Genomic DNA, 67,577 nt, shown 5'->3' with positions numbered 1-67,577 from the left:
CTGAGAAACACTGGGTGTGGGCCCCGAGCCCCAAATAAGGTGAGTTCATAGGGCCAAATAAATACAGCTGACTGGGGTCTGATCCCCAGCGACCCATAGAGCCTTGGAGCACCTCCAGGGGTGATTCCTGGGTGCAGAGCCAGGAGGAAGCCCTGGGCAATCGCCGGGTGTGATCCAAAATTTTTTTTGTAAAAAGCCCAAAAAAAAAAAAAGTGAATTCCGCGGAAAGCTATTTATTTGGGGAGGGGCCAAGGGGGGGTGCCCATATCCCACACCCGGCGGTGCTCACGGTGGACTCCTGACTGCGCTTTGGGGTGTCACGCCTGGCGGGGCTGTGGGGGGGATTAGGGAGGGTTCCGATGGGGTGCGGAGGACGCAACCCGGTTCGGTTCGGGTGCATGCAAGGACCGTCCAGGCTACTTGTTGGCCACTGACCCCGGTTGGCACAGGCCAGCCTGGCGGGGGCCGTGGGTCCCCAGGCGTGCTCCAGGGGAAGGCGGTCACCCCCCTTCCCCCCACCCACCCACACACACACACCCCCAAAGGTGGTTTCCCCTGCAGAAGGCGGAGCGATCCAGGGCCAGGATCCCCCCGCAACGCCGCGGGGGAATCACATTCTAGACGAACTTTCGGCCCATTTTTGCGAACTTCTGGGGCAACCGGGGGTAGGGGGGGAAACTGGCGGGTCAGGGTCAAGGGACCGCCGGCGAGGACCCCCGGAGGGGAAAGCGCGGCGCGCAGACGCGTAACAAACGCGGGGGGGGCGGAGGGGGCAGCGCAGGGCTGGGGGGGGGTCCAGCGGCCAGGCCTCGGCTCTGCGCACGCGCACACCCGCGGCCCGCCCTTGCCCACACACTGTCCGCCGGCCTGGCCCGGTCACCCCCCTCTCACTCCCCGCACGGCCCAGCGCGCCGCCGGCAGCCCACCCGCCACCCCACGCCCGCCAGGGCCCCCTGAGGACCCGACACGGGCGCCGACGACGCGGCACCCCGGGGGCGACGCGCTCACCTGGGGAGACCGGCGGGAGCGCGGCGCTTCGCAAGTCTTAGCAACCGGCGGCTGGCCCCGCCCCCGCCCGCCGCCGCGAGGCACGACGGGAGTGTAGTTTCAGGGCCCCGGGTGGCGCCGGGTAGGGGCGGGGACCGGAACTACAAGTCCCACAAAGCCGTGCGCGCGGCCAGGAGGCCCCGCCCCTCGCGGGAGCGCGGCTCACGTGACCGTCGGGAGCGACGCGGGGAGGGGCGGGGCGGGGAGAGCGGGGCGAGAGCCTTCTCCTGCGACCCTAGAAAGTTGGGAACCGGGAGTCGTGGGAAAAGCGTCGTTGGAGAAATGAGCTGCCGTTGGTAGACTGAGGTGCGGTGGTGACATCACCCCTGCTGCCACCACTGAGAGAGGCCAGTTTGCTGCCGCCACGTGGTTCTGAAGCTGGTCCCAGAGGACTTGAGAACTAGACCAAAAGTGGGAGATAAGGGCCCGCGCGATAGCGTTTGCACGCGGCCGAGCTGGTTTCGATCCCCGGCATCCCATATGGTCCCCCGAGCACCTCCAGGAATTCCTGAGTGCAGAGTTAGGAGTAAACCCTGAGCATCGCTGGGTGTGACCCAGAAAGCAAAAAAAATAAAAATAAAAAGTAGGCAATAAAGTCAGAGGCTTTTTGCAACCGCCACCCGGGTTCCAATGCAAACACGGCATCGAATCCCAGAGCACCGAGCCAGGAGTGATCCCTGAGCACAGCCAGATATGGCCAGAAACCCCCACTCAAATTAAAAAAAGAAAAACAATCTGGGGGCGTTGGAGTAATATAGTACAGCGGGTAGAGGGTGCTTGCCTTGTTTGTTATCTGGCATTCCATAGGGTTCCCCAAGCCCCGCCAGGAGTGATTCCTGACTGCAGGGCCGGGAGTAACTGCTTGAGCATCACTGGGTGTGGCCCAAAAACAAAATAAATAAAAAGAATCTAAGAGCCCCAGTGAGGAGAGCAGGGAGTGAGTAGGACGTTTCCCATGCCCGGTTTGATTTCCAGCGTCACATGTGGTCCCCCAAGTACCGCCAGGACCAATTCCTGAGTGCAGAGCCAGGAGTAACCCCTGAGCATTCCTGAGTGACCCCAAAAATAAAGACAATTGGTGGTGGGAAATATCAAGGATAGGTTTTGGGACCTTGTAAGCCTGAAATCCAATCATATTAATAAAAGTTAAAATTTTCTTTTTTCTTTTTGTTTGCTTTTTGGGGAACACCCGGCTTTGCACAGGGGTTACTCCTGGCTCATGCACTCAGGAATTATTACTCCTGGCGGTGCTCAGGGGACCATGTGGGATGCCGGGAATCGAACTGGGGTCGGCCACATGCAAGGCAAACACCCTACTCGTTGTGCTATCGCTCCAGTCCCCCCCCCCCAAAAAGTAAAAATAAACTTTTTTAAGTTCCTTTGCAGCCAGAGCGAAAGTACACAGGGAGGGCATTTGTCTTGCATGCGGCCAATCCGGGGTTCGATCACCAGCCTCCCGTATGGTCCCCTGAGCACCACCGGAAGTAATTCCTGAGTGCAGAGCCAGGAGTAACCCCTGAGCACCACTGGGTGTGACGGCCCCAAAAGCAGCGAATGAAAGAAAGTTCCTTTGCATCAATTTCTGTTTAAGCCTTGCCAGTTCTGTGGGTCTGCCGCTGGGCATAACTGTCCAAAAAACGGTCCTTCTCCCCTGACACGCCTCCATGCTCCCCTCAGGCTTTTCCGCTGGGAGGCCACATTTTAGGGGTGCGGTTAGTGAGGCGAGGAGGAGCTGCCCCAGCTACTGACAGAGATGTTGTGTTACTCTGAGGGGCCTGCCTATGGAAGGCGCCCTCCCCCTCCTGGGCTGTCTCCTGACCTCTCCTGCACCCCAGTCAGCTGGGTGATTGGTGCTATTTTCAGAATCCCCCCCCACACTTCCTTCCTTGCCCACTTCCTCTCCTCAGCGGGTCTCACTTCATTGGCCTTGGGGGTGAGGCAAAGTCAGACACTCAGGTTGGAGTGTTCTCCCAACTCCCCCAGGGTCTAAGATCCTGAACGTGAGCCCCCCCCCTCCCCAAAGTCTCCCCCACCAGAACCTCCCATACCTGCTTCAGATATGTCATTTGGGACAGAAAAACTCAGAACCCCTAGGGCTGGAGCGATAGCACAATGCGTAGGGCGTTTGCTTTGCACCCGGCCAACCCGGGTTCGAATCCCATCATCCCATATGGTCCCCTGAGCACCGCCAAGGGTAATTCCTGAGTGCAGAGCCAGGAGTAGCCCCTGTGCATGGGTTGTAACCCAAGAAGAAAAACAAAAACAAAAACAAAAAAAACTCCGGACCCCTTGTTCCCAAGGGTCTAAGTATGGGTGGTTACTTGAGTTACCAGAGTTACCAGAGCAGGCATTGTGTGGTGTGTATATGTGTGTGTGGGTGGGTGGGTGGGATGCTTCTGAGTTCAGGGGGCCCCAGGGATATAGTTTATTTCAGTGCTTTTGACACCTGGCTTCTCCCCTTCATGGATTCGTGAGCTATTTTGGTGGGGGTTGGTATGAGAGGTTGAGACCCCTTAGCCCCCATTAGTGTTCAAGCTACTATTTTTTTTCCTTTTTGGGTCACATCAGCGATGTTCAAGGGTTACTCCTGGCTCTGCACTCAGGAATTACTCCCGGTGGTGCACAGGACTCCAAATGGGATCCCGGGGATAGAACCTGGGTCATTGTGTACAAGCCAAAGACCCTCCCTGTTGTACTCTTGCCCTATTCTTGCTGCTACTTTCTTTTCTTTGTTTGTTTGTGGGTCACAATTGGCAGCCATGCTCAGGAATTACTCCCAGCGAAGTTTGGAGGTCCACATGAGATACTGGGGATCAAACCCAGGTCAACAGCATCCCAGGCAAGCGCCCTACGTGCTATTCTATCGCTCTGCCTGCCGCCCATCAAATTTCACAAAAGACATGGGACTAGGGAAGTGTCTCAAGGCGGAGAACACATTGAGGCTCTAGGTTGGATCCCCAGCTCTGCTGGGACCCCGTCCCCTCAATTCAGCATCAGCTGCTGTGACTTGGACCCAGGTTTGATCCCCTCTATCCCATTGGATCCCTCAAACCCATGAGGAGCGATCTGGAGTGATCCAGAGAGCAGAGCCAGAAGCCCTAAGCACAGCCAAGTGTGTACCTTCCCTGAGAAATAATAATAATTATAACAATAATAATAATAATGGGGCTGGAGCAATAGCACAGCAGGTAGGGCATTTGCCTTGCACGCAGCCGACCCGGGTTCGATTCCCAGCATCCCATACGGTCCCCTGAGCACCGCCAGGAGTAATTCCTGAGTGCAGAGCCAGGAGGAACCCCTGTGCATCGCTGGGTGTGACGCAAAAAAGCAAAACAAATAAATAGATGAAGCGGGCTCCCTGCCATCAGATATGGCCTTCAAGTTCCTCGTATATCGCTCAGGTCGCCCTGACCACAACCAGGGTGCCCTCGTGGTCCCCGACACCTCAAGGACCTGATGAGCAGGACCATGGAATAAGGTCCCTAGAGCCCCGCTGGCCGTGATCCCTGAGCACAGAGCCAGCGGGTCAGCCCTGAGCACCACAAGGTGAGCCACAAAACAAGACTGGAATAACAAACTCCACCACTTGCTTGGGGATATGACCCAGGGTCTGTCTTGCAGGTGTGAGTCATTGAGTTGAATCCCTCATTCCACCCCACATGCAGCAATGCAATCCCCGAGGCACATGAACGTGTGATCTCTGAGCAGGACCAGGAAAATAAAGGACAAATAATATCAAACAGCCCATTTGTTTTTTGTGGGGTTTTTTTTGTTTTTTGTTTTTGCATCACACCCCGGGGCGATGCACAGGGGTTACTCCTGGCTCACACACTCAGGAACTACTCCTGGCAGTGCTCGGGGGACCATATGGGATGCTGGGAATCGAACCCGGGTCAGCCACGTGCAAGGCAAACGCCCTATCTGCTGTGCTAGCACTCCAGCTCCTGGCCCATTTGCTTTTGTTTTAATTGATTTATTTGGTGTTTGTGGGCCACAACTAGCAGTACCCGGGGCTTACCCCTGGCTCTATGCTCAGACATCACTCCTGGCAGTGCTCTGGGACCACACAGGAAGCCGGGGATCGAACCCCAGTCGGCCAAGTGCAAAGCAAACGTCCTCCCCACTGTGCTATTTCTCTGGCCCCTGAACAGCCTGTTGTTGTTCCAAATGTCTCCACTTCATTGAAGGGGTCCCCTCACCTCTTCAACCAACCTTCTCCTCAGGTGCCCCTTTGGGTGTTTCTGTTTTTTGTTTTGTTTGGGTTTTGGTTTTGGTCCACACCCTGCGATGATCATGGCTCACTCTTGGCTCTGCACTGAGGAATTACTCCTGGTGGTGCTCTGGGGACCATATCAGACTCCTAGGATCGAAGCCAGGTCAAAAGCAAGCAAGGCAAATGCCTTACCCGCTGTACTATCTTTCCGGCCCCTATTTGGCTGGTTTTTGCTATCAAAGACAGAGATGAAGATCTAGGTACCAAACCAGCTGCTTTACAGGATTCATTTGTAGACTTAAAAGAAGGAATATGGGGGCAAGAGTGAGAGCACAGTGGGTAGGGCGTTTGCCTTGCAAGACAGCCAACCCGGGTTTGATTCCCAGCAACCCATAGGGTCTCCCGAGCACCATCAGGAGTAATTCTTGAGTTCAGAGCCAGTAGTAACCCTGGTGGATCGCTGGGTGTGACCCAAAAGGCAAAAAATAAATAAATAAATAAATATATAAAAAGAAAGGAATATCTGAACCAGAGAAATAATACAAGCAGCCAGGATGCTTGCCTTGTTGGCACCAAGTCAGATTTGATCCCCTATATGGTCCTCTGAACCCACTAGGTGTGAGCACAGAGTCAGGAGTAAGCCTTGGGCACCGCTGGGTGTGTGAGCCGAGAGAGGGGAAGAGAGAGACAGAGACAGAGACAGAGAGACAGACAGAGATGGAAACAGAGAGAGAGAGAGAGAGGCTGGAGTGATAACACAGCATGTAGGACATTTACCTTGCACGCGTTTGACCCGGGTTTGATTCCCAGCGTCCCATATGGTCCCCCAAGCACCACCTGGAGTAATTCCTGAGTGTAGAGCCAGGAGTAACCCCTGTGCATCGCCGGTATAACCCAAAAAGAAAAAAAAAACAGAGAGGGAGAGAGAGAGAGAGAGAGAGAGAGAGAGAGAGAGAGAGAGAGAGAACAATAAGGGTCCCAGGGAGATAGTACTTTGGATAGGGCCCATTGCCTCGCAGATGACTGATGTGGGTTCGATCCCCGGCATCCTGTATAGCCCCTGAAGCACTTCTAAGACTAAGCCCAGAGCACTGCCAGATGTGACCCCCAAAAAACAAAACAATACAACAAAAGGAAGGGAAACAGAGGGAAAAATACCCGAGTTTGATTTTTATTTCTGTTTTGTTTGGGCCACACCCAGGGTTGCTGCGGGGTTATTTGCCTACCATGCTTTGGCATTGCTCCAGATGGGATTTGGGGGGTCATGCAATGCAGAGGATTGTACTGAGGGTCTTGCATATAAAAAGCATCAGCACTGTCACTGTCATCCCGTTGTTGAACAATTTACTCGAGCGGGCCCAGTAACGTCTCCATCGTGAGACTTGTTATTACTGTGTTTGGCATATTGAATACGTCACAGGGAGCTTGCCAGGCTCTGCCGTGCGGGCGAGATACTGTCGGTAGCTTGCCAGGCTCTCCGAGGGGGCAGAGGAATCGAACCTGGCTCGACGGGCCGGCCACGTGTAAGGCAAATGCCCTACCACTGTGCTAGGGCTTCAGCCCAAAGCATCAGCACATCCGGGAAAATCTCCTCCCAGGCCCGGGGTTTACATTTATTTACAACAAGAGGTGTGGGCGAGGGTGCAGAGAGAAGAGAGCTTAGTGGAACTGGAGAGATAATTGGATGGGAAGGATGTTTGCCTTGCACTCAGTTGAACTGCATTCAATCCCCGGCACCGTTTGGTGTCCCCTGGGAGGCAGGCAGAAGCCCCTCACATTGCTCGGTGTGGCCCCCCCCCAAAAAACACCGAAAACTTGAAAGAAAAAAAAAGGCAGAGTCGTAGTACAGCAGATAGGGCATTTGCCTTGTAAGGGACTAACGGGTTCAGTCCCCAGCACTCTCCAAAGTTTCCTGAGCTCCACTAGGAGTGATCCCTGATCATAGAGTTAGGAGTAAATCCTAGGCATGACCATGTGTGATGCAAAATTTGAAGAAAAAAAAAAAAGTACTAGTACTGGAGGGGAAGCCAGCATTTATAGGCAATCCTCTGAGGACCAGGAAAACTTGGGGCACTGAGATCCCCTATCAATTGCAGTGATATTGGGGCTGGAGTGATAGCACAGCGGGTTTGCCTTGCACACGGCCAACCCAGGTTTAATTCCCAGCATCCCGTAGGGTCCCCTGAGCACCGCCAGGAATAATTCCTGAGTGGAGAGCCAGGAGTAACTCCTTTGCATTGCCAGGAGTGACCCAAAAAGCATTAAAAAAAAAAAAAACAATTGCGGTGATATTTACAACATCTCAGGTTGGGAGGAAGAAATCCAAGGACAAATTGACGGTGATTGATTGGATAGGAAAGGGGTAGCAGACCTGCGGCTGGAGTGGGTAAGTTGTTTTGCCTTGCACGCGGCCGTCCCAGGTTCGATTCCCAGCATCCCCGAACACCGCCAGGAGTGATTCCTGAGTGCATGAACCAGGAGTAACTCCTGTGCTTCGCAGGATGTGACCCAAAAAAAGAAAAACAACAAACAAACAAACAAACAAAAAGATGTGGCAGACCAGAGATACAGTTCCAAAGGGCTCAGGTATGCGCTTTGTATGTAGAAGCCTGGGTTCTATCTCCCACCGCCCAGGTACACACCCCCTGAACAAGGTGGGAAAGTGGTGTACCTTCATGCATTGGGATTCTCTTTGGGTGTGAAGGGAGATGGAAGGGTTTTGTTTGCTTTTTTTCCCTTTGCTTTTTGGGTCACACCTGGCGATGTACAGGGGTTCTTCCTGGCTCATACACTCAGGAATTACTCCTGGCAGTGCTTGGGGGACAATATGGGATGCTGGGAATCGAACCTACGTCGACCGTGTGCAAGGCAAACGCCCTACCCGCTGTGCTATCACTCCAGCCCCTGCTTTTTTTGGTTTTTAAATCACATCCAGTGGTGCTCAAGGCTTACTCCTGGCTCTGTGCCCAAGGGTCACTCCTGGTGGGGCCCAGGGGACCATAAGTAGTACCAGGTATCCAACCTGGGTCAACTAGGGCTGGAGTGATAGAACAGTGGGGAGGGTGTTTGCCTTGCACGTGACTAACCTGGGTTCAATCCTCGGCATCCCAGAGGGTGCCCTGAGCACTGCCAGGAGTTAACACCTGAGTGCAGAGGCAGGAGGAACCCCTGAGCATTGCTGGGTATGACCCCCCAAAAAGCAAAATACATAAATAAATAAACCTGGGTCAACTTTTGCAAGGCCAGCTGTTGTAGTACCTGCTGTACTATCGCTGAGTCTACCACTGGGGACTTTCTGCAGAGTCTGGATCTTGGCAAAAATGTCCTGTTTGGCCACATTGAGGGAAAACAGATCCATCCTTTCTCTTGCCAGCGAGCAAAGAGATATAAGTGGTCTCCAGGGCAGTGGAGTTCTGGCCCTTCTTTCTACTGCACAGTGAGACGGGACAGAAGGGGGACATGCTGGAGCCTGAGGAAGGAGCCGGGTGACAGATTCTTCCTGCTTGGAGAGGCACCAGGAAGGAAGGAAAGAAAGGAAGGAGCTTGGTTTCCTGTGACTTTTGGAACTCAAGGGACTTGAGCTGACGCTTGGGAGCCTGTGGGGGGAAGGGGGGTAGCCAGACATAGAAAATGGGGTTCCCCCATATTCTGGAGGAGGTGGGAGGGTTGACTTGCATTCAAGTATGGGCATGATAGCACTGTATAGCACTGTCCTCCCGTTGTTCATCGATTTGCTCGAGCGGGCACCAGTAACGTCTCCCTTGTGGGACTTGTTACTGTTTTTGGCATATCGAATACATCACGAGTAGCTTGCCAGGCTTTGCAGCGCAGGCGAGATACTCTCGGTAGCTTGCCAGGCTCCCCGAGGGGGGCGGAGGAGTTGAACCCAGGTCGGCCGCGTGCAAGGCAAACGCCCGACCCGCTATGCTATCACTCTGGGCATGATACTCAAGCTATAACACAGTGGGGAGGGCGTTTGACTTGCAAGCGACTGACCCGGGTTTGATCCTTGCTATCCCACGGGGGTTTCCTGGGCCCCGCCAGGAGAGATCTCTGAGCACAGAGCCAGGAGTAAGCCCTAAGCACTGCCATGTGTGGGTCCCCAAACAGAGCAGAGCAAGTAATCACTTAATCACTTAATCACTTAATCCCCGTTATTCATCGATTTATTCGAGCGGGTGCCAGTAACGTCTCCATTCATCCCGGTTGCGTGCTAGCGTAGCCCAATGGTATCTGTTCGTTTTAGGAACATGTAGAGCCTCAAACCGATCATTTAGGGTCTTGACGAAGAAGTCTGACCATCTTATAGGTGGGCGTCCACGTGATCTTTTGATGTCCCGTGGAATCCAATCAGTAATGGCTCTAGTCCAGCGGTTGTCTGTAAACCTCATTACGTGTCTAGCCCATCTGATTTTTGATGTCTTGGCAAATGAGACAGCGTCCCTGATTTACAGAGCAAGTAAACACAGGGAAAATTCAGCAATTCTGATCCAGGCCTGAGGCCCTCGGGGAGGTCTAGCTGGGAAGGTCAGAGCTTCAGGCTTATCTCTGTGATTTTAAGTTAAGGATTACAGTAAAGGAAGGTTAGAGGGGAGGGCTGGGGGGTTGAAGCTGCCTGCTGGGGGTGGGGTGGGCAGGAGGTGGGTGGAAGACACCTGTGTGTGGGCGGGGGACTAGGGGGAAATTCATGGGCAGAACTAGGGGTGTAAAGAGAGCCAGTCCCCCCTTATTCACCACTCTGAATCAGATAGAGCATTTATTATTATTATTTTCTGGTTTGAGGGCCTCACCTCGTGGTGCTAAGGGTTGACTATTCAGGGATCACACCTGGTGGCACTTGGAGAGCGATATGGGACGCCGGGAGTTGAACCCTGTCAGCCTTGACCAGTGCAAGTGACCCGACTGCTGTCCTACCTCTCCAGACCCAGGGACTTTCTCTTTTTTTTTTTTCCTTTTTTTGGGTCACACCCGGCGATGCACAGGGGTTACTCCTGGCTTTGCACTCGGGAATGACCCCTGGTGATGGTGCTTATATGGACCATATGACCATATGGGATGCTGGGAATAGAACCGGGGTTGGCTGCGTGCAAGGCAAATGCCCTACCCGTTGTACTCCAGCCCCATGACTTTCTCATTTTTAATCCTTATCTTTTCCTCTCTCTTCCATCTCCATGATTGATACACGGGGATGGATGCCTCCAAGCTCAGATTTGTCATTCTTTTTTTTTTTTTTTTTGGTTTGCACTTTCTTTTTTTTTTTTTCCCTTTATTTTATTTTATTTTTTTTTAAGTTGTAGATTTACAATTTTTTGTGCTTTGGTTTCAATTATACAATGATCAGATACCCATCCCTCCACCAGTGCCCATTTTCCACCACCATGGATAATATCCCTCCCACCCCCATCCCCCCATCCCCCCTGTCTCTGTGGCAGGGCAATCCCCTGTGTTCTCTCTCTCCTTTTGGGTGTTGTGGTCTGCAAAAGAGGCATTGAGTGGCAAACATGTTCAGTCCATAGTCTACTTTCGACATGCATCTCCCCTCCTGGGAGGATCCTCCAAACATCCTTTATTTGGTGCTCCCTTCTCTATCTGAACTGCCCTTTCCTCTAGGATACCGGGCTGACCTCTAAGCTATGGACTAATCCTCCTGGTGCTGATCTCAGCTATCGTTGGGTATTAATCTAATATTTTGTTACTTTATAACCCCCAGATGAATCCAATCTTTCTATGTCTATCCCTCTCTTTCTGACTCATTTCGCTTAGCATGATACTTTCCATATTGTACCACTTGTATGTAAATTTCATGACTTCATCTTTTCTAACAGCTACATAGTACTCCATTGTGTAGATGTACCAAAGTTTCTTTAACCAGTCATCTGTTCTTGGGCATTCAGGTTTCTTCCAGTTTCTGGCTATTGTAAAGAGCGCTGCAATGAACAAACAAGTGCAGATGTCACTTTGACTATACATTTTTGCCTCTCTGGGATATATTCCCAGGAGTGGTATTGCTGGGTCAAATGGGAGCTCAATTTCTAATTTTTTGAGAATCGTCCATACTGTTTTCCAGAAGGGCTGAACCAGTGGACATTCCCACCAACAGTGAAGGAGTGTCCCTTTCTCGCCACATCCACGCCAGCATCGGTTGCTTTTAGATTTGTCATTCTTTACTGCAATATCGAAAAGCTGAAATGAAACCTGAGAACTCATGAGGAACATAGTGATTATTTATTTATTTTGCTTTTTTGGTCACACTGGACGATGCTTAGGGATTACACCTGGTTCTGCGCTCAGGATTACTCCTGGCGGTGCTTTGGTGGGGGACCCTAGGGGATGCCTGGGATCCAATTTGGGTCGGCTGCATGCCAAGCAAATGCCCTCCCCACTGTAGTATCACTGGAGCCCAGGAACACAGTGCTTAAGGCCAGATCTGACAGTGCCTCACGGGCCTTCAAATCAGGTCTTGAATCCACTGAAATTTTTTGTTTTCTTTTTTTGGGTCACACCCGGCGATGCACAGGGGTTCCTCCTGGCTCTGCACTCAGGAATTACCACTGGAGGTGCTCAGGGGACCATACAGGATGCTGGGAATTGAACCCAGGTTGGCTGCGTGCAAGGCAAACGCCCTACCCACTGTGCTATTGCTCCAGCCCCTCCACTGAAATTTTTGACAATTTTTTGTTGTTTGTTTTTTTTTTTGGCCTCACCCTGCTGTGCATTCCTGCAGGGTATCAGTTTATCTCTCTGCCTCCAAACTTCCCGCCCAACCCCTACCACACCCTACAGTGGTCAGGGTTTCCTCCTGGTTCTGTGCTCAGGGACCATGTGTGGCAGTGCTCTGGGGACCCTGTGGGATGTGCAGAATCGGATTCAGGTCAGCTGTGTGCAAACGCCCTCCCCACTTATCACTCTGGCCCTCACACTGTCCTCATTTTAAAGATTTCCCACCCCCCAGCATTTATTATCACTGTATCACTGTCCTCCCATTGTTCATCGATTTGCTCGAGCAGGCCCAGTAATGTCTCCCTTTTGAGACTTGTTACTGTGTTTGGTATATTGAATACATCACGCGTAGCTTGCCAGGCTTTACTATGCGGGTCAGATACTCTCGGTAGCTTGCCAGGCTCTCCGAAAGGGGCGGAGGAATCGAACCCGGCTCAGCCAGGGTGGCTGTGCACAAGACAAACGCCCTACCGCTGTGCTATCGCTCCAGCCCTAGCATTTATTATATTGATATATAATATAATAATATATTAATTTTTCTCTTTTCATCCTTCTAAGTTTTATTGCTGAGTGAATCCTCTCTCGTCTCCAACCCTGTATTGGCCCAGACATGAAAGAACGAAAGTGGCTGTTGGGAAAGCAGTTCCCTTGGTCCCCAGGCCATCCTGGGTTCTAGCCCTGGCTGTTCCCCCGAGTTGATCACAGAACAGGGAGCAATCCCTGAGCACTGCCGGGCGTGCCTCCCCCCCACCAAAAAAAAAAAAAAGAGAAAAGAAGGAACTGAAGGGCTGGAGCGATAATTACAGCGCATAGGGCGTTTGCCTTGCATGCAGCCGACCCGGGTTCGATTCCCGGCATCCCATATGGTCCTCCGTGCACCGCCAGGAGTAATTCCTGAGTGCGGAGCCAGGAGGAACCCCTGAGCATCGCCGGGTGCGACCCAAAAAGCATAAGAAAAAAAAAAAAAGAACGAACTAATGAATGATTCAAACACGCCCACTTGCAAAGCCCCGCCCAGCAACCCCGCCCATCACAGCAGGCCACGCCCCCAGACCCGCACCGGGCCTCGGCAGCTCCAGTCCCCGCGCGCGCCCGCGCGTCACTTCCGGGGCGGGACCTCGCGGGAGGCTCACTTCCGCCCGCGGGGGAGCGGCGGCGGTGGCGGCGGCGGCGGCGGCGGCGCAGGAGGCTGGGCCCGGGCGCCGGGGGACTGACGGACGCTGGGGCGGGCGAGCCGGGAGTCATGGAGCGCGGCCCGGAGGCCGGGGAGCGCGGGCCGGGACGGTGAGTAGCGGGTCGAAGCGGACCCGGGACGCGGACTCAGAGCGTCCAGCGGCCGTTTGGTGGGGGGGGGGGCTGTCCGGCCGGGCCGCGAGGCCTGAGATGTCCAGCCCAGTCCAGCGCCCCCCACCCCGCCCCCACCCCCACCCCGAGACCCCGCTCTCCTGCGGGCGGCTGTCCGTCCATCCCGGCTGGAGAAGTCCGGGCCAGAGGTGGGGGCGGGCGGACCCGGAGCGCCCACTCCCCCCCCGGCCACGGCCCCCCGCCCCGCCCCGCGCCGCCCGGGCTTGGACTGTGCCCCCTGACCAGTCCGGCAGCCGCACCCAGCTTTGTAAACGACTCCCCGACTTCTGTGTTTTCCCAGGCGCCCTCGGGCCGGCCGGACACGGTGACCGGCTGTGCCACCTGGGCGCGTCCCAAGCCCGGAGCTCGGCGGTGCCCAGCGCCCGGCCCCCTCTGCCCCCAGCGCCCGGGACCCTTCTGCACCCCGGACCCTTCTGCACCCCTGTGGCTCTCGCGTTAGGCGCAGCCCTGGGGACCTGCCGTTTTCTGGAACGGGCTGTCACGCGGACCAACTCTCGACAGCTTTCCTGGCCCTTCTGCGTCCCCGTGGGTTCCCCCCCCCACACTCCACCTGCCTACCACCCGGGCCAGGAAGGCCGTTACCATTGCTGGACTTGCCCTGGGTCATCGCGCTCGCGTGCCCAGGCCATGCTGGGGCCCAGGTGGTCCCAGATGGAAGCGGTGCAGTTCCGTGGCCAAGGGGTCCACGGGAGGGCCCAGGGCTCTGCCAGCTGTGTGTTCAGGAGGGCCAGCGGGACCCCTCTGGGAACTTAACAAGGTGGGCAGGTGAGGGGTGGTCAGCTGTGGCCAGACGTTTGCTCTCTCTGCTGAACATTCAGAGAAACCCTGGGTTCTCCCCCTCCCTGCTCCCCCCCCCCCCCAAAAAAAAAAGCTGCTTGGTGGAGGAGGCTGGAACTGGAGAAGAATCTCGGAGGGGGGGATTGGTGGGTGCAGAGACCAGATGGAAGTTGACTGGGATTTTGGAAAAGCAGGTGGAGCCCCAGTACCCGCTGCGTAAGGGGCTCTAGGGGAGCAGTGAGATACGAGGGGGGAAGGGGGCCCCCTAATTCTCCACCTTGCTCCCTGTGACCACACTGGCGGGCTCGTTTGTTCTCTGGGCTCGGTGCCCCCAGGGTCCCGGGTCAGGCCCCTTGCGTTCACTGCAAGTATGCATCTGCGGTGAGCTGGGGCTTGGGGGCTGTTTCCGGGCTGACAGTGCTGGGCTGGGGATGTCCAGCTGTGTCCCTGGCTTCTGGCCACTCAATTCTCCCTGGCACGCCCCTCCCCCAGCCCAGCGGGGCGGGGAGGGCATTGGCAGGTAAAGCTGTCGGACAGGCTGTGGTCTCAGAGAGCATCGCTTCTGGCCTGAGGTCCCGAAGGCTCCGCTGTCCCCTTGGTGTGGCCCTCCCAGTCCTGCCCCCACCACTGCTCAGTCTTGTGGGCGCAGACTGCCTTGGGCTTTCTACCGGACACCCCCGCTCGCCCCTTCATCTGGGGGCCCATTGAGCAGCCTGTCCCTTCTTGGGGTTCCGGTTGGCAGCCTGCTTGGAGAGTCGTGCAGATCTGGGCCCAGGGCGTTCAGGTGGGGCAGTGCCCAGGGGATGCCCTGTGTAGTCCGGCCTTGAGCCGGGACCGTTGCCCAGAGCCGCTTTAAGGACAGTGCTCTGGAACACAGCAGGGAGGGCGTTTGCCTTGCACGCGGCTGACCTGGGTTCGATTCCCAGCATCCCATATGGTCCCCTGAGCACCGCCAGGAGTGATTCCTGAGCGCATGAGCCAGGAGTAAGCCCTCTGTGTGCATCGCTGGGTGTGACCCAAAAAGGGGAAAAAAAAAAAAAGGACAGTGATCTTGGGAGGGGAGGGTGTGTGTGTGTGTGTATGTGTGTGTGTGTGTGTTTCCCGAGAGTTCTTGCTTTCCTACTGCCACTAGGAATATTTCCAGCATGTGGAAATGCCTCAGAACTGCTGCCCTAGGGTCTGTAGTGGTAGGGGGAGGCATTCCCGTGCCCTCCCCAGGGCCCACCCAGGCTGGCCACTTGGAGCACAAGGACACCGGGGGCCCCAGCCACAAGCACATCCTGTTTTTGTTCCCAGGCCTTGTCTGTTTCCTTGACCTGGTCCCTCCCCCTGCCACCCGCTTCTCTTCGTCACCTGGTGTGCCTGATGGATCCCTGCATGGAGGGGGGGGGGGGCTTCACGGGGCTGGACCGGGGAGGCTCGTGGGCCCGAGTGTCCTCCCATTGGTCACACATTGGTCACGCATTGGTGACTCTGGCCTTGGGGTGGGGGGCGGGGGGACATGCTCAGGGTTGGGTCTTGCAAAGGTGGGGGGGAGGCGGGGAGTCCCGGGTCTCTGCAGAGGGCAGCTTGAAGCTGGGACTGGGAGGGGGCAGGAGGCGGCTACTCGGGGGACCCCGGGAGAACCCCGCGTCTCACCTCGCTGTCCCCCCCCCCCCCACAGGCTTTCCGTCATCAGAACATGGACACGTGTAGCTGCCAGGCTCCCGGGGGCTCGACTTGGACCACGATGGGGCTGGGCTGTGGCCCCCTAACGGGGCTCTTGTCTGGGGCGGCGGCCTGGGGGTGCCCTCCCCCCGGCCCTGGTCTCGGAGCACCCCCGTCCCTCCTCCCGAGCCGTGAGCAGCCCGCCCCCGGGGCCCGGCGCCCGCCATGAACGGCCTGTCGGTGACCGAGCTGTGCTGTCTGTTCTGCTGCCCGCCGTGCCCTGGCCGCATCGCCGCCAAGCTGGCCTTCCTGCCGCCCGAGCCCACCTACTCGTTCCTGCCGGAGCCCGAGCCAGCCCCTGGGGGCTCGAGCACCACGTCCTCGGGCTCCCGCTCGACCAGCAATCCCGGGCGCTGGAAGCTGCATCTGCTGGAACGCGCTGACTTCCAGTACGGCCAGCGCGAGCTGGACACCATCGAGGTCTTCGTGACCAAGAGCAGCCGCGGGAACCGGGTGGCCTGCATGTACGTGCGCTGCGTGCCCAGTGCCAGGTGAGACCCGTCGGCCCGGGTGCTCGCCTGCCCAGGGTCGGTCCCCCGGGGGCCGGGTGTCCCTTGGGGCACTGCTTTGGGGCTTGGGTACGTTCTCTTCTCCCCTCCGTAGGGCCTGGGAGAGGGGGTTCTTCCTGGGGGTGGGGTGGGGGGGTTCAGCAGGGACAGCTGTGGGCCCTTCCTGGGCACACCCTAGCAGAGTCCAAAGGGCAGAGGCTGAGGGCTGGGCGGGGGCATGCCACTGCACCCAGGATGGATCCTGTCCAGGGCTTCTCAGACCACCGGGACACGAACCAAGTGCCCCTTGGGGCCAGAGACATAGGACAGTGGGGAGGGCTCTTGTCTTACGTGTGGCTGACCGGAGTTTGATCCCCAGGCAACCCCGTAGGGTCCCCCGGTCCCCTCCAGGAGTGAACCCTGAGTGCAGAGCCAGGAGTTATCCCTGAGCATCGCAGGGTGTGGGCAAACCCCTCGCCCCCCCCCCCCCCACACACACACAAAAGGAAGCCAAGCCTGTACCCCAGAGCTGACGAGACTGCTGGCGGGGTGGCTGTGTGGAGACAGGGTGAGGACAGCCCTGCCCATGGAGGGGAGCGCAGAGCCAGGCGCCAAAAACCGCTGACCTTGCAGGGGAGTTCCGTTGGCACCCCAATCACTGCCGGGTTCGACCCAGAGGCGGGGGCGGGGGGAAGGGGAAGCAGAGCTGGAGAGAGGACAGTGGGCAGGGTGCTTGGCTTAGGGCTGTTCCATCCCCAACCGGCCAGGTGTGATCCCTGAGCACAGCCAGGTGTGGCCTCTTCCCTCCCCACTCCTCTGCAAAAAAAAAAAAAAAAGGGGGGGGGGGAGTCTCCAAGCAGAGAGACCCCCAGTGGCTGTCAGGCTGCCCCCGGGCCAAGAAGGCCACCAGTGGACCCAGTGACCCTTTTCCTGGAGGCAAAGCCTGCTGTGGGCCGACCCCTCCCTTAGCTGGTCCCTGAGCTGGCCCAGGGTGTGGCGGGCTGACCCCTGACCTGGTTCCTGAGCTGGCCTGGGGCACTGAGGGCTGACCCCTGAGCTGGCCCCTGGGTGCTGCAGGCTGATCCCTGAGCTAGTTCCCGAGGTGGCCTGGGGCTCTACAGGCTGGGCCCTGAGCTGGCCTGGGGCGCTGGGGGCTGACCCCTGAGCTGGTCCCTGAACTGGCGGTGGCTCCGCCCCTCGCCCCCCTCACCCAGGTACACGGTGCTCTTTTCGCACGGCAACGCCGTCGACCTGGGCCAGATGAGCAGCTTCTACCTGGGGCTGGGCACCCGCATCAACTGCAACATTTTCTCCTACGACTACTCGGGATATGGTGTCAGCTCGGGCCGGCCCTCCGAGAAGAACCTGTATGCCGACATCGACGCCGCCTGGCAGGCGCTGCGCACGCGGTGAGGGGCCCCCCTCTGCGCCAGGGAAGCTCTGCGGGGCATCTCCGTGGGACGGGGTGGGGGTGGGGGTGGGGTTCTCCCTGGCGCATGCGCAGAGCGGACGGCTGCAATCCCCGGGGCCCTTTCTAGCCTGACCTTCCTGGAGGTGCTGCCGGCTGCTGAGCCGCCCTCAGGGACCCTGCCCCTCTGGAGACGCTTCGGGCTGTCTGGCAGGTTTCCTGGGCAGCCGGCAGGTCCCTGTCGCTGTCACTGTTGCTCAGGCCCACGTCCCCGTGGGCCGGGGCTCCTGGCGGTGCGATACCCTCTTCTGGCGGGTTCCGGGCTTATCCGGCAAACCCTCCTGCCCGGCTGCCTTAAGCTGCTGCCACTGCCCGCCATCCCCATTCCCCCCCACCTCCAAAAGAAAAAGCAGAGTCTTCCGGGAGGAGATGTTTCTGGCGGGCACCTGCAGGCACCCTTGGGCGACCCTGGGCTGGGTCAGCCCTGCGGGGGCGGGGCCAGGCGCTGGCTTATAACCAAGCTTAGCCCAGGTGGGTGCGGGGCACCTGCGGGCCATCCGGACCCCGGGGAGCTGGGTGAGTGGACTGTGCTCTAATCCCGGGTGCAGGGACGGGCAGGTTATGGGGGTGGGGTGAGCCGGGGGCTCAGGACTCCCCACAGGCTCACACCCCCACCCCAGTGAGCGATGTGAGTAGGTCTCATGGGAAAACTGGGGCCGCCTTGCGCAGCTGTGACTTCCCTGGTAGAGCCAAAGGAGGGTTGGGGTTGGGGGGCTGTGCGCGGTGACTTCCCGTCCCGTCCTGCTAAGCCCTCACCGGTGTGCACCGGTGTGAGCGTGGGGTGGCGGGGCTGTGCCCTCCCAATGGCAGGAGGACTACCCTGGGAGCCGGGCACGCGCCCCCCTGCTGAACCGGGCCATCCCGCCCCTCCAGGTACGGCATCAGCCCGGACAGCATCGTCCTGTACGGGCAGAGCATCGGCACGGTGCCCACTGTGGACCTGGCCTCTCGCTATGAGTGCGCGGCCGTGATCCTGCACTCCCCGCTGACCTCGGGCATGCGTGTCGCCTTCCCTGACACCAAGAAGACCTACTGCTTTGACGCATTCCCCAAGTGAGCCCCAGCTGAGCGCCAGCTCCGGGTTGGGGGGTGCGGTGGGGCGGGGCTTGGGAGGCGGTGGGCGGGGCTTGGGAGGCGGTGGGCGGGGCTTGGGAGGCGGTGGGCGGGGCCTGATGCCTGGTACCTGCCTGTCCACCCCCGCAGCATCGAGAAGGTGTCCAAGATCACGTCGCCGGTGCTCATCATCCATGGCACGGAGGACGAGGTGATCGACTTCTCGCACGGGCTGGCCCTCTACGAACGCTGCCCCAAGGCCGTAGAGCCGCTGTGGGTGGAGGGGGCGGGGCACAACGACATCGAGCTCTACAGCCAGTACCTGGAACGGCTGCGGCGCTTCATCTCCCAGGAGCTGCCCAGCCGGCGTGCGTAGGTGGCCAGCGGCACGAGGAGCGCGCCCAGCCGCGGAGCCCGGACCTCAGCAATAAGGCGGCCCTCGGACCTTGTCCTGCCACCCCCCCCATATCCGTGGGGGGGGCTGCATGTGAACCCCTCGGATGCCCCCAGGCCCCTCAGGCAGCCCCACCAGGCAGGTGGGCCAGGACTTAACCCCTGTCCAGGGGCTGCGGACGATGTCCAGGTGACAGCGCCCTGCTCACCCTTCTTTTGAGAAGCGAAAAAAGAAAGATAAAACATGAACACAAATTAAAGATTTAAAATTTTAGGGTTCCTCTGCTTCCTTTAATGGCTCATGTGTGACAGACTCAGCAGTTTGGGGAGGGGCCCAGGCTTTGCCCCCACGTTCCCATCACACACAAGCCATGTCACTGGTAGAGGAAAGGTGAAGGAAAGGTGAGAACGGACCAGGGCACCCTGAAGCTGCTGGGGCCCAGGTGGTCCAGGAGCGGGCAGCATTGAGCCGAGGACCCTGCTGGCCCTGAGCTGGGCTGGACCCTGGTCTTCAAGACAATCCCGGCTGCCCCCTTCCTCACAGTAACCCACGAGGACAATGAGTTGGAGCAGGTGAGCACTGCCACTTGTTCCCTTTGCCAATAGAAAGCGAAGGAAGGGGGGCTGGAGTGGTAGCACAGCGGGTAGGGCGTTTGCCTTGCACGCGGCCGACCCGGGTTCGATTCCCAGCGTCCCATTGGATCCCCCGAGCACCGCCAGGAGTAATTCCTGAGTGCATGAGCCAGGAGGAACCCCTGTGCATCGCCGGGTGTGACCCAGAAGGCCACAAAGAAAACTAAGGGACCCCCCATCTTTTGGGGGTGACCTCTGTGGCCCTCAAGGGAGGCTCTCCCAGCCGGAGGAGGTGCCCAGGCACGTGTCCTGTGTCCACCTCTGGATCAGGTGGCGAGAAGCTTAGATCCACCCACCTTGCTCTCAGCCCTAGTTCAAGACCTCCAGGTGGTGCGCGGTCCCTTTAAGAGGAGGCGGTGCTTAGGTCCGGGGGCGGGGCCGCCGCTACGGAAGCGGAAGTGGGCGGTGCGAGCGGACGCGGAGGCCGGGGACTAAGCGGGCAGCTGGGGCGCTGGGCAGCCCACCTCGCCCCGCCGCGATCTGTCCTCGTCCCGGGGCCACCTACCCCCGGGCACCGGAAGCTGCCCCAGTGCCGGGCGCGAGGGCGCACGCGGAGGAGGGGTGCGCGGACCTGCCCTTCGCCCCCTCGGCTGACCCAGCCCGGAGCCAATGCGGAGCCCACCCGCCCTCCGTGACCCGGGGGGTGCCCCGGCCGGGGAAGGGCCCCCAGCCCGACGGGTCTTAGATGTTCGGGGGCCACACCCTGCGGTGCTCAGTTGCTCTTCCTGGTGCTCCCCGAGGTGACACCCCGAGGTGCTGGAGAGCGGAACCCGGGACTCCTGCATGCAGTCTTGAGCGCTTTGAGCCGCCCAGAGGACGTGTCCAAGCAGGACTGCCGGTGAGATGCAGCTCGCTGGAGCGCAGGTAGCTGCCGGGGGCCATGGGGGCACCGAGGCCTCTTTCTACAGCATTTCCTGCCCAAAGGCTCCCCTCCCGTTTGCTCTGCATCCCGGCCGGCCCTGGACCACACAGTTCCCAGAGCTGGAGCCCAGCGTGGCTTTAGAGACACAGAAAGGGTGTGGGGGAAAATGCACTGTCCCTCCCTTAGGCTGCCCGCCGTCTGCTCCCGTCAGCTGGGGCAGAGCAGTGAACCTCATGGAGGTCTGCAGAGAAAGCAGTAGCGGTCCAAGGCTCCCTGCGCTCCCTCCCTGGCTGCTGGAGAGCGCTTTGATCTGTGTTATCTGCTCTATCTGCTTCCTTCCTGCTGGTGGGAACTCAGGTCCTGTGCCCTCTTTTGGGCGACTGTCCTGGCATTTAGATCTGCAACCCACTTGAGAATCTCTGGGTTCATTTCTGTCCTGCCAAAGTGCCTGGGGTGTGTGTGTGTGTGTGTGTGTGTCCCTGGATTCTGTTGATTCCCAGTGTGTGTGTGTGTGTGTGTGTGTGTGTGTGTGTGTGTCCCTGGATTCTGTTGATTCCCAGTTTGTGTGTGTGTTTGTGTGTGTGTGTGTGTGTCCCTGGATTCTGTTGATTCCCAGTGCCACCAAAACCCCAAATAAACAAAGACATGCTAGAAGTTTCTTTTCTTTTCCTTTCTTTTTCTTTTTGCTTTCTGGACCACGCCTGGTGGTGCTCTGGAGTGCCTCCTGGCTCTGCACTCAGGAATCACTTCTGGCCAGCTCGGGGGAACCCTATGGGATGCCAGGGTTTGAACCCAGGTTGGCCGCATGCAAGGCAAGCATCCTACCAGCTATACTATCTCTCCGGTCCCCAACATTCTAGAAGTTTCTCCATGTGGAAGTGAAGTCGATGGGGTAGTACCAAGCTGCTCCCTCCCCCCCCCAAACTGAAGATACCCCCCAAAAAGGGCATGTCCCTCTGCCTGGCCATGCTCACCACATGAAGCTATCGTCGATTTGCTCGAGCGGGCCCAGTAACGTCTCCATTGGAGACTTTGTTGTTACTGTGTCTGGCATATCGAATACTCTCGGTAGCTTGCCGGGCTCTCCGAGAGGGGCGGAGGAATCGAACTCGGGTCGGCCATGTTGGCCGCTTGTAAGGCGAACGCCCTACCCGCTGTGCTATCGCTCCAGCTATAAAGGTAGTTAATGTCTCTCTGTCATTTTCTTTGTATCTTAGAAGGCCAATGCAAAGGTTTTACCTGGACCAATCCTGTTTTATTTATTTGGTTTTGGGGTCAGAAGAAATGGAGTTTGGGGTTACCTTGGGCGTGTTGCTTGGGGTTCGCTCCCAGTGGTGCTTGGGGAAACAGTTGGTCGAGGGGATCAAAATTTGGGACCTCCACCTGCAAGCAAAACACTTTGAACCCATTTCCCGGGCCGGGTAGAGTGTGTCAGGCTGTGAAAACACTTCTGTTCTGGCTGGATCTGTTCATTAGTATTGAGGTGCTCTGGGGACACATCCGGTGGTGCTCAGGGCTTACTCCTGGCTCTGTGCTCAGGGATGACTCCTGGTGGGGCTCGGGAGACCCAAAGCAGAACCCAGGTTGGACCCGGGGTCACTCATGCCAGGTTAGAACCTGAACCCTGTCCTCTTGTGCTTCTCTCCCAGGGACCTGTTTTATTTTGGTTTTGGGGCCATGCCAAGCAGTGACTCCTCATTCTGCACTCAGGGATCGATCAGGGACCCTTTGTGATATTGGGGAATTAAAACCAGGTCAGCTGCGTTCAAGTTCAAAGCAAGTGCCTCACCCGCTGTACTGTCTCCAACCTATGACCTGTTTTTGTTTTTGTTTTTCTTTTTGGGTCACACCCGGCATTGCACAGGGGTGGGTTACTCCTGGCTTTGCACTCAGGAATATTCCTGGCAGTGCTTGGGGGACCCTGTGGGATGCTGGGGATCGAACCCGGATCGGCCGCGTGCAAGGCAAATGCTCTACCCGCTGTGCTATCACTCCAGCCCCAGATCTGTTATTTTCTTTGAAAAAAAAATTGCTTTAATTCTCCCTAAAGGGTCTCCCAGAAAGCTGGCTCTGCTTCCACCCTCAACCTCTCTCGGGGAATGAGGGGGCCCCCACCTGTGAGTCTGTTTTCCAGACCACTGGCAGCCTCCACTGTCTCCATCGTGAAGGGCATCGCCCCATTGTTACTGCTTATTTCTCCTGTTCCTTCGGGTGGGTCGGGGTTGCATCCCTTGCTATTTGGGGGGCTACTCCCAGCTCAGTCCTTTTTTTTTTCCCTTGCTTTTTGGGTCCACCCAGCAATGCACAGGGGTTCCTCCTGGCTCTGCACTCAGGAATTACTCCTAGCAGTGCTCAGGGGACCAGATGGGATGCTGGGAATCGAACCCGGGTTGGCCGCGTGCAAGGCAAATGCCCTATCCGCTATGCTATCGCTCCAGCCCCATCAGTCCTTATTTTCAGCAGTGCTTGAGAGCTGTGGGGATCCCCAGGTCTCCTGCATGTGAAATCAGCCAAACCTTCTCCGAGGCCTCTTGTCTGTCAGCCTCCTTCATCCTTGCTGAAATTTGGATTGCTCAGAATTCCAGGTGCAGGGTCTGTCCAGAGCGATAGGACTGTGGGGAGGACTCAGGTCTTGCGCATGGCTGACCCGAATTCAATCACCGGCATCCCATCGGGTCCTCTGAACCCCACCGAGAGTGATTCCTGGGTGCGGAGCCAGGAGTCATTCCTGAGCATCGCAGTGTGTGGACCCAAAACAAACAAAAAATTCCAGTTCTAGGGGCAACTGTGGTTTGATCTGGGGTACGGCAGTGAATTCCCCTGGGCACCACCAGGGGGCACTGCTGAGCACAGAGTCAGAAATAGCCTCTCCAGGCTGGAGCATTAGCATAGCGGGTAGGGCGTTTGTTTGCTTTGCACGCGAGCCACCCGGGTTCGATTCCCAGCATCCCATAGGGTCCCCCGAGCGCCACCAGGAGTAATATCTGAGTGCATGAGCCAGGAGTAGCCCCTGTGCATCGCAGGTTGTGACCAAAAAAAAAAAAAAGCCTCTCAGCCCTGCTGGTGTGCCTAACCCCTCCTCTCCACCACAACTCAGTTATCATCAGAGTTGATGACTTGAGTGCATTCCATGGTTCTCGCGACATGCCAACGGGAAGGATTCTGAACATTTAATAACTGGGGGTGGGGGGACTGGAGCGATAGCACAGGGGATAGGGCGTTTGCCTTGCACGCGGCTGACCCGGGTTCGATCCCCGGCATCCCATATGGTCCCCTGAGCACTGCCAGGAGTAATTCCTGAGTGCATGAGCCAGGAGGAATCCCTGAGCATTGCTGGGTGTGACCCAAAAAGGAAAAAAAACTGGGGGGCGCGATGGGGGGAGATAGTATAGTGGGGAGGGCGCCGACCTTGCACATGCAGCCGACCTGGGTTCCATCCTGGGCATCCGATAGAATCCTGTGCACCTCCCAGAGTCATCCCAGAGCGCTGAGGCAGGAGTCAGCCCTGAACATCAGCGGGTGTGCCCCATGAACAAAAACAAAACCAACCAAAAAGAAAGACCTTGGGCAGGGGCCTTAGGGACAGTCAGCGGGGAGGGCACCGGCCTTGCCTGTGACTGACCCGGGTTCAGTCCCTTGTAGGGTCTCCTGAACCTTCGAGGAGCCAGCCCTGAGCACAGCTACATGTGGCCTAAAAAAAACTAAATACAGGGGCTGGAGTCATAGTACAGCGGGTAGGGCGTTTGCCTTGCATGCGGCCGACCCGGGTTTGATTCCCAGCATCCCATATGGCCTCCCAAGTAATTCCTGAGTGCAAAGCCAGGAGTAACTCCTGAGCATCGCTGGGTGTGACCCCCCCCCAAAAAAAAACACAACTAAATACATGGATTTTTTTTTTTAAGGAGCACTTATTTATTTGTTTTGTTTTGTTATGGTGTCATTCAAACCCAAGGCAGGTGCTGTGTATAAAGCAGGTGCTTGACCACTGACTCACACAGCCTGCAGGATCTTTTTATTTTATTTACTTTTTTAAAGTTTTTAAAAATTTTTATTTTTTATATTTATTTATTGAATCACTGTGGGAAGAGTTACAAAGCTTTCAGGTTTAAGTCTCAGTCATGCAATGATCAAAAACCTTTCCCTTCTATTTTTCACAATACATGGATTTTTTTTGCGGGCGTCACACCCGGCAATGCACAGGGGTTACTCCTGGCTTTGCACTCAGGAGTTACTCCTGGCAGTGCTCAGGGGACCAGATGGGATGCTGGGAATCGAACCCGGGTCGGCCGTGTGGAAGGCAAACGCCCTACCCGCTGTGCTATCTCTCCAGCCCCAAAACATGGATTTTTTAAAAAATCAGCTGGGGCCAGCTGGGAAGGGTGGACAGCGGGGTAAGCACTGGCCTTGTTCAAGTCTGATCCCCGGCACCTCATAGGACACCCCCCAAGCACTGCTGGGTTTGTCCTCACGACACAGCACAATTCTGAAACTGTCCCGCCCTGGTCCATGATTGACAGGACCTTTGGGCTTCCTCTGGCCCCCAGTGTGCGTAAGGGAGAAACTGAGGCCAGGCTCCTGGGACTGACCTGTTGTTGGCAGCTGCAGGGACTTGCCCTTCTCCCTCTCTGGATTCCAGGGGTGCGGGGAAGCCTGTGTAGGTTCCAGGGCTGTCCCCTCTTCCCTGTGCACCAGGGTCCCACCAAGGCAACTCCTTTTTTTTTTTTTTGCCTTTTGGGTCACACCCAGCAATGCACAATAGGGGTTACTCCTGGTTGGTGCACTCAGGAATTACTCCTGGCAGTGCTCAGGGGACCCCATGGGATGCTGGGAATCGAACCCGGGTCAGCCACATGCAAGGCAAACAGCCTACCCACCGTGCTATTGCTCCAGCCCCCAGGGCAACTTCTTCTTGTGCGTTTTTTTTTTTCTTTTTTTTTTTTTGTGGGGGGCATACCTCGCGATGCTCAGGGCTCACTCCTGGCAAGCTCAGGGGAGCATGTGGGGGGATCAAGCCCCACATTCAAGGGAAGCGCTCTCCCCAATGTACTAATGCTTGGCCACCAGTCTGTACCTCTGCACCTGGTAACTCTTTTCTTGATATATTTTTTTTTCGTTTGTTTGGTTTTGTGTTTTGGGGCCATTCCTAGTCGTACTCAGGGCTGACTCCTGGGTCTGCAGTCAGGAATTATTCCTGGTGGGTTTTGGGGACCATATCAGGTAACGGGAATTGAATTGGACGTTCCAGGCAAGTGCTCTACTTGCTGGACTATCTCTCCACCCCAGCACCCGGTAACTTTTTGGCTAAACAGGGCCAACCTCCCTGTACCCCTTTCCTCACAGCCGCCCCCCCCCCCCACAGCCCTGAACCACACCACAGTCACATCAGATTAGTAGTGCTGTTTTTTGTTTCTGTTTTTAGGACACACCTGGCAGTACTCAAAGCTTACTTCAGAATCATTCCTGGTGGGGCTCAAGGGGACCCCATGGGATGACGGGGATCGAACCCCAGTTGGCTGCATGTAAGACAACTGCCCTCCCCGCTGTACTATTGCTCTGGCATCTGAGCAAAAAAGCAAAAAAAAAAAAAAAACTATTGCTCCATGCCCCCCACAAAAAAAGAAAAAGAAAGAAAAAGAAAAAAAAACACACAAGAAGAAGTTGCCCTGGGGGCTGGAGCGACAGCACGGTGGGTAGGCTGTTTGCCTTGCATGTGGCTGACCCGGGTTCGATTCCCAGCATCCCATAGGGTCCCCTGAGCACTGCCAGGAGGAATTCCTGAGTGCACCAACCAGGAGTAACCCCTATTGTGCATTGCTGGGTGTGACCCAAAAGACCAAAAAAAAAAAAAAAGGAGTTGCCTTGGTGGGACCCTGGTGCACAGGGAAGAAGGGACAGCCCTGGACAGCTCTGGCATCTGGTGCTGGGTTTTGTCTTTTGCGATTATTTTTGTTTCATTTTATTTTGGGTCACACCCAACGATGCTCAGGGTTAACTCCTGGCTCTGCACTCAGGAATCCCTCCTGGTGCTTCTCGGGGGACCCTATGGGATCCCTGGAATTGAACCCAGGTCTGCTACACGCAAGGCTAGTGCCCTCTCCACTGTCTGTAATAGCTCTGACCCCTAGGGGTGGGCTGGGGGTGCCACACACACAGCGAGACCTGAACCCCAACCCTGAGCCGCACCCCAAGTCTCTCACTGCACTTTTTTGCTCCTTGGGACTGGGGGTGCGGATGCCCCTTGCTCCAGGGCACCTGATCAGGAATCTGGACACCCTTGGGGTCCACACAGCATGTCACTAGAAGCACTCAGCACCCCATCCAGGAGGGCCCCATCTGGAGACACCCCTGATGACTGAAGATGGTGAAGGCCACACCCTGCCATCTCTTTTCATCTCGCCGAGAACTGCGATCTCCCACCCCCATAGGATGGAGGGTCCTAGCTCCTCTAATCTGGGGGCAGGATATGGGTTAATCCCTAGGACTTGGGGTAACAGTAGGAGATCCCCTGGGGCTCTGCATCTCCCTATCAGGGGAAATGTCTTTTTTTTTTTCTCTTTGGGTCATGCCCAGTGATGCTCAGGGGTTATTTCTGGCTCTGCAGGCACTCAGCAATCACTCTTGGCGATGCTTGGGGGATCATATGGGATGCTGGGAATCGAACCCAGTTCAGCCACGTGCAAGGCAAACACTCTACCCACTGTGCTATTGCTCCAGCCCCCAGGAGCAATTTTACAAATGCAAGACCACCAGGTCCCTCCAAGCACCACTTTCCTCCCCCGACACCCCCCCCACCTTCCCCCTCTCACGGGGGCAGCCTTACAAGCCCACGGGGCTGTGAGTCGGATCCCCACCTCTGTGGCAGCAAGAGAAAGGTGCTCCAGAGTGCACCGGGCATGCCTGCGCCCCAGAACTAAAGCTGCCATCACCACTGCCACGGCCGGAGCGATAGGACATTGGGGAGGGCCCTTGCCTTGCATGCACCCGACTGGGGTTCGATCCCCCGGCATCCCCTAGGGTCCCTTGAACACCACTAGGAGTGATTCCTGAGCACAGCGCCAGGAGTCAGCCCTGATCACTTGTCAGGTGTGACCCTCCCAAAACAAACAAACTTTAGCGGCTCTGCCTGCAAAGTAGGGTGCTGGGTGAAGGGTGACTTGGAGGTCTTGCTAAAGGGCAGCCAGCAGGACCCTCCCCCAACCGCACCAAAGAGGTTCAACACACACACACACACACACACACACACACACACAAAGACACATACACAGGTGCACGTACACATGCACATAGCACATGCAGAAACAGGCCTGCCCACTGCCCCTTGGTCTCTGATGTTCTCCGTCACCCCCCCCCCCCCAGTCCCAGTCCCTCCCAGTCTGTTCACAGACCAGATAAAATGGAAAATTCCCGGCAGGGTGCGGGGAAGGCTCTCTGGGCCCGGCCAGAGGCTTTGCATGCCAGAACCCCGGGCTCCAGCCCCCACCACAAGCACAGCTGGACGCGACCCACAAGCACCACAGGGACCCTGAGAACCGAAAGTCTTAGGGGCAGGCGCCCACCTGCCCCCGGGACAGCTGGGGTTCCTACCCCTCTCCTGCTTCCTCTCCCGCCTTCTTGGGCACCGTTTTAGGAGCGGCCCTGCTGGGTCAAAGGGCACGAGAGTGAAAGGTGTGAGGAGGGCCTGATAGGGCTACTGCTGGGGTGCAGCTGGGGTGAGGGGGCTCTCAGTTCCACGTGGTTGGGGGGTTGTTGCAAGGACCCGTGTCCTAAATGAGTTTGATTCTCAGCAAAGCCGCCACCGGCATGGAGCCTCAGGATGGTGGGGAGGGTGTTTGCCTCGCGCACGGCTGACCTGGCACCCCATAGAGACCCCTCACCCTGCCAGGAGTGACCCCTTTGAGCTCAGAGGCAGGAGGAAGCCTTGAGCACAGCTGCAGGTGGCCCCCAAAATTAAAAACAAAAAACAGAATTAGGGCTGGAGTGATAGCACAGCAGGGAGGGTGCTTGCTTTGCTTGTGGCCGACCTGAGTTCGATTCCCAGCACCCCATAGAGACCCCTAACCCTACTAGGAGTGACCCCTGAGCTCAGAGGCAGGAGGAAGCCTTGAGCACAGCTGCAAGTGGTCCCAAAAATTAAAAGAAAGGAAGAAAGAAAAGAAAGAGAGAGAGAGGGGCTGGAGTGATAGCACAGCGGGTAGGGCATTTGCCTTGTACGTGGCCTGACCCGGGTTTGACTCCCAGCATCCCATAGGATCCCCCGAGCACGGCCAGGAGTAATTCCTGAGTGCAGAGCCAGGAGTAACCCCTGTGCATCACTGGGTGTGACCCAAAAAGCAAAAATGAGGGGGGGGGGGCTGGAGTGATAGTACAGCAGGAAGGGTGCCTGCTTTGCTTGTGGTCAACCTGAGTTCAATTCCTGGCGTCCCATATGGTCTCTCAACATTGTCAGGAGTGATTCCTGAGTGCATAACTAGAAGTAAGCCCTGAGCATGGCCCCAGAACCAAAACCAAAAACAAGGAAGGGAGGAAAGAAAGAACCGGAGGAGCTGTTGGTTCCTACTACCCTGTGGACCCCCTGTGTCCTGTTCGCAGTCCCAGGACCCCAGAATCTAGGCCAGTGCCTCAGTTTCCCCCATAGTCCCTGTGCCGCAGGTCACCACCCCCTCCCCTTATGTTCCCTCAAATCCCCATTACTGGGGGGCTGGAGTGATAGTACAGCAGGTAGGGCGCTTACCTTGCACGTGGCTGACCCAGGTTCGATTCCCAGCATCCCATAGGGTCCCCCGAGCACCGCCAGGAGTCATTCCTGAGTGCAGAGCCAGGAGTCACCCCTGTGCATCGCCGGGTGTGACCCAAAAAGCAAAAAAAAAAAAAAATCCCCATTACCTCTGTGCTCCCTGGGGACCACTGGCCTTGACCGACAGCTGGGAGGGACCAGACAGGGGCCTGGTGAGGGGTCCCCTCTTCTGTTTTTGCCCATTATTAGGCTTTCATTGTGGATTGGGGGGGGAGACTCAGGAGTGGGGGGAGTATGCTGCTCATATGTCCAGGGTTCTTTGTCTTGGTTTTTGGGGTCACACCCGGCGGTGCTCAGGGATCACTCCTGCACTCAGGATTACTCCTGGCGGTGCTCAGGGACCGTATGGAGTGCTCGGGATCGAACATGGGTCGGCTGCGTGCAAGGCAATCGCTCTCCCTGCTGGAATATCGCTCTGGTTTCCTTGACTTTCTCTTCTGCCGTTCTGAATCCCACATGCTCTAGAAGGGGGAGGAGGGGGAGGAAATACATTTTTTGGCGGGAGGTGCACACCTGCTGATGTCCAGGGCTTTTCTACTGGTGTTGAAGGATTACTCCAGATAGGCCCAGGGAACGATCTGGGATGCTGGGGAATCGAGCCTGGATCAAAGACATTGTATAATCTCTCTAGCTGCAATTTTTTTTTCTTTAATTTTGGGGCCACACCCGGTAGTGCTCAGGACTTACTCCTGGATCTGTGCTCTGAGATCACTCCTTGTGGTGCTTCCAGGGACCATGTGGGATGCTGGGATCAAGGCAAGGTTGGCAGCATGCAAGGCAAGCACCCTCCTTGCTGTATGACCGCTCTGGCCCTCAACTTAATTTTTATTTAATTTTTATCACACCTGGCAGTGTTTTGGGGTGCTAGTGGGTATGAGCCAATTGATTTTAAACAAATAAAGCACAGGGTGGTGGGTCCATCCCGGTGCCAGGGATCAAATTCAGGATATTGTGCCTGTGCCCTATCCCCAGCTCCCATTAAAATATATATGTTTTTTGTTCGTTTTTTGGGTCACACCCAACAGAACTCAGGGATCCCTCCTGGTAGACTCAGGGGGTAACAACATAGGATCTGGGGATTGAAACCAGGACCAGCTGCGTTCAAGGCTCTGGCCTGATATGAATAAATATTATGTATATATGGAGAGAGTCTGGCAAACTCCCTGTGGCGTACCAAATGTGCCAAATACCAGTAACAATGATGGGTCTCATTCTCCTAAAGAGCCTTGAATATAATCTCAGGGCTAGGATGAAGGAGACGTTACTGGGGCCTGCTCGAGGCAATCGACGAATAACTGGATGATTTGTGATTTGTGATAGAGACATATTTTTCTTTTGGGGTCACACCCTGCAAGGCTCAGGGGTAAGCTTCCCCTGGCTCTGCACTCAAGGTGGTGGTGTTCAGGATACCGCATGGGATGCCGCGGATGGAACCCTGGCTAGCCACGTGCAAGGCAAACGCCCTCTGCGCTGGGAGAGGCTGGCACGGAAGGCCGCGGGCTCAGTCTCTAGCATGGCCAGACCTAACCCCTGCTGGGTGTGGCCCCCAAACCAAATAAAATGAAAACTACAGAAAGCAAAGGGGGGTGGGGCTTTTATGGTTTAGGGGCAATTAAATTTGATCAGGCACGTGTGAGGGCCCCGTTCAATCCTCCCGAACCCCCAAAATAAAGAGTTCAACTGCAGAAGAAATGGACCCCTCTGAATGAGCCCGGGTGAGCCGGAAAAGGTGCCCCCTCCCCCCCCCATGGGGTCCCACGTGACCTGCTCTGCCCCTCTCTGCCACCCCAGCCTGTGAGCCCCTCCAGGGCAGGGTTGATGGGCATGTAAGTATCTTGGGGTGGGCCGCGGCTGCTAAGGGTGACTCCGGACTCCCTTCCTAATCGGTACAAGGACCAGGAAGGTCTGGGGTGTCCTGCCACTTATGTGGGTGCAGGCGGGAATCTACGGGGTGGGGGGAGCGGTTCACCTTCCTAAACTTTCAAAGGTCTGGGCGGTCCTCGGGTCTGGGGGAGGGGGTCCAGGAAGACTCAGACATCCAAAGAAGCCGCAACCCCACCATGGGGTGCCCAGCCAGGACTGCGGGGAGCGGGGGATCCGGAGGAACCGGGGACAGTGGGGCAGCCCCGGAGGCAGCGGAGACGGACAGACGGACAGGTTAGCAGGAGTTGCAAGCGCCCAGGCGGAGCACGAGGGGGACCCGACCGAGGGCCGCGGTCCCCTCCCCGCCCCCTGAGCGGGCGCCCGTGACAGGTTCGCCGCCGAGGCCCGCCCCGCCCGGCAGCGCCGCCCCCTGGAGGCCGCTCGGGGCACTGCACGGCCGCCGCCGCCCGCGGCTCAGGAAGGGGCGGGGGCGTGGTCGCCGGGGAGGGGGGCCACCCCGCCGCCTCACTTCCGCGCCGGACGCCGGGGCCTGCGGGTTCCGCCGACCCCCAAGGGCCTGCGGCCTCTGGGCGCCGCGTTAGGCCCGTGCCCAGGGCCACCCCGGGGGCAGGAGGTCGGCGCCGTCCCCGTGCCAGCCCTCGGAATTCCCAGCCCGGCGCCGGGAGGCGATGTCCCCGCCTCGCCCCGGCACCCATCCGCACCCCGGCCCTCCCCACCCTCCGCCGGGCCCGCACCGGCCCGGCACGGGGCGCAAAAAGAGGAACGATCGCCGGCTCTGCTGAGCCTGCGGGGCGATCGCTCCTCCCCTGCCGTGTTCAGTCGTGGGGGCCGCTGATGCCCAGGCCAGGGAGGCCCCCACTGGGGTCCGGGAGCAGCCGAGGCGCCGGGTCGCGCGAGCCAGGCGGCGCGTAGGGCGGCCTAAGACAGGGGGAAGGGTCGCGCACGTGGCCGGGGGGCGGGGCCGGCCGCTTCCGCCCCCCTCCCGGCCACGTGGGGTGCCCTCCCCCCTCGGCGATCGGGGGCGCGCCCCGAGCCGGGCCGCAAACGCCAGCGAAGGGGCGGGCTCCCGCCGGCCGCGCGCCCCAGCCTGGGGTGGGCGCGCCCGCTAGGAGGCGGGGCGCGCGCCGGCGAGGGAGGGGCGCGGCGGGGCGGGGCGCGATCGCGGGCGGCGGGGGCGCTGGCGAGAGAGGGAGGGCGGGGTCGGAGCTCGGGGGACGCCGGAGCCCGGGAGCCCGGGTGGGGCCGGAGGGCTCGGAGAGAGAGCCGCGCCGCAGCGAAAGAGGGGCGCGCCGGCCGGAGGCGGGGATCCGGGCCGTGCGCCCGGCGGGGAGGGCGCGCGGGGCACCGGAGTGGGCGCGCCGAAGGGCGGCCCCTGCAGCCCAGCCCCGCCCCCCGCGGTCGCGCGCGCCGGCCCAGGCCCGGGAGGGCTCGGCGGGCGGGGGGCGTGGCCGCGGCGCCCCGAGGGGGCGTCCTCCGGGCGGGGCGGGCCCGGCCGCCCCCGCGGGCTCCGGTGCGTCAGGGCGCGTCAGGCGGGGCGGGGCGGGCGGAGCGCGGGTGGCGGCGGCGGCGGCGGCGGCGCGCGCCGGCCTCCTCCTCCTCCTCCTCCTCCTCTTCCTCCGCCTCCCGCACTCGAGCTGCCGCCGCCGGCCGATCGGGCGCCGCTCCCGCCGCCTCCGCTCCGCCCGTTCCAGCCGCCGCGCGCGCCCTTGCCCGGTATGTCGGCGGCCGTGGCGTGCGTGGATTACTTCGCCGCCGACGTGCTCATGGCCATCGCGGCGGGCGCCGTGGTGCACCGCGGACGGCCGGGCCCCGAGGGCGCGGGCCCCGCCGCCGCCGGCCTGGAGGTGCGCGCGCCCCTCCGCGAGGCCGCCCCCACCGGGCCCCCGGGGCCGCCGCCGCCGTCCCCCGCCTCCCCGGGCCCGGGCGGCGCCCCTGCGCTCCACCTGCTGGCCGCCAGCATCCTGGCCGACCTGCGCGGCGGGCCCGGCGCCGCCCCGGGGGGCGCTTCCCCCGCCTCGTCCTCCTCGGCCGCCTCGTCGCCGTCCTCGGGCCGCGCCCCCGGGGCCGCGCCCGCCGCCGCCAAGAGCCACCGCTGCCCCTTCCCGGGCTGCGCCAAAGCCTATTACAAGTCCTCGCATCTGAAGTCCCACCTGCGGACGCACACAGGTGAGGCGGGCCGAGCGGGCCGGCCGGCGCGGGGGCGGCCCTCGGGGGGCGCCCCCTCCCCCGCCGGGACCCCGAAAGTGCGTGGCGCGTGGGGGGCGGGGAGGGGGGCGCGCCCGGGCGGCCGCCGCCGCCGCCGCGCCGGCCGGGAGGGCGGAGCCCCGGTGGGTGGGGCGCGCGCGGGGGGCGTGGCGGCCACGCGGTCCGGCGGCGCGCGGTTGGCGGGCGCCGCGGCGGCAGCGCCGGGGCCGGCGGGGTCGGCGGGCGCGATCGTGGCCCCCCCGACCCGTCCCCCCGCCCCCCGCCCGGCCCCCCCGCTTCCCTCCCCTCCTCCGGCTGACTTTCTCTTTTCCTCGCCGCCGGGGCGTGACTTCGGGGGAGGGGGCGCCGTGGGCTGGGAGACGGCACCTCCGCGCTCGGCCCCAGCCTCAGTTTCCCCTTGCTCTTTGCCTCCCCCCGCCCCCGGCCCCGAGCGGCGGCTGCGCCCCGCCTCCGGGGTGGCCGCGCGAATTGGTCCCAGAGGGCGGCAGAGCGGCCTGGCGCGCGGCCAGGTTGGGGGGTGCCCGGCACGTTTCCATCGCTCGCTGCGTTTTCGCCAGGCCCGGGGCAGGAGGGGGGAGCCCCGGCGTGGCTCTGGGGGTTGGGGCCTGATTCGGGGGGAGTCCGGGCCCCACCCGGCGTCCGCCCCTTATTCCTCCCCTACCACCTGCTGTGGCAACCGGTTGGGGTGAGGGGAGCGGCCCCCCGAGTGTCTCTGGGCTCCACTCGTCGCAGTGGGGAACGTTCGGGGGATCCCGGCTGCCAGGGCTGGGGGGGCGCGCGTCACCCCCTCCGCGGTCACCCCTTCCCTCGCGTACCTGCGCCCTGCTCCCCTGGGGCCCCGCCGCCCACGCTGGGAATGGGCTGGGATTGGGGCGGCGCGCGCGGGGCGGGGCGTGGGGGGCCGGGGAGCCGACCCGAAGGTCCTGGGGCCTGAGCGTGGGCGGGCGGGGGGGCGCCTTCGTTTGGGGGGGGTGCTCTGGGCTCGCTGCCGTTGGACCCACGACTTACCCAGCGTGGGGTCTCGTGCTCCTCCGTGGAACGGGCAGCGCGAAACCCCGCCCCTCGTGCGAGGGTGCTTGCGGGAGCACGTGGGGAGCCCACGGGGGCGGGGGTGCGGACGGGCGGGCGCGGGGGTGGCGTGGGCGCGGCCCCAGCCTCGGGGGGTTGGGGGGAGGCAGCGGCGGAGTATGAGAGCGGGTGCCCGGCACCCCCTTCCCCACCGTTCCGCCCGCCTCTCCTCTCCCCTGCGCGAAACCCAGAGCTCTCCTCAGCACCCCCCCCCCAAAAAACCCCCAAACTGCCAGACCTGACTTGGGGTGGGGTTGCCCTTTCCTTCCTGGAGCCGTTTTTGCCCTGGGTGGTCTTTGGAGCCTCTGGCAAGCCTTGAGGCCCTGAGGTCACCGGCAAACTTTCACCCCCACTATTTATTGGGACACCGATGGCCCGGAGACTGTGCCCGTGTGGGTGCCCACATTGTGGGTGCAGGAAGTGGAGGGGGGCGCGCAGGTATGGTAAGGCTCCGTTACCCCCAGGGGGGCTGCTGCTATATTACTTCTAAGCCCCCTTTTATTATCGTAGAACGGGGCCTGGGGGTTTGGCACCCCTGGGTTTAGTAATAATTCCCGGTTTGGCGTCCGAGGGGCCCCCAGCCAGGATCGATCGCCCAGGCCTTGCCTTTGGGGGTACGGGCAGGCTTTGAGGTTTTCTGCAGGCTCTTCCAACCCCCTTCCACCAAGCGCGCTTTTGGGGTGCTGGGGAGGTTTGCGGGGGGGCTTCCCTGGCGCTTTCCAGGGCTGGGGGCAGACCGAGGACGGCTGGGACTGGCCCCGGGGGGCGCAGGGGCGTGGGGAGACGGGCGGGGAGGGGGGGCGGGGCGCAGGAGCCAGGGTGCCGCTGACGCGGTTGCTGTGGAGACGAGAAAGGGGCGCGGGGGCGGGGGCGGAGAGGCTGCTGGCTCCTTCCCGCCGCGCGCCCCCCCTCAATCGGCGCGCGATGCCAAGGGCTTTGGGGGAGCTGCCCCGGGCACTGCGGTGGGGGGGGCGCGAAGCAGCTGCCCTAGCAACCCCCCTCCCTCGTCTTTATGCCAGGGCGCCCCTGTCTCGTGGACAGGAGGGCCCCAGATGTGGCTCCAACCCCTCCAGGGTGGCAGCTCGGGACGCCCCCTGGTCCCCGTGAGACACCCCCTACCCGCAATTTGCACGCTGCAGTGAGCTGGGTCTCCAGCTCGTGGGGCGCAGGGCTCCAGTCTCTGGGCGCATCTGGGTTGAGATTGGAGGGAGGGGAGCACCCCCCCACCCCCCCAGGCCTGGGCTCCCTCTAATCCGTTGGGTAGGCTGCCGGGTGGGGCGTGCGCAGGGAGTAGACTGGTCAGGAAAATCCTTTTACTTTGAAGGGATTAGATGGGGGGGGGCACGCCTCTAGGGGTAAGGGGTGCAGTCCCAGTGCGGCGGGAGGAAGGGAGGCAGCGAGGCGGACCCCCGCTTTTGAGGGAAGGCCCTGTGGGAGAGGTCAGTAGGGAAACTGAGGCAGGAGGCGTGAGGCGGCCTCTCCCAGTGGACGTTCTCCCCAGGTCAGGGGCTCTGTGGAAGAGGAGAGAGTCTTATGGGGGGGGGGGCGGCTGTGAGTCTCTCTGCCAGGGTGCCCGCTGGTGGGGACGGGGCCCCCCCAACATTGCTGGGGTGATAACCACCCCCCACCCAGCTTCCTGATAAAGGTGGTACAGATGGCCGGGAGGTGGCAGATAGTAGCAGTGTGGGGCATCTGGTTCCCGGGGAGCAGTGGGGTGGGGGGGCTGCCTCTAAGGTTTGGAGCTCCCAAGCTCTGGGAGCCTGGGTGGGCAGTGGAGGGGTCAGGCAGGAGTTTTGGGGAGCAGTTCTTGGGAGACGGACTGGGCAGGGGGGACGCGGCTTGCTCTGCCAGTAGACAGGGTGGGTACCTTTGGTGTCTGGTGGGTGTAGAGTCACACACCCCACCAGCCGATGTCCTTTAGAAAGCCTTGGGGACAGCAGTCCTCGGCGCAGGGGACCCCACCCACCTGCCGCCCGGAATCGCCTCCCTCAGCTTCCCTGGGTACCCCTCGGTACCCTTGCAATTCTCCTGGTGGTCTTCATTGGTGTCCCCGACAGCCCCCCACCCCTAGGGGGAGCAGGTCTCCAAACGGGGGAGCTGCTAGGGTCCAGCCGGCGCTCAGGCCCCCAAGGCGCTGGCCCCTGCTACGGTGGGGCGAGAGGAACCCCCCAGTGTTAGCCTTTGGGGGAGATGGGCAGTGAGGGAGTGTCCCTGCGCGTGGCTTCCTGGAAGCTGAGGTGTGCGTGTGGTGGGGGGGCAGCCCCTCAGCCCGAATGGGGAAGTGAGCCTTTCCGAGGGGCCCCAGAGCGCCCCCTCTTGCCTTCCTTGCCCCTTGAGAGGGGTACTCCCCGGCCCCCCCCCCCCCCCGCAGGACAGGGCGCCCCTTGCTGGGTCGCGGCTGTCCCTTCCTAATCTCCCTTTGCAAACCCGATCCCGCGTCCCCCCAAAAAAAACCCAGCACCCCTTCCACCCCCGGGGCATCCCTTCCAGCTCTCACGTTTTACTGCCTGGGGATAGGGGTTCCTTCCGGTGCTTCTTGCACGCCCCCCCCCCCCCCGCAGTGTTCTAGATCTCTTGAGGGGGGAAGGGGGCTTATGCACGGGGTTTGGGGGCAGCGGCGGCGGCCCCAGGGAGTGGGGAGAGGGTTGCTTTTCACCAGTAGCAGTTGTCGCCGTGACCCCTAGTACCCCTAGAACCCCGGAGGGGCTCGCTGCTCTCTCGCGCCCCTTTAATGTACTTGAGGGGCGTGAGATTGGGAAGAAGGGATGGGGGTCAGGTTTTCTTCACCCACCTCCCCTCCCCTGCACCCCATTTCCCCCTTCTAGCTTGGGGGAGGGCCCTGGGGGTCCCCTTCTGTGCCGCTCTGCACCCCCGGCCCTCACGATGGATCCGGTCCCCTAAGCGGGGGCGCGCCACCAGCCGCCACCGCTCTGGTCCCGGCAGGGCACAAGCGCCTGCAGATCGGAAGGCGGGTGCGCGCGCGCGCGCGCTTGGCCCTTGGCCTGGGCGTGGTGCCCGCGCGCCCCCCCCCCCCCACCCCGTTGCCTCAACCCTGGTCAGCGGTCTGGGGACACCTTAACGCTTGCCCTGCGGCTGGGTGGTGACCCAGCCCCTGGGCGGCCTGGTTCTGGGGTCCGGCCCTGGGAGGCGGATGGCGCTGTTGGCGCAGTTGGGGGGCAGGATGGGTGAGGCCGGCGCGGTGGGCGGGGCGGGGTGAGGGGAGGAAGTCAGAGGGTGGCAGCCGTCCCCTCCCCGCCATCTGGCTGGGGGGGCGGGGCCAGGCGGGGCGCTCGTGCTTCCCCTCTGCAGACTCGGGGACCCGCGCCCCGGGACCCCGATGATCTCCGCCCAGTCGGACCGCTGGGCCGGGGGGTGCCCTTCCCATGCCCCTGTACCAGGGGTCGCCGAGAAATCAGGTGCATTCACCTTCGTCCGCCACCCCCCCCAATTCTGCGCACTTTGCACTCTGGGTGCTTTTTTTTTTTTTTCCAAAGGAGGCGGTGTGCTGGGGTGAGGGGTCGAGAGGGGTGTTGGGGGGGCTGGGACGAGCGGACCCTCGGGACGCGGGACCCGAAGCGATTGTGCAGCGGGGAGGGTACTTGCCTGGCACGCGGCAGACCCAGGTTCCAGCGCCCGCGCCCCGCCAGGAGTGAACCCTGAGCGCAGAGCCAGGAGTAACCCCCTGAGCATCGCCGGGTGTAGCCCCCGAAACAGAAACAACTGAAAAAAATAATCCCAGGGCGCCCAAAGGGCTGAACTTGGCCCAGCCATTCAGCCCGGCTCCCCTCCTGGTCCCGGGAGCCCCGGGTGTGACCCAGAAAAGCCCCCCAAAAAAACACATCCCGGGTTGGAGAAACTGCGTCGGACGGGGCGTCGGGGCGTCGGGGCGTCCGAGCCGCGGGGCCGCAGCGGACGGACCTCTGGGGGGGGCGTGTAGGGGTGTAGGGGGTGGCACTGGCCCCGCGCCCTCCGCGACTCACCAGCCTCTGCCCTCTCTCTGCCCACCCCTCTGCAGGCGAGCGCCCCTTCGCCTGCGACTGGCCGGGCTGCGACAAGAAGTTCGCGCGCTCCGACGAGCTGGCGCGCCACCACCGGACGCACACCGGCGAGAAGCGTTTCCCCTGCCCGCTGTGCACCAAGCGCTTCACCCGCAGCGACCACCTCACCAAGCACGCGCGCCGGCACCCCGACTTCAGGCCCGAACTGCTCCGCCGCCCCGGCGCCCGCAGCGCCTCCCCCTGCGACTCGCTGCCCTGCAGCCTGGCGGGCAGCCCCGCGCCCAGCCCCGCGCCCAGCCCGGCCCCGGCCGGCCTGTAAGGGCGGCGCCGCCCCCACCCCTGAAACCCACCCCCTGGGTCTGCACCCCCACGGGCGCTCCGGAGCACTGACCGACTCCCCCCCATCCTCCCAGTGCGGATGCTCGTCCTCCCTCCCTCCGAGGGCTCCCACCCCCCCCCTTGAAACTGACCTTGCCCTTCTCAAGAGCGCAGTGGGGGGGGTCCAGGACCCCAGGGGGATCCGCCGGGGCACAAAGGGGACTGGAGGGGACCCCCTGCTACGTGTAAATAGCCATGACCCATGACCATTAACTCTCTCCCCCCACCTCCGTTCAGACTGGGGCAGGGGGGACCTTGTATTGTCGCCCCACCCCACACCAACGCCCAGTTTTTTTGGGGGGTGAGGGGGGCGCAGGGCTAAAGCCCCTCCCGGTGCTGGGACGGGCCCCCCCCAGACCTCTCTCTGGTTTGGGATGAAGTATGAAGAGCCATAGACGACAAACCAGAGGGTCTCCTCTCCCCCCTACACACACACACACACACACACACACACACACACACACACACACACACATACACATGCACAACCTCCAACCCCAGCTTGGGGCCCCCCGCACCCCACTGAAAGCCATTGGAGATGTTCAGGGAAAAAGGGGTGCGGCCTGGCCGCACCCCCCCACTCGGGTACTCAATCTCAGGTGTGTCCGTGACCCCCCCCTGGAGGGCTGCCCCACCCCCTACCGAGAGGGGGGGGCGCGGTGGGAGTGGGGGAGGGGTGGCCCCAGGGTCCCGGTGTCCAGTGCACAGACTCGGGGGTGATGAGGACAGAAACTGGGGTTCTTCCAAAGAGTGTTTTGACTCACTTGGGGGGCAGGGTGGGTCTCACGGGAAGGGAGCGAAAGGGGTTTATTTATTTTATTGTCTCTGCTGGGTGGGTGGGGGGGTGCTCAGCTGCCCCCCTCTGGGCGGGTGTGTGAGTGCGTGTGAGACTTGGGGGGGGGCTCCCCCACTCTGGCCTTTGGCAGCATCTCGTGACAATCAGTCCCACCCGCCCTGAAGGCGGGTGTCCTGGATCCACACCCTCCCTCTTCCCCAAGCCCCCCCCACTTCTGTTTGTCGGGACTGAATGGGGGTCCCGCCCTAAGCCAGCGGGAATGGGGTGGGGGGGGTCATCTCCCCCCCCCGAATTCCCTGGGATAGCTCGTTTTTTGGACCGGGTAGAATATTTTTTCAAGGGCCAATCAATCCCTTTACTGATCGGGCCCTGCGGGGGGGTGGGGGGGGTCCCCACATCCTCAGGGGATGTGAAGGGGAGTGTCAGTGCTCTGAATTGAGAGGGGCACGGTCCCTCTGTCGCTTGCGATGGCTGGGGCTCCCGGCTGAGGGTGTGAGGACCCCGGCCCCCCCCCCCCAAGATAACATTTGCTCCAGAACCTTCCTCTCTCCAAATCGGGGGAGGGGATTGGCTGCGGCTGGCACAGACTCGGACACCCCCCCCTCCCCTGGCAGGATCCAGGGATGGGTAGCGAGCTCGGAGTGTCCTTTTGGGAAGGGGGGGGGCCGCGGAGGAGGAGGTTGGGGTCCCAGCCCTGCCCCGGGACTGGTTCATCTGCGCCCTCAAATCCCGCCCCCAAGCATTGGGAAACGCCTTAGTGGGGGGCGGGAGCCGAGGGGAGGCGGGCAGCGGCCCGTGTTCCTTTGTGTCTGGCCGCGCCTTGTCTCGTACCCCGTCGACCCCAGGGGGGCTGGTGACCCTTGCTGGTCACCGTCCGTTTTGCTGCGGCCGCGAGAAGAGGAGAGGGTGATCCCAGAGACCTGTGCTTTCCAGCGGCGCCCCCTGCCCCCCCCCCTGCCCTGCCTGGCACCCACCCCCTTGTATTTAATTAAAACGTCCTTTTGTAAACCCGATCTCAGCCTGTGTCTGGTTCCCCCCCCCGCCACACACACACACACCAAGACCCCCACCTTCACGGGGGAACCCCCGGGGTCCCGCATCACCCAGAGGAAACCCCCCCTCCCCAAAGGGAGACCCTCCCCAGCCTCCCAGAGAGGGACCAGCTAGGGTGCGAGGGTCAGTCCCCTTAGGAGTGACCGGGCCAGCGCTGCCCGCACCCCCTGCTCCCCGCGGGCCCGAGGAGGGGGCGGCCCGTGGGAACGCGCTCCGCCCAGAGCTCCCCACGCTCGGCGCAGCTGCGCCCCCCGCCCGCCTCCCGCACCGTCTCCCGGGCAACCAGGCGCGGCGACAGGGCGCCTGGGGGCGTCCACCGCCCGCCCCCTTCCGGCGGGGCTGGGGGGCGGCGGCGGGGCGTGGGTGGGAGGGAGAATTGGGGGGGGCGGGTCTTCTCACCCGGCAGCTGGATTGTGCGCTAGCCAGCCAGGCCGAGGAGGGTTTACTGCTGAGAACTTCGAACCCCCTCCCTAGCAAAAATGCACCCCGCGATGCAGGGCGGGGATGGGACGGGGGTCCCTTCTTGCTGACTAGTCTACTGCGGGACCCTCCCTTTCATCCCCTTATTCCGTTCCTCGTTTCATTTGCGGAGTACCCCAAGAGTACCCCCTTGTCCACTCCAGGGGAGCTCCATGATATCTGCCTCTTTTTTTTGGGGGGGGGGCTTCGGGGACTCCTGGCTCTGCACTCAGGGGTCCCTCCCCGGTGGTCTCAGGGAATCCTGTGGAACGCGAGGGATCGAACTCGGGTCGGCCGGGTGCAAGGCCCTACTTGCTGGACGATCGCTGCCCCCTGGTCCAAGTGGGGTCCCTCTGATGTCCATGCGCCCCAGATACAAGCGGTGTCCTTCTTGGACGCTCGCGGGGGTGGCGGGGACCTGTCACCCCACTCCTCCCCAGGCCCAGGTCCCCATCTCTCCAAGGGCCCCTTCCAGTTTACGGATGAAATTGCTTGATCCAGCACCCTCACCATCTCCCCCCTCCCAGACCACAACGTGTAGACCCGGTGGTCCTCCTCCTCCTGCCCCCCAAGATGCCCCGGCCCGTCCCTCGTCCCGGGGAGTCAGTCTTTCCAAGAAGGCGGACCCAAGTTCTCGGGGTCACCCTGACTCGCCTCTTTGTCTTGCGTTGCTGTCACCATCTCCAGTGCTTCCTGGAAACCTCCCTGGAGCTCTAACCTCAGAATTTCGCCACATCTCCCCTCCCACCCCACCCCCACCCCCACCCCCACCCCCGCCGGGCTCTCTGCCTTGTAGGGGGACCCCGATTCCCCAAGGCCTGTCCTCCCGCGGGGGCCACCAGAGGGCGCGCGTGAGCAGAATCTCCTTCCTCTGTCAGCAATGGTCCTGCAACACCCCGGGCTTCCTGGAGACAAAGCCCAGGTCTTCCCGGCGCCCACCCGGCCCTCCATCACCTGCCCAGTCTTCTCCCTGCTCTCTTTTCTCCCTTCCTCCCTCCACTCCAGCTCCTGGGGCCTCCTTGCTGTTTTTCCAGGCTGGATTCTGCCCCAGGCCATTTGCACATAGTGTGGCTCTCCGCTTCCTGTCTCTATGAAAGGGACTCCCTTAGGGAACTCCATGAGGGGGTTCAGCTAGGATGTGTCCTTGTGTGCGTGATTTATGTCACAGTCTTTTGTTGTCATCCCCCTCTTTTATATTTATTTATTTATTGCTTTTTGGGTCACACCTGGCGATGCACAGGGGTTCCTCCTGGCTCTGCACTCAGGAGTTACTCCTGGCGGTGCTCAGGGGACCCTATGGGATGCTGGGAATCGAACCTGGGTCGGCCGCGTGCAAGGCAAATGCCCTACCCGCTGTGCTCTCTCTCCAGCCCCTTTTTTATTTATTTTTTTTCACTCCTGGCAGTGCTCAAAGATCCTTCCTAGCAGGGCTCAGTGGACCTTATGGAATGCGGGAGATCAAGCCCAGATCAGTCCCATGCAAGGCAAGTGCCTTACCTGCTGTACTATCTTTGAGGTCCGTAGTCTTTTTTACAATTATTACTAAAAGCCTGTTTTTTTTTTTTTTGCTTTTTCGGTCACACCCGGCGATGTTCAGGGGTCATTCCTGGCTCTGCACTCAAAAATTACCCCTGGCAGTGCTCAGAGGACCATATGGGATGCCGAGGATTGAACCCAGGTCAGCCACATGCAAGGCAAACGCCCTACCAACTGTTTCATTGCTCCGGCCCCTAAAAACCTTTTTTGGGGGGCCACACTCAACAGTTTTTAGGGCTTATTCCTGAATCTACACCAAGGGATCATTCCTGGAGGTGCTCAAGGGGCCACATAGGGAGCTGGGGACTGAACTCGGGTTGTCAGAGTGCAAGGCAAACACTGTCCTCTCTTTGTGCCAACCCCTCCTATCTTGTGGCGTGAATCAGATCTCTTCAAAACTTCCCTTCTCTTTTTTTTTTTATTTAAATTTTTTTGGTTTTGGGTCATACCTGGCGATGCTCGGGTTACTTCGGGCTCTGAGCTCAGAGGACCCTATGGGGTGATGGAGACCGAACCCAGGGCAGCCACATGCAACGAAAACACCTCACCTGTTGTACTCGCTCTCTCCGCCCCGCCTTTCCATTTTTTTGTGCACACATCCAGAAGTGGAATTGCTGACAGGGTGGGCTCTTTGCCCCTTGCTTGGTGCCTTCATTCAGAGTAGCATCTAGTACGGAAAGAATATAGTAAAACGCTCAATATTTAGTGAGCATGAGAACGAGCAAATGAGAACCAGTCTCCTCCCGGGGACCTGGGCCGTTGCATCGCAGACAACCTGTCCTCCCGTTGTTTGCTCGAGGGGGCCCAGTAACGTAGTAACGTGTCCATTGTGAGACTTGTTACTTACTGTGTTTGGCATAGTGCCTACGAGGGTGCCAGTCTCTCCGAGAGGAGCGGAGGAATCGAACTCGGGTTGGCCGGGTCGGTTAGCGGGCAAAGCAAACGCCCTACCCGCTGTGCTATCGCTCCAGCCCAGACACCAGGGCAGGTTGGAGAAAATGAACAAGTACAGACCATCTAACTATTTCATCTCCTAGGGCTCGGGTGTTTTACAATCCGAGCCGCGGAACCCACCGTGTCCAGCAGAGGGCGCTTCAGAAAAATAAAATCTTACTAATAATGCAAATGAGATGCACGACCGGGGCCCCCCAGGGCTTTTCTTTTTTAATCAGGCGTGCGGTGGACAGCCCCGACGCTGCCGGCGCCGGGGGCTCCAGGGGGCGCTTGCTGCCGCCTGGGAGGGCCGAGCTCGGACGCCGGCGAGGCTCCCGGGTCCATTCGCCCGGCCTTCCTTGCGTCCTCCGTCCCTTGTCCCGGGGCCACTCGGCCCGACTCCCCGCCATCCCCGCGCCGCGCCTCGGGTCCCGGGAGGGGAGCGGCCGTTTCTGAGCAGGCGCGCCACGGACAGCCGCTCCCAGGGTCCCTTGCGGCGGCGTCCCGGGGGCCTCCGGGGGCCTCGGAGGAAGATGGCGGCGGCGGCGGCGGGGTCCGTGAGGCGCGGGCGGCGGCCACCGCGGCGCCACTGACGGGGCCCGGGGGCCCGCGCGGCTCCGGGCTGGGGCCCCGCCGCGGGACGGACCATGCTACGCTCCACCGGATTCTTCCGGGCCATCGACTGCCCCTATTGGGCCGGGGCGCCCGGGGGGCCCTGCCGGCGGCCCTACTGCCACTTCCGGCACCGCGGGGCCCGGGGCCCGGGTGCGCCCGGCGGCGGCGGAGCGGCGCCCTCGGCAGCAGGTAATGCCCGCTCGCCTGCCCGCCCCGGGCCCCGGGCCCCGCGCCGGGGGGCTGCCCCGGCCCCAGCCCCGCCCCTCCCCCACCCCTCCCCTGCGCCGGGCTCCCCCCACCCCCCGCCCCGCTTCCCTCCTGCCTGCCCACGCCGGGGGCCGCGCGCCGTGCGGGTCGCGGGGCCCCCGGGCGCCGCCGTTTCCACGGAGCGAGCGGAACCGTAAACGAGGAGGGGGCCCGCGGCGCCCGCGCGTGGGCAAACCCCCCCCACCCGCGTCGCCGTCGCCGCCCCGGGGGCCCGCGTTCCCCCGGGGGGTGGGGGGGGTGGGGAGGGAGGAGGGGGGAGGGTCGATGCTCCTCCGCTCGCACCCCGCTCTCCCTGCACCCCCTTTCTCTGCTCGTTGGGTGGGCGAGGGCCTGGGCGGGGGCGGGGAGCCACCGATTTGTGCGTTGCGGGCGGTGGGTGGGCATGGGGGGGTGGGGAGCCACGGCGTGGCCCCCCGAGGGTGGAGAGGGGCTGCGGAGACCAGCCGGCAGGGCCGCCCGCCCGGAGGAGGTGTGGGCTGCCGAGACGGGGTGGTGGAGCCACGGGGCGGGGAGGCGGTGTTGGTGGTGGTGTCACTGCCGGGGGAGTGGTGGGGCCCCGCGGGACCGCCCCCCGCCCCCGCCCCCCAGCCTAGGGGGAGACGTTTCTCAGAACCTCGGTTATTTTTGTTGCTGTTTGCAGGGCCTCCTGCTCGGGAGGTGCCCAGCCCCGGAGCCACCTCCCCAAAGGCCCCCCTGCAAAAGACCAGGACCCCCCTCCGCCCCCCCCTTTTACCCATGCACAGCCAGAGCAACAGTGTATCAATGTTCTTGTACACGCAGAACTCCCATGTATCACCAGATGTGAGTCTAACACCCCTTCCCCGCCCCCTCCGTCCCGCCAACAAAAGAGGGGGGCTGGAGGGTGCAGGAGGTCGGACACTTGCCTCGCGCCCTATTTCCCAGGTTCGATCCCTGGCACCCCAGTAGGGTCGTGTGTGTCCCCCCCCCCTCCCCCCAGAGTCCGCCGGGAGTGACTGAGGCGAGGCGGGAGTAGTCCCTGAGCCCGGCGGGGCGTGGCCCCACCACAACAAAAGGAGCCTGTCTCTGCTGGACTTCTAGGGACCGGAAAGAGGGACCCTTGCCCGGGGCAGCCCCCACCTGCATCGCCGCGCCTTGACCGCTGGGGGGAGCGAGCAGCCAGCCCGAGGGAGGCGGCTCCCTTCCTAGTATCACCCAGAGCTCGGGCCGCTCCCGGGGTGGGGGGCACCGCAGGCCTCTGGGTTCCCGGGGACGGTGTCCCACCTGACTCGCGGGCGCCTGCAGGGACCCCCTCTCTCTGCCAGCCCCTCTCTCACCTTTCTCAGGCCTCTGATGGCGCTCACTGTGCTTCCTCTCCCCTCCCCTGGCGGTCAGCTGATACCCCCCCCATTCTTTGTGGGTGGGGGCGGGGCGGGTTTAGTGGCCAGGTCCTGTCCGCTTCATTTTCTCGAAGGAAAGGCAAATGTGCCTGCTGGCTTCTCCTGTCGGTGCTTTTTATTTCAGGGGGCTATGGTGGGCGGCCTGGACACACCCGGTGGTCCTCCAGCTGACTCCAGGCTCAGTGCTCAGAATTCACTCCTTGGGTGCCCCACCCCATCCCCCCAGGGTGCATTTTCTTTTTGTGTTGGGAAGAACAAGAGGGTCCCCCACCCACCTGGCCTGAGTCCCACCTTCCTCCAGGGGAGCACGCAGGACCACTTGTCCCCAGCTGCGTGGGGTCCCGCTAGGGGGGCAATGGCTCCCCGCCTCCAGGCTTAGGTGCTGGCCCCCCAGGTAGTAGCACACCCTAGCACAGGCCTTTTCCATGTCCCTGGGGGGGCAAGAGAGACCTCCCTCGTGGACAGATCTGGGTGGCCGGGGCCTGGCTGCCCCTCTGTGGCCTGGAGGCAGGCAGGCGTCCAGGTGGTCTGTCCCAGGGGAGGCCTGGTGGGCGCCAACCGGGATTCTTCAGGGAGCTCTGGGGCCCCTGCACCACCTGACCCCCTCCCCGTGTCGGGTAAGCGGGGTTCACCCTCTCCAGTGTCACGCAGCCCTGCGTCCTCCCTCTCGGCCCTCCTGGGAGGTGCCCCTCCCCCATCCCGACCTTTTCCTGTGAACCCCTCCATACACACTGGTACTGGCCGGACACCCCCTCCCTGGAGCTCTGGTCACCCAGTGTGACTGCAGCCCCTTCCCCAGGTGGCAGCCCTGCAGCTGTGTGGGGCTCCCCCGGGAGTCGCCTTCAGCCCTCCCTAGTGGGTGACCTATTGTTCCATTGTTCGGGTTCACCAGGCTGCTGAGGGGCGGGGCCTGCGGCTTTCCCAGTTGGGGCTCCACTCTGAGCTCCTCCTGGGGCTGGGGGTCCAACCCAGGCCGCCCCGCCCCCAGGCTTCCCCGTGCCAGGTGTGTGCAGAGCTTGGTCTCCGGGCTGGGCAGTGGGCCCACCCTAATAGGGTTCCCTGGTCGGTGGTCCCCACACCTAGGGGCCCCTGGAGTCCTCCTTTGGTAGTTTAGGGCAGAGGTGATTTTTGGTGGGTTTTTTGTTTGTTTGTTTGTTTGCTTTTTGGGTCACACCTAGTGATGCACTCAGGAATCACTCCTGGTGGTGCTGGGGGGGGGGACACCATATGGGATGCTGGGAATTGAACCCGGCTCGGCCACCTGCAAGGCCAGCGCCCTACCCGCTGTGCTGTTGCTCCAGCCCTGGCAGTGGTCTTTTTTGGGGGAGGGGTCACACCCTACTAAGTCGGGGCACACTCCTGACTGAGCTCGGGACTAGACAGTGCTGGGGATCGGACCTGGTCGGGGCTGTGTGCAAAGCCAGCACCATCCCTGCTCCCCCTCCTCCCCTCTCTCCCTTCCCTCCTCCTCCCTCTCTCTTCTCTCTCTCTCTCTTTCTCTCTCTCTCTCTCTCTCTCTCTCGCTCCTAGAAATCTTACACACCTGGAGTGAGGCCCACGACCCGCTCCAGGCTTCTTTCCTGGGTGGTCCGCAGGGACCCCAGCCCCCTTGGACTCTTGGGAGCGGTCAACCGAGCCCCTTCTGTGAGCAGGCATACCTCCCCCGAAGCACCAGCCCCCCCCCCCCCCCCCCCCCCCCCCCCCCCCCCCCGCTCACAGCCTCTGGCTTGGAGGCCAGCCGCCCTGTGCTCAGAGCTCAGTGGGGTGCCCGAGTGCCTGCCACAGAGCCCCCCCACCCCCATCTGTTCGGGGGTCCTGCCCCCATCCGGGCTTGTATTTCTTCCTGTGCTGACCCTGGCCGGAGTGGACGGCGTGGTCTGGCCTTGGGGGTCAGCTCTGCCTAGCAGAGCTGTGGTACACTAGGGGGGAAATGGGTACATGCACCCTGCCCCAGCTATGTGCGTCCCAGACACCCTACGCGCAGGCTGTGTGCCAGGCCACCTCGCCGGTGGGCACGTGAGGCTCTGCAGGGATAGTAGGAGCTTGCCAGTGGGCCAGAAGTGGGCATATGGCAGAGCTCAGGGTGGGGGGGTGGCCCCGCTTCCTGCACTGTGCTTTTTGGGAGTACGGCTCTGCCCTGTCCTTGTCCCTTGCAGTCTCCAGGAGCCCCTGTGCTGGGAGGGGTGCCCCGGGGAGGCGGGGACAGGGGCGCTGCTGGTGGCCGTCGGAGGGCAGAGCCCGCGTGTGAACTTGCCCCTGACCCATCTGTGTCACCTCCTGCTTGTTGGCCCCTAATAAAGCACCGATGCTCCGTGCTCCCGGCTGTATGGCTCGTTCTTAGGGGTGCTCTCCTCCCCAGGCCTGCGGGGGATGGCAGAGTCGTGGGACTCAGGTCTGGTGGCGGGGTCCACTCTGCTGCCCCCGCCCGCCTTCAGTGCTCGTGTCCACTGTCCCCTTCTGCACAGAGGCAGAGAGGGGCAGCAGAGTGGACACCCGCGGGTAGTTGGGGGTGGGCGCAGTCCCCGGAGGGGGTCCTTTGTTGCCTCTGGGGGCTTGTCTGAAATCTCCCCCCGAGTCTCCTCAGTGCCTAGGGCCCCCCTCCAGGTGTCTGGGATCCTTCCCCAGCCAGTGCACCCCACTCTGCGCTCAGGGCTCCGACCCTGTGCAGGGGGGCCTCTGTGTTCTGGGGTAGGGGGTGCCACCCAGATGCCCCTTCCGGCAGAGCCCCCAGCAGGGGAGATGCAGGCAGCCAGGGCGCCCCCGTGGACCTCGCATTAGTCCCTGCCAGGAGGTTGTCATTACCCCCATAACCAGAATGTTCTTCCTGGCCTGACAGAATCGGTGGGCGGATGGGGGAGGCCCTTGCCTCGGCCAATGGGATTTGACCCCCCGGCACCCCGTGGCGCCCCCCTGAGCACTACACGGCGGCCCAGACCCTTCCCCCAGAGCTCAGAACAAGACACAGTGTTCTCGCGCTCCCCACCTGCGGCCCCCCACCCCGGGCCAGGGCCAGGCCGAGCCGCTTGTGTTCCGGCTTATCGGGCCAGCAGGGACACTGGCTCCCGGTGTCCCCGCGGCCCACGCCTGGCACGCACGAGGGTCAGTGGGCTGTGACCAGCGAGCGCAGCCCAGCGGAGGCTTTATCTGGCCATGCTGGGGAGGGGGAGCACTGTAGCTTGAGCTTATCACTGGGGACCTTGAGCAGAGCAGAGCATGTGGGGGCAGGCGAGACCCGTCCATGGGAAAGCAGGGGTGAGGGGGTGTTGAGGCGGGTGGTCTTGGGGGCTGGGGCAGGACACCTGCTAGTTAGGGCCCTGGGGTGCTTGCACTCCCCCTGCCCTGTCAGGAGGGAGTGGGGGCCAGATCCGCACAGGGGAGGCCCTGCACGGACCTCTGTAGCCCTAGTGGGGGGCTCGGGAACTGCCCCGGGGTCTCAAGCCCGGCCATTTAGGGCTCTTCCTGCACAGACCAGCTCCCCTCTCGGGGGAAAAAGATTAAAGAAGCAAAACAAAAGCCCCGTTCACTTCGTTTACCATCTGCACATTGGCCTGGTGCAGCCCCGGGTCCCCCTAATCCCCGGGACTGGGGGGTGCATCTGATGAACACGCCCCCCAGGGACTGTCCCCCGACCCCGCCTTTGTTGAGCAGCTGGTGGGCAGTTTGGGGGGGCCCTCCTCCAGCACCCAGCATATTCCCTCACCTGCGGGGCCCACAAACTGCTGTACCTCCACTTGCCTGCCCCCAGGAGGCCCTGAACCCCAGGACGGGCTGAGGGACCAGAGCTCCTTCAATGCAGACCCCTCCACTTTTTTTTTTTTTGCTTTTTGGCGGTGCTCAGGGGTTCTTCCTGACTCTGCACTCAGGAATTATTCCTGGCGGTGCTTGGGGGACCGTAAGGGATGCTGGGAATCGAACCCAGGTGGGCCGCGTGCAAGGCAAACGCCCTCCCCGCTGTGCGATCACTCCAGCCCCCCCCCAGGCCCCTCCACTTTGAGGATCCCCCACTTCCTGCCAGCCAGCTGGGATCAGCAAGCAGGAGTCAGCCTCCCCGTCCCTGGGCTCTGAGCCCCCCCCACTCCTCACCGCTTCCCAGGACACCCCTTCCTCTGACCTCTGACCTAAGACCTCTGGGAGCCAAGATCCCCCGATGGTCCATCGATCCCCCCTTCCCGAGGAGCTGCCCACGGGCAGGGGGTCTGTACCCCACTCCCTCCTCCCACGGACGCCTGCTCTGTGGGTGCCCTGAGGTTGACCAGTCTGGGCGTGGGTGAGATGCTCCCTGTGGGCCTCTTGTGGTTGGGGGGCTCCATCCTGCTGCTGGGGTCTCTGGGCTGTCCTAGATGGGCACGCTCTTCACCGGGGTTCCCCACCAGGTGGTGGGTGGCCTGCCCCGGGGCACCCCCAGTGCTTCCTTGGTAGATAAAACAGACCTGTGTGCAGCCCTGTCAGCCAGTACCCTCCAAAGACCTTCCATCTAAAAGACCCGTCGATAGTGTTCGGGGGGCCACTCCTGTATCGGTACCCTATGGGGAGCCAGGGATGGAACGTAGGTCGGCCACGTGCAAAGAAAGTCCCTCCCTCTTGTAGCCTCCAGCCCCGTTAGGCAGTCACCTTCTGCCCTGACCCCGCCACCCCCCCTTTTTTTTTTTTTGGCTTTTTGGGTTACACCCGGCGATGCACAGGGGTTACTCCTGGCTCTGCACTCAGGAATTACTCCTGGCGGTGCTCTGGGGACCATATGGGATGCTGGGGATCGAACCCGGGTCGGCTGCATGCAAGGCAAACGCCCTACCCGCTGTGCTATCGCTCCAGCCCCCAGACCCCCCTTTTTCTTGAGGGGTGTTGTGAGGGGCCTGGGGGGAGGGGGCGCGATCAGCTCCAAGGGCTGGTGCTTTTTTTCTTTTTTTTTTCTTTTTGGGTTATACCCAGCATTACACAGGGGTTCCTCCTGGCTCATGCACTCAGGAATTACTCCTGGCGGTGCTCGGGGGGCCCTATGGGATGCTGGGAATCGAACCCGGGTCGACTGCGTGCAAGGCAAACACCCTACCTGCTGTGCTATCGCTCCAGCCCCAAGGAGCTCATCTTTGCATGCAGGCGGCCTGGGTGTGATGCCTGGCACAGGGCGTGACCCTCACCCCCGGCCCCACGACCCCACTCAGGCACAGAGCACCCTGCGGCGTTAGCCCGGCCACCCCGACCCCCCTAGGGCCTTCTGTCGGGCACTGCACACACGGAGCCTGGGGGGGGGGGGCGTCTCCCCGGGCCCAGCCATGCTGGGCAGAGGCCCAGGCTCATGCCATCCCCCCTCTTCCTTGCAGGGTTGGGCTACGACCCCTACAACCCCGAGCTGCCCAAGCCCCCCGCCCCGCGGGAGAATGGCGCCCTGGGCCGTGGGGACGAGCCGCGGACCGACATGCTGGAACTGGAGCTGGTCAACCAGGCCATCGAGGCCGTGCGCTCCGAGGTGGAACTGGAGCAGCGGCGGTACCAAGAGCTGCTGGACACGGCCCGCGAGCAGGGCGCCGCGGCCGACACCCCGGGCCCCCGCCGGCCTGGACGACGGCGCCTTCTCGCTGGCGTTCGACTACAGCCCCAGCAGCTGCGGCACGGGCGGCCCCGACGCCACCTACCAGCCCACCCCGCTGGCCCCCGTCGAGGCCGGCGGCAAGTACTCGCTGGGCCCCGGGGCTGGCGGCGGGGGCGCCTTGGAGTACATCCCCAAGGCGCTGAGCCAGCCCCGTCGAGCCCGGCCTGTGCCCAGCGGCAAGTACGTGCTGGACGATTCCAAGCCGTCCACGGACCTGGAGTACGACCCGCTGTCCAACTTCTCTGCCCGGTTGCTTAGCAGGAGCAGGGCCGGTGCCAGCGATGAGCCCGCGGCCAAGCGGCCCCGGGGCGCCCGGCCCAGCGAACCCTACACGCCCGCCCCGAGCAAGCCCTGTGACCCCTTTGCCGCCTGTGAGGCCCGTTTCTCCGATTCCGACGACGACAACGAGGCGCCTGGGGTCCCCGCCAGCCCCCCCAGAGACCAGGCTGCCGCCGCCACCCCCCGCCGCGGACGGCAAAAGCCCCCAGAGACCAGGCTCCAAGGAGGCCCACCAGGAGCCCGACGAGGGTGCCCTGCGACTGACCAAGGAAACGGCCGTGCAGTGTGACGGGGGCGACCTGGGCCAGCCCCCCGGCGCCAAGCCCGAACCCTCCGGCCCGGCCTCACAGGAGCACCAGGACCCCAAGGAGGGGAAGCCCAAGAAGAAGAGCCACAAGGACAAGGATGGCGTCCCCAAAAAGGACAGGGCCAAGGGCGCCCCGCCCGCTGGGCGCCCCGAGAAGGCACGCGTGGACAAGCGGGGCCTGCAGGCCAGCGGGTCCCGGCCTCCCGCGGGCACCAAGAGGAAGCCGTCCGCCGCCAGCCCCGTGGCCGGCTCCGGGAAGGCCCGGCCCGAGAAGCCCAGCCCCGCCAACGGGGGTCCCCGGCCCAGCCCCCAGGAGCGGCCCGGGGCCCGCAGCGGTGGCAGCAGCGGGAAGGCCTGGGTGGGAAAACTCGCCGAGCGCAAGGCCCGCTCCCTGGACGAGGGGGCCGCCCGCGACGCCCCCAAGCTGAAGAGGCGCGCCCTGAGCCACGCCGAGCTCTTCGGGGACGAGAGCGAGGACGAGGCGCCCCCCGCGCGGCCCCCCCCGGGCGCCCGCCCTCCTCAGCCTCAGCTCCAGCTCCTCCGACTCGGACTCGGACAGCAGCGGCGGGGGGCGGGGGCCGCCCAAGCGCCTCAAGGTCTCCCCGCCCCCCGCCGCCGCCGCTGCTGCCAGCCTGGCCTCCCCCCCTTCGTCCTCCTCCTCCTCCTCCTCCTCCTCCCCCTCCCCGGGGGCGGGCGCGGCCGTGGCCGTGGACTACGCCGCCCTGGAGAAGGAGGTGGACTTTGACTCGGACCCCATGGAGGAGTGTCTGCGCATCTTCACCGAGTCCACTCGCGTCAAGACCCAGGACAGGGGCCGGCTGGCCCGGCAGGTGAGGGCGCCCGGCCGCCGCACCCCGCGCCCCAGCCTCGGCAGCCCCGGAACCCACGGCGGGCGGCCGCCCACCCGCTGCCCGTCCGGACAGAGGACCCGGCGGGGCCCTGCGCAGCTTCTGGCAACTTCTGACCGACTGGCTAAGGGGTACCGGGCGCCCGCCGTCCTCCTGCTCTCCTGAATCCTCTCCCCTCTCTGACCTCCCGGGGGCCCCCTTATTTTCCCTCTCTGCCTCCCTCCTGGATCTCCCCGAAACTGCCAGAGGGAGCAAGCGCAGCAGCGCCCCTTCCCCCCCACCCAGCCCGTAGCTCTGGTGGGGTCATGGGCTCCTGGGTGCCCCTTCCTGGTTCAGCGCCCATTGGCCCCCTCCCTCCAGGCAGCCCTGGCCCGTGGGCGGGAGGCGGGTTCAGGCACAGCCCCAGGGCTTCACACCGTGGCAAGTCCTGGAGGGAGACTGGGGCGCCCAGGGCAGGGGCTGGGGGGGGGGGTGACTGGGGTGGGCCCGGCTGAGGGTTTGCACCGTCTTTCAGCCCCCCAAGGAAGGTAAGACCGAGGACAAGGGCCAGGCGGGCCTGACCACGCTCTTCCCCGGGCAGAAGAGAAGGGTTTCGCATCTGACCAAGCAGGGCAAGGAGGTAAGGGGCAGCGGGCAGCCCCGTCAGCCCCCCCCCCCATTCCCCAGCTCCCCCTCCCCCCCACATCCCCGTGTCCAGTCGCTGCCCCAGGCTCAGCCCTGCAGCCCTGAGCCTCGGTGGCCCCTCCCCCGACAGGCTGGCCTTGGCCCCAGCCACACCTCTCGGAGCGCGGTGTCCGTCCTCTTCCCGGGGCGCAAAGCTGGCCAGCCTGAGCACCTTGGACAGGGCGTCCATTGTTTGAGCCCCAGGGGTGGGGGAGCGAAGAAAAGAGGGGTGCTTCCCTGCAGAGGGGAAGGGGCCCAGGGCATGGGGAACGGGCCTGCAGCGGCCTGGGGTCCCCTGGGGCCTGGCTGGAGGCAGGGCCCCGGCTTGGGGGTCTCTGCACCTCGCTGGCCGCCGCCGGAACCCGCACGAGCCGGAAGAAGGCGGGGGGCGGGGTGCCCCGGTGCACCCCACGCCCTCAGAGTGACACCCTGGGCCCTGGTGTTTCTCGTGCTGCAGGTGGAGCCCGCGAGGAGGGTCCCGGTGCCCCCTGCCCGGCCCCCCAGCGCCCAGGAAGTGTGCTACCGGCGAGCCCAGCAGGCCCAGCAGGACTCGGCCCGGTGGCTGCTTTCAGCCCAGAAGCCTTCGTCATCGTCGTCGTCATCCTCTTCCTCCTCTGTGCACATCTCGGCACCCGGCGAGAAGCGGAGAATCGCTCACGTGCCCAACCCCCGCCTGGCTGCAGGTGAGGAGAAGGGAGGGTTGGGGAGGGGGGAGGCTGCGTCTGCCGAGTGAGTCCAACCTGTGTACGTACACACACACACACACACACACACACCCCAGGTCTCAGAACTGGGTCCCCCGGGTCTCAGAACTGTCCCGTACACACACACACACACACACACACACACACACACACGCACACACACACACACACACCCCGGGTCTCAGAACTGGGTCCCCCGGGTCTCAGAACTGTCCCGTACACACACACACACACACACACACACACACACACACACACCCCGGGTCTCAGAACTGGGTCCCCCGGGTCTCAGAACTGTCCCGTACACACACACACACACACACACACACACCCCGGGTCTCAGAACTGTCCCGTGCTGGCCTCTGTCGCCTCGTGGGGGTGACTCCGAGCCTGGCCCGCAGATGGAGACCACCGGGGGCCCAGCTGCCCGCCTATTGCCTGGGCGGGCGCAGCACGGAGGGTTTCCACGGACCACCGGGGGGCTGCCCGCCCGCCCGCCCGATCACCCAGCACTAGCCTGACCGGTGCCGCAGTTTGCCGTTTGCAAGCCAGCAACGCCCACCCCGCAGCCCCCACCCCACGGGCAGGGCTGTGGGGGTCAGTGAAAGTCGGTGGGGGGGAGGAGGGGGCGAAGCCAACCTGAGTCACTTAGGGGCTCGTCGCTTGCTACGAGGCTGACTCGGGTTCCATCCCCGGCGTCTCATAGGTTCCCCCCTGCGCATCACCAGAAATGATCTCTGAGCACAGAGCCGAGAGTCGGCCCTGAGCACTGCAGGGTGTGTCATCAAAACAATATCTGAGTCACGGGGGATCCTGAGCCCCCAGAGTGGCTTCGGGTTCCCTGGGAATGCACGTTCCCGCCCCAAGCCAGCCCCCTCCCGCACACACATGCTTGTAGAATCGAGGCGGGGACCCCCCCCCCCCCCCCGCACACCCCATCTCGCGCGCCTTGCCTGCTCACCTGAAGAAACCAGTTAACCTGCCCTCGGGGCTCACCCCCGCCTTTCCCTGCCTGCAGCCCCCCCACCCGGGCCCACCCCAGAAACAAGCCAGCAGCGATGCCCCCCTCCCCACCCCCACGGGGTTTGTGACCTCATCAAAGAGCGCGTCTGGAACACAGGGGCAGCGCCCGCGGGCGCTCTGGCAGCTGGTCACAATGGCCAGACCCGGGGCAGCCCAGACCTCAGGTCCCCAGCCCCGGAGCCAGGACCTGACCTCCCGCAGACGCCAATGCCTCGGAGTCGGGGGCCAGAACATGCAGCAGAGGCTCCCCCCGTGCTCCGCCACTCGCCCGACCAGCCCCGCGGCCACGTGGCCTGAGCCGGCCTCCAGCGCCCCGTGTGTTCGCGCCCCCTCCATGGCCTTGCGGCAAAGCGGCTAGAACCTAATGTCCTCCCACGGCCCGCGCTCCCGCCCCCGGCCCTTCCCCCTGTGCTCGGAAATGCACGTCCTGCTGCTGCTCAAGGGCCGCGGCTGCCTGGTGCTCTGCAGCTCCGTCATGGGGGCGCTCTCCTCCTGCGCTCACGCCCCCGACGGCCCCCCGCCAGCCCCCACAGGCGCCAAGAGGACCCTGGCGGCCAGCTGCAGCCAGCCCCCCAATGGGCCCGAGCTGGGTGGGCAGCCCCTGAAGACGCGCACCCTGTCGGGGATGGCCTCCAAGACGACCAGCACCGTCACCCCCAAACGCGTCGCTCACAGCCCATCTCTGCAGGTACCCGGCCGGCGCCCCCCGCATCCCCCCACCGCCCCTCCGCCGCCGCCACTGTCCGGGCCAGGGAGCCTCGGTCGCCCCCCCCCCCAGCGAGCCCCCCCTCTCGAGGCTGTCCCCTCCGCAGGTGCCTTTGTGAAGGTAGCCCCCCCGCTTCCGGCTGCCCCCGTCTGCAGGTAACTCCCTGCCCGTTCCGGGGATGCCCGGTGCAGGGAGCTTTGTTTACAGACCCCCGGGCACCGAGCCCTGTGGGCCTGGGCACACCCAGTCCTACCCCTCGGACCCTCCCTAGCCGCATCCCACCCTGCCCCTCCCTGGCCGGCCTAGGGGATAAGAGAGGCGAGGAGCAGCGGCTGTGCAGTTCCCTCGGCTTCCGGGACCTGGGCTGCTGCGCCCGTCCTCAGCCATGCAGCCCCAGCGGCCTGTGCCCCTCTGCGTCGTCATGGTGCCCGTGGTGGTGCCTGTGCCCGTTCCCCAGTGCATGGGCCACCCCGGGCTCTGTCTGCCTCCCCTGCAGAGTCTAAAGAAGCCCGTTATCCCCAAAGAATTCGGGGGCAAAGTCCCCACCGTCATCCGCCAGCGATACCTCAACCTGTTCATCGAGGAGTGCCTCAAATTCTGCCCCTCCAGCCAGGAGGCCATCGAGAAGGTGAGGGCGTGTACACGTGTGTGTGTGTGTGTGTGTGTGTGTGTTGTGTGTGTGTGTGTGCGTGTGTGTGCGTGTGCTTGAAGGTGGGGTGGGTGGGTGTGTTTGGAGGTAGGGTGGGGTGGGAGTGTAGGCTGTTTTGCGTTTGGAGGTAGGGGTGGGGGGGACGTGGGGGGTGGCCCCACAGGCCTGAACAGCTCCCGGCTCCAGGCGCTGAATGAGGAGAAGGCGGCCTTTGACCGCAGCCCCAGCAAGAACATTTACCTGAACGTGGCCGTGAACACACTCAAGAAACTGCGCGGCCTGGTCCCCAGCGCCGGGCCCGGCGTCACCAGTGAGTTTGCAGAAGTGTGTGTGTGTGAGGGGGGGGGACCCAGGATCGGGGGGAGGCTGCTGGGCGCAAAGGCAGATCCCATCGCCTTTTTGCAAGCTCTGGGTGCTGCAGGTTTGCAGACAAAAGACTCCCGCAAGCACGCAGCCCCTTTTCGCTTTTAGCGGCTCCTTCCTCCTCCCCAAGCGAGCACCTGCTAATGAATGGGGCCATTTCCGAGTGGCCTGGTCCGCCGTGTGCATTAGGTCCTGGGGGGGGGGGGCGCTCTCCCCTCCCCCCTCCGAGACGCATGAAGCTGGGCCTTCCCCTCCCACCACGTCTGTGTCGGAGAAAAGGAGTGGGGAGGGAGGATTTCTGACCACCCCAGGCCTGGGGGGGCGCCCCTAAGGAGTTGGGGGAGTGGGGACGGGGGGAGCCACTTCTGGTCACACAAGATGGTCCCGCCGCAGAGACCAGCAGCCGGAGGTTGGTGTCCCACGAGGTGGTGCTGGGCGGCAAGTTGGCTGCCAAGACCAGTTTCTCGCTCAGCCGCCCCAGCAGTCCCCGCGTGGAGGACCTCAAAGGTGAGCCCCTCGGACCGGGTGCCCGGGAAGCAGGGGGCAGGGCGCTGGGAGTGGGGCGGGGGACCCGAGCCACCCGCGGCCTCTCCGTCCCCAGGCGTCGCCCTGTACGGCCGCCTCAAGGACTACCTGCTCAGCGAGGACCAGCTGCAGGAGAATGGCTTCCCTTTCCCGCACCCCGAGCGGCCGGGGGGCGCCGTCCTCTTCACGGCCGAGGAGAAGAAGCCCAAGGACTGTGAGCAGGGCCGGCACCCCGAGGGGGGGAGGGGGCGTGGGGCGGCCAGGGCGGGATCGGGGGCCGCCGCTCAGCTCAGCATCCCGCCCGCCCCAGCCTCTTGCAGGATCTGCTGCCGCTGCGGGGCCGAGTACCTGGTGCTGCCGTCGGGCCGCTGCGTCCGCCAGGAGGAGTGTGTCTACCACTGGGGGCGGCTGCGGCGGAACCGGGGTAGGCGGGGGGTGTGTGGGTGGGGGGAGCGGCTCCTGGGGGGGACAGCCTCTCCCAGGGCCCGTCCCGCTCCCCTCCGCCCAGAGCTGGGAGCAGGGCTGGAACTCCTGCCCGTGGGTGGCAAACTGGGGGCAGGGGGTCCCGGCTGACACCCCCCCCCTCCGCAGTGGCTGGCGGCTGGGAGAACCAGTACATGTGCTGTTCCGGGGCCGTGGGCTCCACCGGCTGCCAGGTGGCCAAGGTAGGGCCCTCCCTCCCTCCCTCCCTCCCTTTCCGGCACAGACCCTTCCTGGGAGTTGCACCCCTGTTTTTTTTTTTTTACAGCCAACTCTGGCCCTTCACCCTGGACTGGGGCCGGGGGGAGGGGGGATGGGGGGTCCCTGGGCCCGATGGAGTGCCACCCCCCCGATGCTGGGGTTGTTAGTGTTGGGGGTGAGTCAGGCCCCCCCCACTCAGGGACCCCCCCACCTCCCCCACCCCCAGCAACACGTGCAGGACGGCAGGAAGGAAAACCTGGAGGGGTTCGTGAAGACCTTCGACAAGGAGCTCGCCGAGGGGGCGCACCCGGGGATCTACGCCCTGGACTGTGAGATGGTGAGCCCCCCCGCCCCCCAAACTGGAGTGGGCCGGGGGTGTCCGAGAGAGCAGATGCAGGTGGGGGAATGGCGCTTGCCATGCGCGCGCGCCGCTGGCCCTGGTTCCGTCCCCAGAACCGCTGAGGCCTCCCCCAAGGTTCTGCAGAAACCAGCTAGTGACAGTACAGCGGGGAGGGCACCCCCATATGCCCGCCCTCCGCAGCCCGCCTCACGCTGGCCGGGGGGGGGGTGTCTGTGCCCCCACAGTCCTACACGACCTACGGCCTGGAGCTGACGCGCGTCACCGTGGTGGACACCGACATGCAGGTGGTGTACGACACCTTCGTCAGGCCCGACAACGAGATTGTGGACTACAACACGCGGTGGGTGTGCGCATGCGCGCAGGTACCCCGCCCCCCCCCTCCATCACACCCCACCCCGCCCCACCCCGCTAAGGCCTGCGCCCCACCCCCGCCGCCCTGCAGGTTCTCGGGGGTGACGGAGGCCGACCTCGCCGACACGAGCACCTCGCTCCGCGACGTGCAGGCCGTCCTGCTCAGCATGTTCAGCTCCGATACCATCCTCATCGGACACAGCCTGGAGAGTGACCTGCTGGCCTTAAAGGTGTGTCCCCCGCTGGAGCAGTGTAGCCCAGCGGGGAGGGCGTTTGCCTTGCACGCGGCTGACCCAGGTTCGATTCCCCGCACCGCCAGGAGTAATTCCTGAGTGCAGAGCCAGGAGTAACCCCTGTGCATCACCCAGTGTGACTCAAAAAGCAAAAAAAAAAAATAGGCGTGCCCCTGAGCCCTGGCCCTGCGGGCTGACCCCCCACGGCCCTTGCAGGTCATCCATAGCACCGTGGTGGACACGTCCGTGCTCTTCCCACACCGCCTGGGCCTCCCCTACAAGCGCTCACTGCGGAATCTTATGGCTGACTACCTCAAACAGATTATCCAGGACAATGGTGAGCGCCAGCTGGGGGGCCGGGAGGGGGGCCGAGGCGGTGTCCCGGGGTGGCGGGACCCCGGGGGAGCTCGGGCCTGACCATGTCTCTCCCCGCCGCAGTGGACGGGCACAGTTCCAGCGAGGATGCCAGCGCCTGCATGCACCTGGTGGTCTGGAAGATCCGCGAAGACGCCAAGACCAAGCGGTGACCCCCCCCTGCGCCGCCCTACTCCCCACCCGCCACCCTGCCCGCCCGCCCGCCCCCAAAACAGTGCAATAAATCTCGAGAGCTAGCCCTGTCCGCGTCGCCCCGCAGGACACGGGGCCGAGAGCACAGGACGAGCAGGCACCACCCGCACCCCACCCCGAGACTCCTGCTGACCCCCCCACCACCCGCCCCCCAGCAGCGCGGCCGCCGGCCTTTCTCTGTGGTGGTACGGGGGGCGTGCATCAGAGGTGGGGGGCTTGGAGACGGGGGCCCTCTTTCATTCTTTTGTATTGTTCTTTTTATTATTTTTAATTTAAACCTGATAACTTGCTAAGTTGTCTTCCCCTTCCTCCTCCGTGGCAGCAGACCCTAGTTCTGTGTCGTGTCCGCGCCCCCCCCCTCATTCCCACAACGACCGTGGGGGATGGGAGTCACCCAGAATCCCCCCTTAGTAGTTCTAGCCCCGCCTAGATGTGGGCCGTGGGAGCCGGCCGCCTCCGCTCCTCAGGTGAGCCAAGGCCCCCCCACCCTGGCCCCTTCCCTCCCTGGCAGGGACCGAATAAATGTTTGTATGAATTTTACATCTGGCTCCTGGCTCTGGGTTCTTTTCGGTTGCGGGGGTGGGGGGCTCCCTCCTGCTTCTGCTAGGGGGATCTACACAGTGCCGGGGCCGGAACCCAGGTCAGCTGCTCTGAGGTCAGCGCTGTCCACTCGGATGGCTCTTGGCCCCAGTTTCAGGTTCTGGTGATGTGTCCAGGTCGCCTCTTGAGGTCACCCCGACTGGACCTGGGGGGCAGCTGCCCCAGTGACTCCTCACCCAGAGCCTTGAGAGACTTGATGTTCCCAGGCGGATCCAGAACCTTGTGTAGCTTTGAAGTGGGCGCTTGTCCGGCCCGCGCATGGCTGGCCTGGAGTGCCTCAGGGGTTGCTGTGGCACATGGGGCCTGCGGGTCTTTAATGCAAGTCCAGACACACACACACACACACACACACACACACACACACACACGTTTCTGTGTGTATGTGGCGCCTGCCCTCTCAACAGCACCCCCAGTGTCCAAACACAGGAACTGCAGTACCCACCGTCCCTCTGCTCCAGCCTCCAGAGTAGCCCCAATGACCCTGTTTTCTGCAAGCCTGGCCGCCCCCTTCTACCCGGTCTCTGATCTGCAAAGCCGCACCTCACAGCCCCCTCTCCCCCTCACCCCCCGCAGCCCCTAAATCGAACCCCTGTCCAGGCCCCGCCCGCACCCCAACCCGCCGAGGCCCTGCTCCAGGCCGGTTCCGTTCTGAAAACCAAACTGAGGCCTTGATCTCTTCTTTGGAGCCTGGGTTGGACCCAGATCCTCAGACTTGCAAAGTCACGTGTTCTGCCGCTGGGGCTACAGCCCCGGCCCCAGGGCCTCGCTTTCTGACCAGCTCCCTCAGCGCTGGCCAGCCTCAGTTCTGAGCCTCAGCAAGACTGGACTCGCCCGGACAGTGCTCCACACGCCGTCCGGCCCGGCCACCGCGCCCTTCCCTATCCTGCTTTGAACAGGCCCCTCAACCCAGCTGTGTCCTGGCCCCGCCCCCTGTGCAGTCCATCAGTCCATCTGCCCTGGCCCCGCCCCACGGTCCAGCTCTTTGGCTTCAGCCCTTGCGCTAGACCCCTTGTCCCATTCCGCTTTCTTGCTCCCGCCCCTTCGCGCCCCTCCCTCTAACCACGCCCCCTCTCGGGCCACCTTCGGCCCTGACCCCGCCCCTTCCATTCTCTCTGGCCACGCCCCTAGACACGCCCCTCCGCCCCTAGACCCCGCCTCTCCGTTCAGATTCTGCCCTGATCCCCGCCCCTTCCGCCGTCCATCATCATGGCCCCGCCCCCTTTCCTAGAGCCCCCTCCCCTAGGTCCACCTTCTGCTCTGGCCCCGCCCCCTGCCATCCTTTCTGGCCCGGCCCCTTCTCTGCCCTAAACCCCGCCCCTCGGTCCACATTCTGCTCCGATTCGCCACTCCCTATGTCCATCATTAGAACCCCGCCCTCTTTCCCAGGCCCCCCTCCACAGACCCCGCCTGTCGGGCAGGTTCTAGCCCCGCCCCCCAGACCTGGGCTCCGCCCCAAGCCCCGCGCCCGTGCTGCCCGTTTCGATCCCGTTTTAGACCCGTTGGCACCGGGCTTGCCGCTTTTCCACCAGGTCCGCCTCCCTGGCGACCAGCCCGCAGCCTGACCCCGCTCCGCCGGCCCCGCGCAGGTGAGCGGCTGCGTGCTGGGGCTGTGTGTCCCCGGGCACCCGCGCCCCCTCTCTGGGCCGCGCCCCTGGGCGGAAGGGCTCCACGCTGGCGGAGGGGCCGCCCCTGGAAGTTCTCGATGCGGGGGTCGGGGCTCCTGCCGGTTGGCATTGGCTGTGGCTCGCGTGAGCTGGGTTTATAAGAGAGGAGGAGGCTCGCATAGGGAGCGTCCTCCTGCACCACCGGAAAAAAAAGTAGGATGCATTTAGACCATCGCTGCGTCCCCACCTCGAGCCCCGCTGCATCACCCCCTGCAACCTCCCGCCTCACTTTTGCCAACTGGAGAATGGGCACGGGCCCCGCTCAGGCTCCTGGGAGCTGCCGCGCTGGCGGGAAGCCAGGCCGTGGCCCCCGGGGACCCGGATGCCTCAGGCAGGCCTGATGAAGAACAGCTTCCAGGGAGCAGCTAGCCCAGCCCGGGGAAAGGCGCGCGAGAGAGACAGGGTGATGGAAACAGAGATGGGGGGCGCCCCTGGCAGGGGGGAGGCTCGGGGGCGACACCCCAGGAAGTCTGGGCGCTCTGACAAGTATAAGGTGCGACCAGAACGGTGAGGAAAGGCTGGCCAGGCCCGCGGGGGGTGGGCGCGGGAGGGGGCGGCGAGGGGCGGGGGTTGAATGGGGGGCACCGGAGCTGGGGAGGGGGCGCTGGAGGGATGTGCAGCAGGAATGTTTGCAGGGCTTGCGTCAGCCTCTGCCTGGCCCCCCACTTCAGCGCCTCGAGCAAGAAGCCCGGGCTGCCCGGGACTCCCCGGGAGGTCCAGTATCTGGGCTCCATCTCCCCGCCCCTTCTGGGGGGAACTATTAAGTGGACTCTCCACTGAAGCCCGCACTGCAGACCTGGGGTCAGAGCAGAGCCTGGGGCAAACCCGGACTGAGTCTCACTGGGTCTCACCAGGTAGGGGAAACTAGGAGGAAGTGTGGAGGTCCCCTGATGCTGAGAGGACAGATGGGGGGCCTTGGGGGGTCACTGGGGGGCTGGGAGCAACAGGTGGAGGGCGGAAGTAGCATTTGATTGAAATGGATATGTATTGGTGGTTATTGTTTGGGGCTTTCGGGGCCAGGTTCGAGTCCGGGGGTCACTCCTGGCAGGGCTCAGAGAACCCTGTGGGGTGCCCGGGAATCAAACCCGCCTCGGCCACATGCAAAGCGAGTGTCCTGCCTGCTGTCTTGTCACTCGAGCCCCAAGTTTGATTTAAGTTTTTAATTTTTTTTTAAAATTTTTTTTAATTTTTGGGTCACACCTGGTTTGCACAGGGGTTACTCCTGGCCCTGCACTAAGGAATTACTTTTGGCAATGCTCAGGGGACCATATGGGATGCTGGGATTCGAACCCGGGTTGGCTCGGTGCAAGGCAGATGCCTTACCTGCTGTGCTATCGCTCCAGCCCCAAGTTTGATTTAAGTTTTGGGGAGCCTCTCCAGCAGGGCAGGGGCCCCGGAGGCAACCTCACAGCAGTTGTGCATACCCATAGACCCAAAGCTCAGAGCTTCCATCCAGGGATGCCCGGGGCCCAGCAGTGTTGAGGATTAAACTCGGGGCCTCATACCTGCAAATCTTCCCGTCGGGTCCTTTGAACCCTCTCCTCGGCCCCACCCCCCCCCGCCCACCCTGAGGTGACATCGCAGAGAAGGACTAAGGTCACTATGTCCCTCGCCTACCCCGCTCTCTTCAGCCGGATCAACATGAGCAGTTTGGCGTTCCAAGAAGAGTTTGAAGAGGACAAGAACTCAGGTACTATGGGCTGGAGCGATAATACAGCACGTAGGGCGTTTGCCTTGCACATGGCCGAACCGGGTTCGATTCCCAGCATCCCATATGGTCCCCTGAGCACCGCCAGGGGTAATTCCTGAGTGCATGAGCCAGGAGGAAACCCTGTGCATTGCCGGGTGTGACCCAAAAAGCAAAAAAAAAAAAAAAAAGAACTCAGGCACTAACCCTGGGGACCCGCCAGGGTGCAGAGGGGCCTTACAGAAGTTGAAGGGGGGGGGGGGGCTGGAGAGATGGGACAGTGGGGAGGGCACTTGTCGTGCACGTGTTCAACCTAGGTTTGATCCCTGGAACCCTGGAGAGTTCCCTGAGCACAGCCAGGAGGGAACCCTGAGTGCCAAGCCAGGAATCAGCCTGAGCACAGAGCCAGGAGTCAGCCCTGAGCACAGAGCCAGGAGTCAGCCCTGAGCACGGAGCCAGGAGTCAGGCCTGAGCACAGAGTCAGGAGTCAGCCCTGAGCAAGGAGCCAGGAGTCAGCCCTGAGCAAGGAGCCAGGAGTCAGCCCTGAGCACTACCAGCTGTAGCCTCCAAACCCACAACATAACTTCCCCCCAAAATAATAAGCAACTGCTGAGATCGGGGGTGATTGGGATCCCCACGAATGTCCCACCGTTCCAGCAGTGGTTCCCGATAGGTTATCAGTAGCCCTTTAGTAAAGCTTGAACAGGAACCTGGACTCTGAATTGGGGGGGTTTGGGCTCTGAAATACTGACACTGCCCAGTCTGGCCCTGGGGGGACCCCCACCTTGTCCCTCTGTGGAAACAAGGCACAGGCGAGGGTGGCTGGCTCGGGAGGGACCCCCACGCGCCTCCTGTGTGTGCGGCCACGGGGTGCTGCTGTTTGTTTACAGGGCTCCTTTGCCGGGGAGCCTGGGGCCCCGTTAGTCAGCCCCTGGGGCCTTGTTAGGCGGTGTTTGCTCTCCGGCCGGATGCCCCAACTCGGTCTGTCTGCCGCAGCGTTCACCTGGGAAGTGAAGGCTAACAACCGCGCCTACAACAGCCAGTTCAAGGAGAAAGTCTTCCTGTGTTGGCAGCGGCAGAAATACAAGGTAGGGGGCTGCAGCTATCAATAGCACAGCCGGGAGGGCGTTTGCCTGCACGCGGCCGACCCGGGTTCGATCCCCGGCATCCCATAGGGTCCCCCAAGCACCGCCAGGAATAATTCCTGAGTGCAGAGCGCCAGAAGTGACCCCTGAGCATCGCCAGGTGTGACCCAAAAAGCAAAAAAAAAAAAAAGAGAAAGAAAGAAATACAAGGTAGGCCGACCGCCCACCACCCACCTCTGGTCCAGAGGAGTCTGAGGGGGCCTCTCGCCTCTGCCGCCTCCACGAACGTCATTGGCACCCGTGCCAGCCTGCACGCACCCTACCCTGTGGCCTCTGCTCCAGCCCCGTCCCCAGTCAAATGAATTAGGCTGCAACGTTATCAATTCAGTCTGCCCAGTTCCCGTCGGAACTCCCAGCTTGGTCCCGTGGGTCTTCCCGTGGCGTAGCCGCGGTGAGGTCTTGCATTCAGCAAGCACTCAATAAATCCTGAGAAGGCCTCGCATTCAGCAGGCGCTCAATATATGCTGATGAGGCCTTGTATTCAGCAGGCACTTAGGACGTGCCGGGGAGGGCCTGCATTCAGCAGGTGCTCCATAAATGCACACCTGAGACACCTTGCATTCTGCAGAGCCTCTATCAATTCCAATCAAGGTTTGCCTTTGGGTTTTAGACTCAGAAGCAAGTCAGTCAACCCCGGGTCTTTCTTCACGGGGTACCCTCCCCCCCGCAGCTCCTCTCAGCAGGGTCCCACTTCCAGGACCCACGAATCGCCCCTGAGCACCCCAGGGTGTGGCCCCAGCCCCCTTTCCCACAGGGAAGGGGGCGTTCAGCCAGCGCCCCTTGAGCCCTCCGGCCCCCTCGTTCCAGACCAACGTCATCCACACGGCCAAGTACAACGTTTTCTCCTTCCTGCCTCTGAACCTGTTTGAGCAGTTCCAGCGCCTGTCCAACCTCTACTTCCTGTTCATCATCATCCTCCAGGTGAGTACCCCGTGCCCCCGACTCCCCCTCCTGGAGCCCCAGGTGTCCCCCCCATCCTCCCAGCTGACACAGTTCCCCTGCCTAGATGAACAACTGGAGAACTGGAGTTCGGCAGGTGGGGGTGTGTGCCCAGTGTGTTGAGTGAGAAAGGGGCACGTGGGTGGGGTTCCGCCGGGCCCAGGGGGTCACAGCCCTTTTGGGGGGCCAGTCAAGGCCCTCAACTTACCCCACAAGCCAAGGAAGGAGACATGGGGTGTAGAGCAGATTTGGGGGACCCGTGTTCCCCTTCCCAATGCCTGAGTGACCAACCTCCCTTCCTCCCTCAACAGGTGGGGAGGTTCTAGAAACATCCCCCCCCCCCGCCACACACACACACACACACACAGACAACTCATTTCAGTCCCATGGAGAGAGAGTCACTACTTTTTTGTTTTGTTTGGGGCCACACCCAGCAGTGCTCAGGGCTTCCTCCTCCTGACTCAGTGCTCAGGGATCACTCCCCGGGGGGTGGGGGGGTGGTCAGGGCATCGAACCCAGGTCAGCGGCGTGCAAGGTCAGCGCCCTCCCTACTGTACTATCTCTCCAGCTCCAGAAAGGTGTGGCTTTTATCCAGGGAGCCAGGCAGCGTTTATTGAGGACCTACTTATGCCGTGATCCGGCAGCTCTAGGGTTGGTGGAGGTGGCTGTCAGGAAACCATGTGTGGGGGGGGGGGGCATGGCCCAAAACAAGAAGGGGGTGGTGGAAGAAAGAAGCTGGGAGGGCTTCCTGGAGGTGGCGTCAAGGAAGCTGGCATAGTGTGCTGACAGCGAGTGACAGGGAGCTGTGACCTGGCAAGAGGGCCACTGGCAGGTGGGACGCAAAACACTGTGTCCTGGGGTGGGGTGGGTGCCCCTGGCTTAGGTCCTAACCCACCCCCACCCCCTCCCCCGCTGCACCAGTCCTTTCCAGAAATTTCCACGCTGCCTTGGTTCACACTCTTCATCCCACTTGTTCTCCTCCTCCTCCTCCGAGCTGCCAGGGACCTGGTGGATGACATCGTAAGTGGGGTCCGGGGTGGGGGAAGGGTGATAGGGGGGTGTTCTTCCAGAGACCCCACGGCAGAGGGGAGAGGAGTGGGTCACATCGGCTGGCACATGGACCCCCTCCTTTCTCGGCCAGTCCCACCAGATGGTTCCCCCCTACCCCCAAGCCCTGGGCACGTGCAGGTGCTCGCCCCCAAGCCACGCCCCCCACCCAGCCTGGTAGAGGGGGTCCACGCAGGGGTGCGTGCCGCCTCTCTGACTCGGACCCCGTCCACCCAGAGGAGGCACAAGAGCGACAAGATCATCAACAAAAGGCCCTGCAAGGTCCTGATGGGGAAGAGGTGAGCGCGGGAGCCCCCCCCGCCCCCCGGAGCGCTCGCTTTGCAGGCCGTTGACCCGGGTTCGACTCCCCGGCCGCCCACAGCGTCCCCCAGCAGCATCGGGAGTGCTCCCTGAGTGCAGAGTCAGGAGTCAACACCCCCTCCCCCCCCAAAGAATTAATGATATTGAGCCGTGCTGATTTGGTAGCCGCCTTCCCCTGGGGCTGGGGCTGAAGCTGGAGGGTGGGCAGGCGCCCCCTCATGCCCCCTTCTCGCCAAGACTGAGCTCCCCCAGTC

General features: G+C 62.4%; 5 protein-coding genes across 5 annotated transcripts in view; 4 read left to right on the top strand and 1 right to left on the bottom strand.

The window, feature by feature from the left end:
• The window catches only part of SCAMP4 (secretory carrier membrane protein 4), a 15,687-nt gene extending 14,608 nt beyond the window's left edge, over nucleotides 1–1,079 (bottom strand). The window contains exon 1 of the mRNA XM_056112800.1: nucleotides 1,009–1,079. The gene's annotated coding sequence lies outside the window, so the exon portion shown is untranslated. The remainder of the gene's footprint in view (nucleotides 1–1,008) is intronic.
• Nucleotides 1,080–13,116: 12,037 nt separating this feature from the next.
• On the top strand, nucleotides 13,117–19,510 carry ABHD17A (abhydrolase domain containing 17A, depalmitoylase). The gene is made up of 5 exons (XM_056112797.1): nucleotides 13,117–13,264; nucleotides 15,786–16,320; nucleotides 17,532–17,726; nucleotides 18,659–18,838; nucleotides 18,989–19,510. Exons 2-5 carry the CDS (start codon nucleotides 15,995–15,997, stop codon nucleotides 19,212–19,214), a joined length of 927 nt encoding a protein of 308 aa, XP_055968772.1. The 5' UTR covers nucleotides 13,117–13,264; nucleotides 15,786–15,994; the 3' UTR covers nucleotides 19,215–19,510.
• A 13,371-nt stretch (nucleotides 19,511–32,881) lies between these two features.
• KLF16 (KLF transcription factor 16) lies at nucleotides 32,882–39,009 on the top strand. Its single transcript, XM_056112798.1, has 2 exons — nucleotides 32,882–33,570; nucleotides 38,693–39,009. Exons 1-2 carry the CDS (start codon nucleotides 33,120–33,122, stop codon nucleotides 38,992–38,994), a joined length of 753 nt encoding a protein of 250 aa, XP_055968773.1. The 5' UTR covers nucleotides 32,882–33,119; the 3' UTR covers nucleotides 38,995–39,009.
• Nucleotides 39,010–44,352: 5,343 nt separating this feature from the next.
• Nucleotides 44,353–60,460, top strand: REXO1 (RNA exonuclease 1 homolog). Its single transcript, XM_056112766.1, is given in 19 exon segments — nucleotides 44,353–44,634; nucleotides 51,392–51,587; nucleotides 51,589–52,173; nucleotides 52,175–52,732; nucleotides 52,734–53,076; nucleotides 53,609–53,713; nucleotides 54,215–54,440; nucleotides 56,009–56,172; nucleotides 56,687–56,818; nucleotides 57,026–57,149; nucleotides 57,596–57,709; nucleotides 57,804–57,941; nucleotides 58,038–58,151; nucleotides 58,319–58,392; nucleotides 58,635–58,745; nucleotides 58,994–59,109; nucleotides 59,212–59,350; nucleotides 59,570–59,690; nucleotides 59,792–60,460. Coding segments are annotated over 19 exon segments (3,606 nt in total). The 5' UTR covers nucleotides 44,353–44,477; the 3' UTR covers nucleotides 59,881–60,460.
• A 3,326-nt stretch (nucleotides 60,461–63,786) lies between these two features.
• ATP8B3 (ATPase phospholipid transporting 8B3) overlaps nucleotides 63,787–67,577 on the top strand; it is a 26,913-nt gene continuing 23,122 nt past the window's right edge. The window contains exons 1-5 of the mRNA XM_056112993.1: nucleotides 63,787–63,874; nucleotides 64,868–64,959; nucleotides 65,824–65,937; nucleotides 66,877–66,975; nucleotides 67,240–67,301. Coding sequence (XP_055968968.1) covers nucleotides 63,787–63,874; nucleotides 64,868–64,959; nucleotides 65,824–65,937; nucleotides 66,877–66,975; nucleotides 67,240–67,301 — 455 coding nt within the window. The remainder of the gene's footprint in view (nucleotides 63,875–64,867; nucleotides 64,960–65,823; nucleotides 65,938–66,876; nucleotides 66,976–67,239; nucleotides 67,302–67,577) is intronic.

The sequence above is a fragment of the Sorex fumeus genome, unplaced genomic scaffold (assembly GCF_029834395.1).
Source record: "Sorex fumeus unplaced genomic scaffold, SorFum_2.1 ptg000019l, whole genome shotgun sequence".
Taxonomy (NCBI): domain Eukaryota; kingdom Metazoa; phylum Chordata; class Mammalia; order Eulipotyphla; family Soricidae; genus Sorex; species Sorex fumeus.
This window is presented reverse-complemented; position numbering and strand designations above follow the sequence as displayed.

Coding starts and splice junctions, on each gene's coding strand:
- ABHD17A (XM_056112797.1), top strand. CDS start 15,995: ATGAACGGCCTGTCGGTGACCGAGCTGTGCTGTCTGTTCTGCTGCCCG. Junction 17,727..18,658: donor TGGCAGGCGCTGCGCACGCG/GTGAGGGGCCCC, acceptor CCGCCCCTCCAG/GTACGGCATCAGCCCGGACA. Junction 18,839..18,988: donor TGCTTTGACGCATTCCCCAA/GTGAGCCCCAGC, acceptor CCACCCCCGCAG/CATCGAGAAGGTGTCCAAGA.
- KLF16 (XM_056112798.1), top strand. CDS start 33,120: ATGTCGGCGGCCGTGGCGTGCGTGGATTACTTCGCCGCCGACGTGCTC. Junction 33,571..38,692: donor CCACCTGCGGACGCACACAG/GTGAGGCGGGCC, acceptor ACCCCTCTGCAG/GCGAGCGCCCCTTCGCCTGC.